A 72,089-nucleotide genomic window follows, 5' to 3' on the forward strand; every position below is an offset into this window, starting at 1 on the left:
CACGTTTAATGCATGGAGGAAAACCTCCCTTACCAAACCTCTATAATTACGAAACCTCCCAGCTACTAAGTCCGCATATGGGCTCCAGTAGGGTAGATGACCTCTCTACAGTGAAATAGAAATCTCACATGGAAACTATTTTACAACATGCTTTTATGAAATTAACTTCCAATCTATACATTGCACTTGAGTCTAAAGAGTAATTGTGACCAATAGTCTTTTTTTTCACACTTCTGATTGGGCGTTGCCGCAAGATGTGCAAGGAAGAAGATGAGAAGCAAGGATGCCTCCGTAGCCTAGAATGTTTTTATATTTCCCTTCTTACAGCATATCAAGAATATTGAATCTGGCATGAGGCTAACAGTGTGTTATTGGGAATTTGTTCAATCATTTTCCTGCAAAATTTTGTTGCATAGGGGTGGAGGTTGTTGCATAATCCTAAGATTTTAGGGAAGAATTTTGCTGCCCTGAGAGATCGCAATGGAAAGGACTGTCTGATTGTGTGTGCATTTGACATTAGAGGTTGTGGACGGGAGACATGCATATAAATAGTGGGACAAATGCATTTGGAATAGTCTAGAGAGGAAAGAGGGGAAATATTTGGTTATTCTTGGAAAAAAAAATTTATGTACTAGTTTTTTTTCACTCGGGTTGCATACACATGTAGGATGCTTGGGTGGGATTTTCTTAAGTCGCCCCAATAGGATTCCAATGCAGCTGCTTTATTTTTGATTTACATCTTTAATGTACATGATCTCTTTGATCATCCTGCAACAACGCAACCCACAAAGCACATCCATGTATTAAAATCCCCAAGTATTCACCATTTTACTGGTTCCATTGAATTCGTTGCATGGAAGTTTTGCTGTATGATATAGTAATGCCCCTTTTAACAATGTCCCAATGTTCCATCGATGTTTGTGTGTATCATTTAAATCAAGTATATACTCAATTAATGGATTTCTTCAAAGTTATATGTTTTTCAATGAAGATATCTTACCTCCCTTTACTGTAGAAAACTCAACTCTAAGTTTCTGTTTTGGTAATAATCGGGTATGGCTGTTCAAATTTTAGTTCTGAAAGGATAAGGTTCTATTTTCTGTGCTTAAAGTAGTTTTTTGGAAAATGGAATGGATTGCAAATTAAAAGTTTCTTAAATATAAACATGATCATTGAATTAATATGTAGAACTTGAAATCCCATATGAAATCTGTTTTTGTTTACTCAATCGTCCAAGTTGATTGAAAATGAAATTAAGGAGTGTTAATTTGATTTTACATTTTCCTATTGTACATTTTGTGGGAGTAGGCAGTTGGTATTTAAAAGTGAACAGTTATTTAGAGTTCTGGTTTCAAACAAGGTGTGCCATAAATTTTTTCCCTGTGTTTTGGCCTGTGGATTGGTATGCATGAGGTAATTATTGAGGGAATTGGGTCTGTTAAGGGAGGTTTCCATGTCTGGAGGCCTCACAAATGGTGACTGTTGTGCATATGATTGGGCAGGTGTTTAGCCGTGAATACAGCCACAAGGATTTCTGCCTTGCACATCTCTTCACTGATCTCAAGTTTGAAGGTGGCATTCTTGGCTTGGCATATGTGGGATCACCAAGGCGCAATTCTGTTGGAGGGATATGCACCCCAGGTTTGAGTGCCTCCATTATACGTAATTGTCGTGCACCAGTTGTTGCGGAGTGCGTTTTTGGTTTATTTTGTTTGTTTTGTAGTTATTTTTTCTGTAAAGCTTCTGTTTTGCATGAAAAAGAGAACCATGCCCTGGTTGTATTATGGAAATGATCTCCCAGAACTTTGGTTGCTAATCTGTGTGTGAATTAGTAATGCTGCGAGCATTATTATTCAAATTCTAGTTATGAAAATATTAATGGCAAACTTAGGTAATTCAGTTTCCTTTAAGGAAACAACTGGATGTAGTGAACTCGCGGGATAATTTTGCAGCTTGAGTTGTTCTGTGGATAAGTGAAATGTCTATTTATAAAGATGATGGTGTCATTCTGGTAGTGTAAAGAAATTTTCTAATTGGTGTAGTTTACTTTTTCAGTCCATGTTAATCTAAATTTTTCCTGTGCAAACTTTAAGATTTGTAGTGGTTTTGTAGAATACGTTAGTATTCTTTTGGATCATGGATTTGGATTGGTATATTTAATGTAATTGCAGTAATCTATGTTAATTATCAGACTCCATACATATTGTTACCTCACCACCTGGAAAATTATCTTTTCTTTAAGTATCCCATAATGGTTTTATAGGGTGAGTCGGTTCTTAAATTTCCTCGGTTCTCGATACCGGTCTGGTTCTCTCCAATCGGTTCTCGGTTGTCGATACTCAGTTCCAAGGATAAACTCTTATTAGCTGAATGGAAAATTTAAATGAACAGCCACAACAAATGAATGAAAATAATATCACTAAAGATGTGATAAGCAGGAAGAAAGCTCTGTAAAAAAACTTAAGATCGTCTCCATATTTTATTTACCAGGTAAAAAAGTTAAAATAACAAGTTGTTAAAGAATGCATGATCGACCAATGTGTCACATTACAGCCACTGGTTCTTTTTCCAAGTTTTGTTTGAAGGGCTGTGCGAAATATACTTGGAGCAAAGTTTACATACTTCATAGCATCAGGATCAATGGTGAAACTCCCCCAACTTCTGATGTCATCATCCGTTAATTTGTTTTAACTCGTGAGTCAGTATATTCTGTATTCTGCGATGTAGCTTAAATTCTTACTTTAATTGACAACTTATTCGCATGCTTCACTGTCACAGTTTTTATAACCTCGACAATAAACTCCTCAACACGCCAGTACAGTGACATTATGGATAAACTGAGCGGCAGTGAGTTAATGCAAAATTGTAATGCAGTGTTGCATTCTGCAGGATAACCACACATTTCGATGCCTTGCATAGGTTTGTCAACCTACAAAGAAGCTCTCGGAATGCATCTTGCTCGTATGTCGAATAATTACTGTGTATGTACATGATTCAGTCGTAAGACCACTTTCAGATGAAACGATTTTCTGCCGGACGCCAGTCACTGCACGGCACACGGCGTCCTCACCACCGTTCCGAGCCAGTTCCAAACTACCGACTTTATGCGATTGGTTCTCAGTACTCGTTACACAGGCCAAGAACCGGCAGTGCCGAGAATCGGGCACTGCAACTGACCCATCTCTAGTTTTACATAAGAAGGCCTTATGTGCATGAGTTCTGAAATTCTATCATATCTATGCTTTTGTACATCCTTTGCTTTTCCATTAGTACATATTTATTTTGCATGGTTCTATCTGTCTTAATTATGCTATGTGATATGTTAAAGTGTTACATTTTTTGCATGCATCAAGATAATTTTCATGGCATAATTGTATTTTAGAGTTTTTCTTCTATGAGCTTTTACTTTTGAGTTGGTCTTCTCCTGAGCTTAGTGGCCAGTTGCATGGACAGTTGTATTATCATGTAGTAGATTCTTGGGGTTGCTTTTGTGAGGTTAAACGCTCTGGATGCACTTTTGCAATTATTTTATACTTCATGTAGTATAATTTTCATTGTGATATTGTCCCCAATTCTCTTCAGTGATGATGATGGTCCAATTTTTCAAAAAAATTTTGTAAAACGTACTTCATTGATAACCATAGTAACAAATGTTAATGGTGCATTTAAATTATCTGTGTAATCAACTTTCCAGCAAATGATTTTTAAAACTAATGAAGCGCTGTTATAATTTTCTTATAATATTGGTTTCATTCATCTTTTTCATGCTAAATTACTACAACTTGAACTACCATGGCTTGCCCCCCTCCCCTAGTTTTGCTCCTGGTTACACCCTTGTTTTAACCTTTTATATATCGCACTCAGGTAGTTATAATTTCCTCGTGTTTGGTGTACTTTGGCAGAGTATTTCAAGAATGGCTACACCTTGTACCTGAATTCTGGGTTGAGCTCCAGCAGGAATCATTATGGGCAACGTGTGATCACGAGAGAGGCTGATCTTGTGACCGCTCATGAGTTTGGTCATAACTGGGGCTCTGAGCATGATCCTGATATTCCAGAGTGCAGTCCCACCGCATCTCAAGGAGGGTCTTTCCTCATGTACACTTACTCTGTTAGTGGGTACGATCTGAACAACAAGGTTAGTTTCTATTTCTAAGTATTATTCCCTATGTTGATCCTAGGTTAGAAATTACATTGATTTTTATGAACCTGATGTAGGATGCTAGATCTGAAGAGAAAAAGTGACTTTATGAAAACATAGTTTGGTAGTAACTGGTAATAGTCTTGAATTTAGACTAAAATTGATTTTTGGCAGCAGCTAATATACAGTAGATTCCGTTTAATGGGTCCACCGGTTACTTGGGGCAGCCGCTTAATTGGGGCAGATCTTGAAGAACAGAACCCAATTGAGGAATATCCCAGAGTATTCTCCGCTTATTTGGGACAGCATGCCGCTTTATTGGGCCATGAGTCGGCGACAAAGACTCCATACTCGCGACGAAATTAAACTTTTTGTTTCCAGAATACTATTTTTTTTTATTTTCCTCCTTTGAACTGCTCTTTTTTTCACTAATGTTCCTATTCTTGCCCTATTTTGAAAGCTCTTGTTGTTGTACCATTCGCAAGAGGATAGGACTTTTCTTTAACAGGACTTAGTAGTAGTAGTATTCAGCGTCACCCGAGGCTGTGAAAAATATTTTAACTAAATTGTTTTAATTCTTAAAAATGGTAATAAAGTAACTAAACTCGCTGATTTATTAAGCAAATTAATAGTTTAATAAACTTCTGTTGCATTATAAGACATTCTTTAGTCCTCTTTCAATCATTTCAACATTTATTTATGCCCATTTACAGGATAGTTCGCCTGGTTGGGGCAGCTGCTTAATTGGGGCAAAGTGCACAAGTCCCGATATGTCCCAATTAACCGGAATCTACTGTATTAACCATTTTTTCAAAAAGTTATATTACCGATAAACTAAAATACATATACCAGTTTGATTCCTAGTCCTTGGGATTGAATTCCTTTTGTTAGGAAAAATAATTTTGAAAATTGGTGAAGTCTATAGTTTGGGGCACTTTTCATCATTTCAAAGATATATTCATCAATTTATGTTGTTTTATCATATTTTTGTGTACCCAAGCTCTGTTATATGGTTTTAAGATAGAAATCAATATGAGTTTACCATTTTTCAGCGTTTTTCACCATGCAGTCTTCGCTCAATAAGGAAGGTTTTGCAGGCAAAATCTGGCCGGTGCTTTTCTGAACCAGAGGAATCATTCTGTGGTAATCTTAGGGTGGAAGGTGAAGAAGAATGTGATGCTGGTCTCCTTGGCACTGAAGACAATGACCCATGCTGTGATAAAAACTGTCGCTTACGTCGTGGCCAGGGTGCTGTATGTAGGTGGGTTCCTTTTTGATTTGGGGATATATTTCATTTCGTTTTCTTCAATATTTCATTCATTTTGCACAATTTTGTGTGTCTGAAAGCTCCGATAAGATTACATATTTCAAGTCACTACACTATGCCCTGGCTAGATCAGCAATAATGCTACAATTATATTTTTCTTAGTGGATCCTGCCATGCTTTTTTCAGAACTTTATTTTTTTTAAACAAAACTTCAGAGTTTTCTTAATTTATTGCATTAATAAATATGAGTAAGTCAAACTAGAAACAAATTGAAATGATGAATGTATTTTTTTTTAAGAACATAAAATTTAGCATTTCAACTCAAACTGAAACTTACCGGATTTTGGCCAACTTGACTCGAAATGACTCTAAAATTGACTCTAGTTGATAAATGGGTGTTTACTTAGCTAGCTACAATCTTAATATGGGATCTATATACATCTAAGAGCTCTGTGGGTGATGAGTATCGAATGTTTTGAATTTCAGTGATAAGAATTCTCCATGCTGCCAAGGTTGTCAATTGGTGGGCATTGGTACTAAGTGCCGTGAGGCTCAGCATGCCACGTGTGAGCAGGAGGCTCGCTGTAGTGGGACATCTCCAGAATGCCCGAGATCTCCTCCTTTGCCGGATGCCACGCCATGCCTGGAGCGAGGGCAATGCAGACATGGGCGTTGCATTCCATATTGTGAAACTCAAGGACTACAAAGCTGCATGTGTGATATAAGTACGTCATGAACTTTTTTTTAGTCTGCTGCATTCATCCTGTGGGGAATGGAAGCATATCTTTACTTGTTACATTTTATTTTGCTTTCTTTTGGCTTTATCAATATAACTAGATTTGCAACTGATTTGAAATTTTTCCCTTGATATCCTTTTATTTTTCCAGTCTCATTCAACACTGGTATAATAGAATTAACTTTTGCATGATATGCCAATACATAAGTGGCTAAGGACTTTGGTTGCTTTAAATAAAGATCCACGATAAAAAGTGCCCCTTTTGATGATCTCTATGTAAGTGAATATGGAGGCCTTTTATCTACGCTAACATGGTCTCTCATGGAAAATTGAGAAGAAGATGAGTACTGTTGCTGAAGTGATTTCTGATTTTTGCTTAAAGTTTAATTCAATTCCATAATGTTGTGCTTGAATTCTTCTACTCTCAAAAGTGTATTTTTCTGGCCAAGGGAGTGAGTTTTTTGAGTAATAGTAATTCCTATTTTTTTCCTTTCAGCCAGGGTGTCCTTTATTTTATGACTTTTAAAATTTTGACCTCTTACCCCTAATTTTGATACAATGCCTCTAAAATACGCTTATGCTAAATTTTAATGAGGTCCCTAGTATTTGCTGTGCTGAATCATGCTTGGGCCTGCTGGTGTGGAAAGTATTTTTGGTCATTCATGGATTTGAATGTCCTATTGTTTCACATGCTTAATTGGGTAGCTACTCCAGTATTTTAATTTTTCCTAAGCTGGCATGTAGCCAGAAATTTTCTTCGGGCTGGAGCTCGGGTATCATGTGGGTTTCCTATATTGTAAGTGGGAAAAAGTAGTGTTGAGAATTTCATTGCTGAGCTCTTTGACTGATGACTATATTTACGTTTTTTCTTATTGTTGTTGCAGTTGGTGATGCTTGTAAGCGATGCTGCCGGATGAATCTGAATGACACTTGCTTTCCTGTTGATCAACAGGACATTTTACCTGATGGTACACCATGCATTCAGGGATTTTGCAATAAGGTGATTATATAGATTATGTATATATATGTATATCCTAACTGTGCTCTTGCTGAATTTTTAATTGCACTGAAGCCCCATGCATAACAAAACTGGTGGGCCCAGAACTTTACATCTTTAACGCTAAACTTAATTCTGTCTATAAGTTGTCATTTCCATCTGCCCTTACCTCAAGTTGTCTTATCACAGGGTGTCCAGTGACTGGGGAAAATTTGGAATTATGCATTAGTTTTTAGTCCCTGGAACTATGCATAAATTATTCATGAATTTTTGCTCCAACGTGGAATTTCAAAATCTTTTATTTCAAATTCATTTCACATGATATTTTGCCAGTTCAACGCCCATTTTCGTTAAATTATGACAAATATCTTGAGGTGGCAGAAAAGACATTCATGAATTAAGTGTAATGTCTCTTTTACTTTGTGTAAGTCTTTAAATTTGGAATTTAAAATATAACTTAATAATAATATTATTGCATAAAAATATAGAAGTAATTTTGGGCATTTAAAAATTCTTATCTATCACAGTAATCACGTAAGAATAACCTGGAATTTTGTGAAATTTCCCTGGAAAACCTGGAATTATGCATGAATTTTTCTTCTTTTTTTGGCTGGACACCCTGATTTACCTTCATCATGGAATAAATATTTTTGGTATGGTCAGTTGTACTGGGTGCGGCAATTTAACTGCCTTTTTTTTCAAAAATTAATAAAACCCATTGTATGAGTTAGAAATTTTTTCTTTGTTTTTTTATAATGTAGGCATACGTCTGAAGTTCTGTTTTGCACAGTTTTGAAGATCAAATCAGGTAGTTGATGCCTCCCATTCTCCATACACTGAGTAAACTGATTTCTGGCATATGTCATGACTCTTGCCTGCATAGCAGGGGCTCTCAAACACGAGATCTCAAAAAAGTACCATAGAAAACAATTGCAAGTGGCCAAATCGGAAGAAAGGGCTGGCCACTCCAAGTCCCTCCTAATAGGGTAGCTTCCTTCATTGAAGAAAATGAAAGGCATTGATTGCGATTCGTAACCGACCATTAGTGTATTCATAATATACAAATTATTTGGTTGAAGAAATCCCAGTTTAGACGAATGGCAATGGTCAATTTTAGCCCATGTGATTTATGCCCATTGTCTTATAAATTTTTTCTTTTCTTTCATGTTTAAGTTTCTCACTGTAAGCTGCCTATATTATAAAAAACAAAGATAATAATTTCTGATTCGTACAATCGGTTTTACAGTAAAACCTCTCTTCAACGAAACTCAAGGGACCGAAATTTTGCCGTTTCGTTGATCGGGAGTTCGTTCCCCGGAGGTGATGCGCACGTTGCATCATTCTAGGGGCTCGGAAATTGAAGCAAGTCTGCATGCGTTATCTTCATTCTACCTTCGCATACTTCAAAACAGTGCTTATTTCTTCAGCTGCAATGCAAATCGCGGGCAATAGACCACATTTAGGAAGCCTCAGTTCGTATTATTCAATCACTTCGCGTGCTTTTTCATCGGTTTTCAAAAATGTATGCAACGTAGCGGTGAGTGCGAGGCCATCCCTTTATTCTCAATATTTGAAATAGAGTACATGTATTCGCGAAGTTTACACTGAAAAATTCAGAATTCGATAGATTTGACCATTACTAATATAAAGTTAAAGTAACAGCGCCAATTATATCTTCATCATGAAATTTAGATCGCTCTACCATAACGGCGCGAGTGCGACTTTCGTCGACCCATTAAAGCTCAGTGGGTGGCAGCATTTCTTTATAGTAGTCGAATCCAGAATACTCCATAGCAATATTTGCGGTCGCGGGCTTCGTAAATAATTCATTGTACTAGCATAATTTCCATCGCATTCCGGATAGACAACTGCCGATAAGAAAACATCTTGAAAGGCCCTATGCAGGAGTTCTCGAAGTAAAATACGTCACGATTTTGAAAAATGAGTTTTCGAGAAATTATATTCTGCAACCCTCAGTTCGCTGGCTTCGCGGATTACGAAATTTGATTCTATTCTAGTGAACTCATCAAACGACCCTTCAATATTCATGACTTTTGAGAGACCCTGCCAGGATTCACGGCTTTCGTCATCACTCTCCATCGCGTGGTCGCAGTTGACTGCAAACCGGATTGACAACTCCCGATAAGAAAACAGCTTGGAAGGCCTCATGCAGGAGTTCATGAAGTAAAATAAGTCACGATAATGATGCTGTTGACTGCAAACCCGGTTTTTGCAAAATAACTAAATATGGTGACAGGTGCGACACGCTTCCAAGCTTTGCAAAGCCCTTGCATTACCTGCAAAATGGTCCTCTTCAATTTCGCCGATCCCTTACATCCATTCGACAAACCAAAAACTCCACTAAAATCCGACGGTAATGCGGCTTTGCCGCAGAAATGACCCCTCGGTCGAGAGGTCGCAACTTAGCTATTGCAGTTGGGGGGAAGAAAATAACACGCACATTTTTTATTGTTAGTCCTATGTTTGGGCCCGTGCAGCGATCGAGGAAGAAATCTACTTTCCCCATGAGTGCATCAACTCCCGCCAACCACCGCTGAATTAATCCCGCTGTCATTCATGGATTTTTGCTGCTACCACAGGGGTGAGGCATCACCATTGGCCCAGTCTAAATATGGCATGTTTAGACTGTGTCGTCTTCTTCATGCAACAATTGACGGCCGTCGCAAACCTTTTTCTCAGGAGAAAATCAACATCGCTTCACATCACGTTAGGACATCGCTACAATCGCCGACAGACAGAGACTGACCTTTAGTATAAAGCACTCAATTCAAGTAACGTCTAGATCAATGGGAAATGTTGGATTTCGTGTCTTAAGTGCGAATATTTTTTATCCAAGATTGCGGAAAATGCAAAAGTTTCTCCTATTTTTTAGATGATGTTGAAATAAACAATGTGAATGAAACAAGAGTAACTACTGAGTCATATATTAAAGATAATTAAGAGATGCAAATTTTGGCTTTTATCTTCTAGCGCGCACATTGTATCTTCCGTAATTTAGTTAAATTTCAAAGAAGTTATCCAAGATGGCGGCGAGTGAAAAAAAATGCTTCTCGGAATTTACGCGTTGTAATTCTGTAAAGTATCTTAAACAACCGTCAAAAGAATGCGTTCGAAGTACATAGCTCTAGATATCATATCTTTGAGCGTGTAAATATTGGGACATTGAGTTATTTACGAAAGTCAGCATTAACATTTTTCGCAATTCGCCGCGAGCCGCGAGTTGGGGTCGGCGGAAACACACGACGGAAGGCTATGGTTACGGTTAATAATGACGATTCTGGTTGGCTTATTCAGTGGAAGTCTCTGATTTGCCCTCCAACGTTACGAATATTAAATTATTCATATGAAAATAAAAATTGAACCGGAAAAATTGGTTATTGGGAGGTGAATTTCACTCGATCGCGCCGAAATTTCATTTCGTTGATCGGGAGTTTTCGTAAAAGAGGAGTTCGTTCATCGGGGTTTTTCACTAATGTGTTTACATAGGCAATTGGCCGGACCAATAGCATTTGTTCGTTGAACGGAGTTCTTCGTTTAGCGGGAGTTCGTTAAGGTGAGGTTTTACTGTATTAAGTTTTGAAAAAAGGAAGTTTTGTTGCTGCATCCTGTATGTGTGTTGCATGCCCATCAGACGTAAATATTTGTGTGGTTATTTTCATTATTATTATTATTATTGCTTTAGGGTGTATGTGAGAAAACTGTCCAGGATGTGGTGGAACGTTTCTGGGACATAATAGAAGAGATAAGCATCAGCAGGGTGCTTGTTTTCCTTCGGGATAATGTGGTTGGGGCAGTCCTCCTGAGCACAGCTCTAGCGTGGTTACCTGCCTCATGCCTCATCTCTTGGGCCGATGCCCGGGCCCTCTCGCGGGCCAAGGAGCTGCACAGACGGAGGGACCCTCACTTCGATGGCCACGTTTTTGTGCACCCGTCCGAAATGGATGGAGGTCGCAGGACGGTGTTGCGGGCCAGGGTCCCAGCTGCTGCGTCGGCATCTTCCTCGGCACCATTGGTAGTGCCGCAGCGGGTCGGCATCCAGCCTTCCCACAATCTGTCTCACTACCTCCCCTCCCATCTGTCGCACCGTCAGAATGTGACGTACGGAAGGCCGCAGCGAGCTGTGGTGTCTTCCCTTCCGCAAGGGGCTCCTAACTTAGTCACGATGAGTGGGAGCATGTGAGCCTCATGTGATGTTTCTCAGCAATTGTTGTCAGTGTTTTTGCGAGAGTGATTAACTAAGTGCACCCAATTGAAGTGCCAAAGTTATTATGTCATCAAGTGGCAGCTGTGAACGTAATAGTACTTTAAAAAAGTATTACACTATGATGATTTTTACATTTACATTGTTATTTTTTGAAACAGCCAATTTCTTATCTCAAGACTAGTCATTTCCTCTCTCTTCAAAAACCCAGTGAGTGTATGTATGAATTGGAGCCATGATACAAATCCAAGATTGACACTTGTGTTTGGTGTGCTGGAATGGTTACCTTGCCATTCCTTGGATAATGTTCAGGTTAGTGAAATGTACAAAAAATGCATTTATAATATTACTTGTATATGTACTGTAATGAGAAGAAGAGGATCTTTGTTTACCATAATCAGCCAAGTATCAAAACTAATAAATGTACTTATTTCATTCTTCAGATTAATTACAATGTTTTTTTTATCAATGTGAATAAATGTGTGTTAAGATGCGTCCCATAGTTATGATTGAGAACATGCGTAACAATAATGAAGAAATAATTTTTTACATTAGGCTTTTCTTTATTTGGGAAATGTGCGATGTAGTTAACTATCCGACAGCACTGAGCTTCCCTGATGGTAATTTCATCTCTTGAAGACGATTCACTCTTTATGCCTGACGTTTATCACCTTAATTAGGCTTGAAATGCTTCAATATCACTAATAAAATAGAGAATAGTCATTTATTCCAAAAAAATATCTGCATTATAATTCAGTGGCAAGTGTAATAATTTTACAAATATATATTGTAAAATTATTACACTTGTATGTGTATTAAGTTTGCATTACAAAATAAATAGTTGCTAAAGAAAGGGAGAATGTAACCTTTTGTGGTTGGGTAGTAAAAGAAAATGCTTTTCTTTTCAATATTTATTATAAATGTATCTGTGCCCACAACAGAACTAAGTACAATATGTAATTGAGTGAAAAAGATATGAGAACTCCTGAGAAAACAATGACGATTAAATGAGCATAAAAAAATCAGAGGTAGAAGAAAAAATCAATTAAGAGGCATCATGCTTTCTAAGTAGGTTACTATTGAAAAATGCCACTAGCTGTTTACATTGCATACTGATTGAAAGGTAGCCCCAAAAACTGAGCTGTGAAGTATTGCGTCATCTGATGAGGGCCTCTTTAATTAAGATCAAGGTGAAGCTGGTCAAGAGTGATTGGTAGCCTTAGAGGACAAGCAGGAGAGGGATGGAGGGAATGTAGAAGAGGTTTTACATCAAATACTCTTCCGCTCTAGGCATCGTGAAATCAGAATGTGTGAATTAGGATATTGGTGGTAGATGCCATGCCATGGGTGCACGAAGGGGGTGGAAACTGTTTCTGGGTGTTTGCAGGAACGACTTATTACCCATACCGGCTGCAGAGTACTAGGCTGTGGTCTCAATACTTTGATAAGTCAGGACTGAAATCTGTCAGTGTCTTCCTTTCACCACTGGTTATTTAAACGAGAGTAACTTGGTTCTGTCATCATCACTTCTTCTGAAGTTTCTGCCAAGTTGTAGACCATTCTAACAGATTTAGTTGTGCCAAACTGTGGGCCTGGCTTTTGTAGTTGTTGGCATTGCTGGAATGGTTAGCTTGATACTATTAGTGTGTATGTTGATACAAATGTAGGTTAAGTCATGGGCTAATTCTGAAGTAGTCAGAGTCCACGCAGGATAAGCATGCCATTTGACATTGACATGCCATCGTACACATTTTACAAAGAAGAGAGGGATGTAGAAAAATGCCTCGACAGTTGCCATGAATTGCTTGCAGGACCCACTAATTTTTAGCTCATGATCCTGCTAGGTTTATTTGTCTACGAGTCTCACAATTATGTACACTGCGTAAAATTTCATTAGGCAGAGGTAAAAGCAGATATCCCTGGGGGATTTCATTGGCATAAAATTTCAAGTTTATGGGATGCATTGTCAATATTCACCAGTATAATTATGTTACTTCAAAGCATTTACATACTTCCCACAGAAAACATTTTTAATCTTAGCTTATAATTTGTTCAAATAGACTTGTGTGCATTTTGTACTATGTACAATGAATTATCCCTGCATGTGCTCATTTAAAATCACCTGAATTGCTTTCACTGTCAGTTTTTAACACCGAAACCACTTGTTTATTTTCAGCCTCGTCCAGTTATTCATGTTTTCATATACGATTCAAGAGCATTGCACTGCCATTGCATGTTAAAATTATCTTCTTTCCAATACATCAGCCAGTATTTTAGAATTCCATGTGATTGTAAGTGGGGGCTTTCTTCACACCAATTATGATCCTGGCAGAGCCACAATGAATAATGAAGTCTCCATCTTGATGAATCTTCTTCTTTGGCTGCTTGTTCCTTTAACTCAAATCTAGGATTTTCTGTAAAGATGAGCAAATTGAATTTCCTTAAAGTTATTTTGTATGAATGAATTAAATTTAAATTAAACTTAACTACTTTCTGGCAATGCTATTTATATTCAACCACATGCTTATTTTATTTACCAAGACAATTTATAACTAATAACTTCAGGATTTACTTTGTGAAACCTCTCCATATTGGAAGTAAGGAAATAAAACTTTGTAAGGTTCACTGTTATTTAATTATGGGCACAACCGATATTAAGTTACGAAACCCGGGTCATGCCCATAATTAAATAACAGTGAACCTTACAAAGTTTTATTTCCTTACTTCCAAGACAATTACCCAAGAAATTGTGGACGTACGTGAAAATGTGAAATGTTGGTAAAATTGATACATACATATGATAAAATGTTTTTAGTAATGAAATTATTCATAGAAATACAGTTTAGGAACTATATTCTGCAGTCACTCATGAACTTAAATGTGAGAATTATTTCCTTAATTGTGAATTTTATCCATCTTATTTACTTACATACCTATATCTTTTACCGTGATGAAATACTTTTCAATAGGCTTTCACGCCAAAATCCGGTTCCACAATGAATGGTTATTAGGTATGATTATTGTTGTCCCATTGTAGCATCTAATTTGTTTGGTGTCCAATTGATTTTTAGTGATGGCTTATTAGTTCTTTTGCTATAAATATCATAAGGGCTTAAAATTTTTTTAGTTATATTCCATGTAGATACGTATAATCCTTGGACCTGAAAGAAATATGCTAGAAAATATGTGCTATTATTACCATTTGATTTACTTTATAATACTGTGATCCAAATGTTATGTGATCCCAAGGTAATTGATGAAACTTGATACTTTTCTAGAGCCTACCAAAATCTTAGATCATAGATGATTGAAAAACGAACACACACTTAGTGACGGCTTTCAACTTTTTTTGTAGCATAGTTTTAATTCAGTAGTTTCACATTATAATGATGTGAGTTGAGATTTTAGGGGAATTGAGGTATCTTATATTATGGAAAATTGCTCTTTATCAGGCTATCATAACTCAAGTTTTTATCCAATATTGATTAATGAGCGTATGGTAATGCAATGTAGCTGGGTGGTACATAGTTATTTTGTTGATATAAATGAGAATTTCTTAATGATATTTTATCTAATTATCTCACATTTATTGTCTTGCTAGCAGTACTGCACAATCATAAAGTGTGAAGGAGTATCAATACAGAGGTAATTTCTCTTCAATTATCCAGCCACTTGATTATCTTTTTTTATGGAAGAAGCCTAGAAATATGCGACTTCAATATTCCTTTTGTTATACTTCATATATTGAAACTCGATAAAAACTTTTTAAGGGTCCTCTTGTTTTGCTATTAATGTGGCTTCTCAGAATACTAGCAAAGGGAACATGGACGTACCCAGCAGGGGGCAGGAGGGGGCAGCTACCCCCCCTAGAAGCAAAAAGTAAATTTAGTTCAAAACGAAGGTTTTGCTCAAATTTTATGTAAATCCAAGAAAAGTGATATTTAAAGTGTTGTTTAAAACATGTAATTAAAATAAAAATATTTTTCCTAGCAAATAATTGTAAACAATAATGAAGCGGTGTTATAATTATCTTAAAATTTTGGTTTCCACGACCTTTTCTGCGTTGCAACTTGAACGACCTCGGCTTGCCCGCCTCTAGTTGTGATCAGGGATGGCAAGTGAAAAGACACGAAAATGTATCGTTTCGACCTGGAGGGAAACAAAAATACGAGGGCCGTTTAGTTTCGTTCCCACACGAAATTAAAATCACCAAGGAGTTAAGTTTCGACTCAGGGCAGAACTTTACTCCGAGGAAGGAAACTAAATTAATCTAAACTCCGCTGCTTATACTTTTAAGACCCATCATGTTTGACATTGGTATGGATAGATTAAATCATTGAGCTGAAAAATCAAATGGCCAGTTTGCGTCCACCGTTCTCCTGTTAGTGGTAAAAATATGAGTGTCCCATGCATCTAATGGCATCAGGTCGAACATCTACTTCATTCAACCATACTTCGTACTCTGTGTGTGGGTCGAAACTGAAACGTTTGAAGGTGAAGTACGTGGTCCCTCTGGTGTGAAACATTATCTGCGTTTCGTTTCATCCCAGAATTTTACTTTAGCTTCGACGTGAAGTAATTTTGACTCTGATTGCATTTCGACCCTGAGTTTAGCTCCCCAGGTTAAAATCCATTCATTTGTTATCTATGAAAACATTTCACATTTCGGAACAAAACTATTGAATTTTACTAGCTTTGACTTTCATTTAGTTTTGATTGCCATCCCTGGTTTTGATCCTGAAATTGAGAGGGCAGGAAAATACCAATATTGTATCACTTACCTCTTGATTAAGTTGGATCTTCATCGTCCTCTTTATATCTTCCCTGTTCCGAATTGTGAATGTATTGAATTTTGGCAAATGACAAGGTAGCCTCTCAATTAGGAATCACATGAAAATTTGCATGCGTAACCAATGCCAAAAAATGCGTACGTACTGGCAAAGGAGAAACATACAGAGGTAATTTTCACTAGATATCCCAACACAATTAGCATGCTTGCATCAAACATATTTCCTCAGGCAAATCAAACATCTTAGCTTATTATGGACATGCTATTGAGTAGTGGTTCCCAAATGGTGGTCTGCAGATATCCTATGAGCCCGTTAGGGGTTTGGGAGTGGTTCTCAATACAAAAAAAAAAGTTGCCAATCCATGGGGATCTTGAAATCATTAGGTTTTGAATAAGATGTGGCAAATGTGAATGTAAGAGTTTCTAATATAAGTTAAAAGATGTTTTGTAATCATAATTGAGTTCGTATATGGAAAATGCTTTGCACTAGGACTAATAGGGGGATGAGGGTGATCCACACTCGTTCTAATTTCAGGGTAGGAATTCAATTGGTCAGGAAATACTGGTTTACAACAGTCAACGTTATTTATGCTGTAAGTTCCTTTCAGGAAATGCTGCGTTGGTAACATTTTCTGCACGATGTTTCACTCCTAGTGGGAGCATTTTCAAGAGAGAGAGAGGGAAATGTTCTCGTCCCGATCTTATACAGGACAGTAGCGGATACAGAAAAAACTCAAGGGAGGGGCACAAAATATATCTTTAGTTTTCTTTACTTTTATCTCAATAAAAAATGATCAAGTCAACAGGCAGAGTCTCTTGGGGCTCATTACAGCAGTCATGCTAAGGCGAGAACTCCATTGTCTCAAAAAGATTAGACATTATTTTATGCCCAAGGCAAGAGGCATAAGGTTCAGAGATGAGTCCCATTTATGAAGTGCATCACTCTTTCGTGCTCTTTAAGAGATACATAGATCCTTTGGGAGATATAAAATCTTCAAGTACAAAAAGTCTACATTATTGTTTGTCTTATTGTAGTTTAGTCCAATACTCACTAATTGCAAGCCAAAATGCTTCAAATGATACGAGAAAAATTCAAAGTATTTTTTTTCCTGCAACTTCACTTTGAAGTACAATTATGCTGCCTGTTCTATTAAAGTGGACTTGAAGCTCGGATAGTTGCTGATAAATGTAATTGTGGGGGTTGCTTCAACAGAGAATACTTACTATTCTTTCATGAAGGTATATTGCAAAGATTAAGCCTTCTATTATGACATTTTACTTTGTTTAATAGTAGATTGAATATTTTATTATTGGAATGTATGCGATAGGCTTAAAAAAAGGAAAGATTTTTTTGTATGAAGGTTTTAAGGGCAGGTGCACACTGGTGTGAACATGACCACAACCATGACCGATTCAAACTCTCTGACCAGAGCATGGCTGCTACAAACAAGCCACCTGTGAGTACTGACCAGGTAGGAGTATTGCAGTTTACAGAAAGTGACCTATTGTGGTATTGTTTTATTATTTCTGGCATAAAAATGTGTTGCTGATGAAACCAAAAATTTGATCGCCCAACTTGAGTTAAACCATTGAGTCAAAGTTTTTCTAGTGAACATTGTTCCATTTGTTGCTATATTTAACATTTGCTATATGTGACACGTTTTGGTCTTGGCTTTAGTCGTGGCCACATTAGTGCATACCTGCTCTTCAAGGATATTGTTTTGGAGTAAACACTCATTTTCCATGACATTGTGAGGTAATTTATTTATAAAAAATACATGCCATACATGCTGAATTATGAGTCAAGAGCATTTCTCCTACCTGAAGAAAAATATCCCAGTTAATTCTAGCATGTCTTAATTCACTCATTTAAGTTTTTATCCCTAAAATTCTTGATTCATATTACATAGATACTAAACATGTTATTATTTAAAGCTTTTCCTGCACAATTAGAGTACCTTTCTTGATTTGAATCAATTAGATATCTCGGTTCTATGTTGTAATATTGACATAAGTTGTTACAGCCATGAATTTCACCTACCATTTCGTCTAAAAATCATACTTCAGCATGTATGGCTAGTTACAACAAAAACGTGGTCAATTCTCATTATATCTCCATCTCAGTCTTAGTTTAATGAAGCATGCACATTCATATTCCATCTTGGTTAAGAAAAATTTGTTTCGCACACAAGAGGGATATAATATATGATGGAAGATGAGGTTATGTACATAAAATGGCATGTGTGAAGTTCTATTTTCAACACCACATGTGCTTGATAATAGATTACATTATATAACTGCCATATTTTGATACATGAATATGAAAACACACACACTCACTCATGCTCACACACTCACTCATGCACACACAATTATAACACAAGTCGTACTAATATAGGGACACACTTCAATATTTACACAATAAATTTCCCTAGAATCAAATGTCACTCATCCCGAATGCATTTGAAAAAACAAAATAATCATTTCACTGCCAGTTCAAAGATAGTTATCAACTGACTGGAAATCTTTCATTTGATTATTTTAGCCAACATGGAAGTAAAGGCTTCAAAGTGATTCGCACATCATGAAGATTCTCTATCTTTCTCATTATCCTCACTGTTAAGTGATAAATTGGGAATGAAGCATTAAAATTTGCTGGTGAGGCAACTTTTTAACTCATCTTATAGATCTTAAAAATAACTTTGTGAAACTCCCACAATGTTATTTCATGCTTTCATTGATAATGGATTTCCAGAAAGTTAAAGCCTGACGGTCGATTTTCAACACATGTTCCCCTGAAAGGGGAGACACCTCTATTTCCCACGCAAATGCCTCTTTCATGCCATTCACAGAAATAAATACGTATACATATTTACATATAAGCACATGAGTGCACACTGAAAATCCCTTGACATCCATGCAATATATGCCCACAGTATGTAGTTAGCACAAAAACTTGCACAGCCTATTAAGCAAGGAGAATAACATGGCCTTGCAAATCAGAATGACTAAAGGTGAACATCCTGGTTTTCATCGTGGATATATGCTGAATTATCTTGCTGATGGAAGGTGTAGGGATGCGTGGGGAAAGCTAGTGGATCTCCCACTGTTTTTGCAGGCTCTTCAACCACTGAAACCATGCCCTCGTCCGTATCTTTCTTGATTTTTGCTGAAAGGAAATTCCAGATGTTAATTTAAGAATGTTGGCATGGAAGAAAAGTAAACTTCATGCACAGATAACAGCATGATTTTGAGGTCTTAATTGTTTCATATCAATTTGTCCTATGACTGAGTAGAGAGTACTTAAGGTGGAACAATTGAAGTCTCACTAATTGATTTTAGCATTAAGAATATTTTCAGTTATTTTATTTCACTAGAAGTAATTATTCTTTTGGCAATATTTTAAGTGTTTTTTGCCCTGACAATTCCTCTTCTAACTTTAGTAATTAGCCAGAAATAAACAGAAAAATGAAGATACTAGTTCAAGAGTGTCGATGGTAGTACAAATGCAAAAATTTAGGCACAGTAGACCCTTGCTTTACCATATTAATCCTTTCCAAAGACACTGTAGGGTGAGTTACATCATATGTTGAATCCGCTTTATTTTTGGACAATGAATCAGATAAAAGAGTTTCAGTCCATATGAATGCTGCTATATAAATATGTATTTAGTCAACAAATTTGGTAATTGTGGAATTACATAATTGATGCATGCAGTGCAAGTGGAAACAAACTGTCAAAATTTGAAATTTTAAAAAGCTTGTGCAAAATCAGCTCTGCTCATATGCCAAATCTGTTGCAAGTTAAACCTATTGTAAACTGGGGTTTCACTGTATTGCAAAATAATATTAATGGTAGAGGACTATTTTTGAGAAAATCTCTCAAACACCCTATCGAAATTAATGCATTGATTAGAAATGCATTGATATCCAGGAAACGTTCTGTGACAGTTTTTCTTATGTTTAAATGAATCATGGATGGGCTTAGCTCAAGTAAAAACACTTCAAGTTAGTAGTTATAGCTTGTTTCAGGAATAATTAAATTGTGCATATCCAAAAGTTAGTTGTAAGTGCCAAAAGTGAAATTTTCCGTAAGAAGAAAAAACATATTTTGCAAAGAAAAAATTATATTATTAAGAAGGTGAATAACACATAAAATTATTTTTGAAGTCGTGATTGTATCTGTTATTTTAAAATAAAAATTCTATTCACATTTACAACGTGTTTTAGTATGAACAGTAATATTGACCAATTTTGGCATTTACAATGTTTTGGAAATGTACGATTCTATTACTTATCAATGACAAGTTCTGAATATGGGTCTGTAGCCTTTTAAGACTGTTAGTTGAGAAGTACTTACTTGATTGGAGCAAAACCCTCTGCAAACTGAGGACTGGTGCCTCAAAGAGTATAGACATAAAAAATCCAAGCAAGAAGGACAATATTGTGTCTGCCATTACACTAAGGGTCTGGAAAATTAAAAGATGTATCATCAGAGGTCTCATCTACATAATGTTACGCTTGTTATGATAAATATTGGAGTCAAAATTAAAGTCCATAGAAATAAGAGTGTAGTTTACCATGTTGTAGATGCTGAGGTAGAGAGGAGCCCGGAGGCTAGCTACATCTATGAGTTGAAGACCGCAGTGCACAAGAAAAGCTGAATATGTGAGTCTTCCTAGAGGGAAAATTCTCTTCCATCCGAAGAACCTTCCAAAGAGCCCTGAATGAAAAAGGTAACATTTTAAACACTGAAATGAATTATAAATCATTTGAACATCACAAGCCTTTCTTCTGGTAAGGAAACTACATAAGAAATTCAGTGAGTCAGTTTTGGTATGACTACATGTCTTTTAAAGAGATTCAGGATTTGTTTTCAGTTCTGCGGTTGGTATTTTTAAAAGTGAGATGAACTGAAATGATGATGGCAAATATAGGTCATGGGTCAATATCACTGCCCTAGAATCTAGAACTTACATCCATATTCTGTTGTGAGGGCATAGATTCCCCATCCAATGCCACCAGACCAACTGATGCGATGGAGGGAGGCATAAAATGCTGCCCATAATGGATTGTATGTCCAGAGTGGTGTGTAGAAAAGCCATGATATAAGTATGGGAGCCATCATGGCAGATGTACACAGGACGTATCCAATCACTGCAGTTACCTGTAACAATAAGTACCAAGTTAGAGTCGCAAATATATGTACGAGTTTAAAATTTCAAAATTTGGTATCTTCATCCTGATCACGAGATATTTTTCCAATATATGTATAATGTACTAGGTTCTCTTTAATGAAGTTTGGTAAAGCTATATTTCTACAAATATCTTAGGCTACCAGAAAGAAATATAGTTTTCATTTTCGTGCCGATTTTTACCAATTAAGCAAAATTAATTCTGGAATGAGCATTAACCCAGATGCATAATAAGTGAAGATTTCAAATATCCACAGAAAAGCAAGGAAAACAAAATTTCATGGGTGTAAACTGAAATGGAAAGTGTACAAAAAGTTTATAACTGTACATCACAAGACAGCATGCTGAGAGAGGGAAGGTAGGAGGAGCAAAATCCTCTCGGACTAGTCCTAGGATGATTAGAACTCAACCTAGGGCCTGGCTCCACTCTTAGAGACAATTATGCCAAGACATGAAAAATATATGTACTTAGTAATTTTATATCATTAAAAAAAAGAAAATGAATCAATATGATCGCACAAAAGACTTTCAAACCATAGTTTATACAATGAAAATAACAAATTTGAGCTCATGATTCATAATACTCACTGGAGAGATGGTAACTTTGCGTTGGCGGTGATCATAGATGAGGTATCCCATCAACATTCCAATAAAGTATGGTGAACCTCTCATATATGTAGGAACATATGTAGTAAGATATGCCTCATTTGCCAACAGGTCCTTCACAGTCCTGAAAATTAAATTCACTCGAGTTATTTTTGTTTACAAATCATCACTGGTTTTAGCTGCAGTTACTTTCAAGGAACTACATAATAAAGTCATGACTTTCAATCTGTCTACTCACTCCATGTAAACTGGGAAGATTGGTTCCAGGCTCAATACGTAAGTCAGCACGAAAGGTATTATGGATGAGATGATAAGGAATGCAGCCAGAACTATTTTGCCAAGGTTTGGACGCTTAGCCAGAAGAAGGGCAAGTGGTGCTCCTAGCACAAATAGCTGCATATCACTTGATAAGTACCATGATTGCAGCATACACTGAAAATTGAAGGAGAATATGATTGAGGTGAAATTTTGTATTAAAATAATGGTAAATATACATATTTCTCTTCCCAAGGAATATAAATTGAAGGGTTTTGTAGAAGAAGTGAGTGTCTGAAAAAGTATTATTTTTGAGATGATCATTTAGGATTTAATTACATTTTCTGTCCCAAAAGCAGAAGAATATCAACTGCAAAGCCATCATCTTTGGAGGGCATTGAGGAAATTATGCATATGAAATGATAATGTTAAATATGTATCTCAATATGCTTGAATTTTAATGCTGTAACAACCCCTTAATCCATTCAGTTCCTCAATCATTTGGCTTATTCTTACCATATCTTCAGGTTTCACAAAAGAATTGATGTATAACAGATTTGTCCACCAGTTGTTGCTGCAGCGGTCACTTTCCACCTTAATCCTTTGTGGCCACATTGGGCCTGAAGATATCCTTGGCAACAAGGTTGCATACAGTCCAACCACGGCCATGTAAAGTGGAGTTAGACTAAATTAAAAGAAAATAGTTTTCCATCAATACAATCGACCAATGCATCACTTATCAGCTTATATTCACCTAATTTCAATTTAATATGTAATTAACTTTTTGGATGATTAAAGCTCAAAAGTAAGGAGAAAGTAAAATGAAAACACTCTCATCGAATAATTAGGAAATACCTATTCTGCAAGCACTAAGTTATGAGATTATAGATACTCTCCTCATAAAGCAAAAATTGAGTGATACCTCAGAGTATTATTAAGTTCCTAATAAAAGGAGATATAGGTACTATACATTTAAATAATGCTTACCGTATAAATCTATTGATGTAAAGTATGGGGATGGAGAGCTGAGACTTGTATTTTTTGTATTCTGTGAGTATGATGAAGGAGAGAAGACATCCACTGATGGTAAAGAAGGTGTCTACCACTATAGTACCACCCAGGAGAATAACAACTTCAAAACTGTTGTAAAACTGGAAAGGGAAAGAAATAAAAAGAGGTTATGAGTTATACTATTTCTGCACAGTCAGTTGCAAAAATGTGTTGCTGATGGATAATCCAATAAAAGGTCCATTGAATAATAGATAAATGATGGTCCATTGCATGCATGCACTCTGTATCAAATGAATTGTTCTCATGTGTAATAATTATTTTCTTTCATTTATTCCATTCATGAGTTTAAATTCAACATAACATTGAGAAATGTAAAGATTTTTTAGAAAAGATACTTGAGAAGGTACATACTATAATTGCATTAAAATGTGAAGAACTGTAGAGTAGTTGCCTTGTCAAGATAGACATGTAACAGCTTGCTGATGGTTTAAAATCCAACCACAATTACATACCTGCTCAACATACTGGCTGTTCATGATAGGCCCTCCAAGAGAAAAAAATATTCGGTGGCCCATGATGATCAAACAGATGGAATAAAACTTGGCTCCATTGAGGAACTGGAGAGGGTTATCACTAACTTCATCTTCAAACAGTTTTAATCCATTAGCATATGCGGAGAAACATAGCAGGTACTTCTCCATTGCTCCTGTAGGAAAATTGATTAGGACGACTATTCAGCATTTTTCACATTCATTGATCAAGCCTAGTAAAATGGCAAAACCTATTTTTTATAAGTTTACAAAAGATCATTCACATCACACCACTTATAATGAAATTTATTTTTCCTGATGCATAAATAGTCTAATTTTAGCTGACAAACAAAACCACTCACCCTTATTCTTGAACTGATCTTCTTTAGTCCCAAAAGTTCTTTGATAGACATCATAGCCAGTTCCACCAATGACCAAGAGTAGGGCCAATGCAAACCAACACCTATTTTTCAGTTCAGTTGCCATGTAAAGAAAGAAAATTTATTTAAAACCATGGTACAATGTGTCTAGAAAACCAGTAAGTGCTGATTCTTTTATTTTTTTTAAATTAAGAACATTATTTCATAATTTTGACTGATAATTTCCCATTCTAAGTACAGAGCATGTAATTTAATGAATAAAAATAATTCCCTTCATATAATATTTTTTTTCCAAATATAGTTTCTAGGATGATTGATACATTTTGCAAATCATGCATGCATTTTGTAAAATTCATCTTATTGCTGCTCATTTTTTAAAATTTGAATATACGTGACACTTAAAGCTGTGGAATCACTGACACACCAAATCATGAATCCCAAAATGTGCCATTACATATCTCCATCAAGTTACTGGGTATCCTCACCAATCTTCCTCTAATTTGAAAGATATATGGTATTTAAGCAATCGATTTAAATATTTTTAAAGCTACAGTAATTGAGCCCAGACTCATTTTTGTAGCCGTACCTATCTCCTGATATAATATCCTCATTTTTTTTACTCACCCAACAATAATCTCTCCTGTTGTCAGAGGCTTTGATCGAGATTGCGGACCGTCAGTGTCACCCCTCTGACAATGAGATTCTTCCACAGTGACTGATATTGTGGGGCCATCCAGTTCATCAATGTCTGACCCAACAACTGCTTCTCCTCCAAGGGCTGCAGCAAAAGGCTCCAAAGAATGTTGCAAGTGTATCTGGAGATCAAGTGCTGAACACGATGATGGTATGCATAGTCCCCAGTAAAGAAGGTCACGACGTTTGTGGTAAGGAATAAGGGTGGAGTTCTGAAATAAAGAGTGTTATTCTAGCACAAAATTTTACCAAATTAAGGTTTGACATAAAAATATTATATTAATAAAGTTAAAATAACCATCCTAAAATTTGATTATAATTTTCACGCATCAAAAATTTTGTTAGATACAGTAATGGCAACAAGGATTCAACTTCATGGATCGAAGTTGGCCACCTGAATTGATTTTAAATATGCAGTAGATCATTTTTCAAAAATTATTACTGAAATTCAATTACCTATCTTCAGTTGAATGTGTAAAATATCATGGCATTACAACATCCTTTGAAGTTATATTTAGGATTACATAGCTAAAACTCATACAATATGTATTTTTCAGTCTTTCCCTATGCTAACTTAAGTATATTATAGCAGTTCCCTTTTCATACAACCAAGGGTGTCCTCAAAATTTTTTTTCGGCATATCATTTAGAGGTTTCTGCACATAGGCAGATTTAGGGGGGTGACGGGGGCACGCGCCACCCCAGATGCTTAAAATATGCATAGGCGAAACTTTTAATAAAATATCAATAAATTTTATATTTTCATATAAAAGTTACAAATATTTGCATATTAATAACTTTTATTTTAAAATCAAGAGTATATTTCATATAGTAATTGTTGCATGTAGTTTTTAATCCCAAATATGAGAATACTGGGGTAAACTTTTCTCGGGATTCCCACCGGGTTAATGTTTTTACAGCGGCCAACGTTTCAAGTTCAGTCTCGGCACTCATCTTCAGGGCTGAAACTTATGAGAATACTTTTTCATGAGAATACTGTTTGCCGATCAGACCTTGGTGCCCCCCCCCCCAGAAAAAAATCCTGGATCTGCCCTTGTTGCTGCATTATATTGTGCTGAAGTTTGATTCGGAGGGGGGTACACGTAAGGCAATGCCTCTAAAAAATTGGGGTGGTTTGGATTCCTTGACCTCATCCTATGGCAATGGTTTTGGATGCAATTGGCCACCTGAATTGATTTTAAATTTGCAGTAGATCGTTTTTCAAATTTATTACTGAAATTCAATTACGCATATTCAGTTGAATGCATAAAATATCATGGCATTACGACATTCTTTGAAGATATATTTAGGATTATATTGCTAAAACTCATACAGGATTACTAAGTCTTTCCCTATGATGACTTAAGTTAACCTTTTGCTTAAGGAAAATGAGGCATGGTGTGATAAATACAACAATTTAACATAATGCACCATCTTTTCAGCAGCTGTGGCCAATTTTGAAATCCTGCTGAATCATTATTTTCAAGGGTTTTAAGCAGATAATGAAGTGCATTAATACCTTAATCTTGTGCCAGATGAGTTGGTGCTTATGATTTTCAAGCTCCAATGAGGCAGGTAGACGCAACCTCACAGATGATAAACAATATTTGGCACTCATTGGGTGCGTGCCTGATGTGGTTTCAATGGCCAAGCATTCATCAAAGTTTCCAGCCTCCAGGGTAGACCCATGGAGGAGACCGGTGGGAAACTTGGCTGATGCATCAAACACTGAAATTAATGAAAGATATATATAATTAGGAAAATGAAATCATAATTATAGTAAAAAAATGTACCCAAGTGTACTAACTAGAACACCTGGGAATGATTATATACATAAGGTCAGAAATCATAGGTGGATTTTGGAGGGCACGGGGCACGTGCCCCACCTAGATGCTTAAAAATGAGACGATTATTTTAAATACAAATATTTAAAAAAAAATGTACCTATATTTTAATATAAAAGTTATAAATATTTACGTATTAATAACTTTTATATTAAAATTAAGAGTACATTTTGTAGACTAATTGTTGCATGAAGTTTTTAATCCAAAATTTGAGAGGACCGTTTGCCTGTCAGACCCTTGTGCCCCCCTGAAAAAATTCTGGATCCGCCCTTGTAGGTAACCATTAAAACAGGAGGAGAGGGACTATAAATATTTATCAGCAGTAGATCATTAATAAATTTCTAGGTGGCAATCAGCGTGTATAGTTGTCTTTCACCTCATTTAAACTTGAGCTACAACTTCAAAAGTAATTTGGCTCATTGTCGATGTGTCTTTAATAATAATATTAATACATATTCTCAACCGTAGTTCGATGCTAATATATTTACCAATTTGTTTATCTGATTTCATTTACTTGAAAAGAAAATGAAGATATGGCAAAAAATTGATATCAAACATTAAATATTTAGAATTAGTGAGTCAGAACTATTTATTTGTTTGATCTGTAGATACATACTATGTTACTACAATAAAAATTTTTTCTTCTACTTCTAGGATGCTGGCTAAAAAGTGTGAATTTAAGGAAATACTAAAATAGGGGACTATTGCTCATATGAGATACTAACTGGGAACTGTTAAATGGAAGTGAAATTTGAGAAACCATGAAATAGGGAAGTGCAAAATACAATTTTGAATACATGAACAGTAGCATGAAAAAAATTCACATAGACTGCTAATTGAACTATTAATCTTCAGTTTTCAAAAACCAAGACAAGTGTGCAGCCATTGCCACTACTAAACATCGCAATGTGCACAACCAGAATACGCTATTCAGGATTGAGTTAGATAACTCAGCACATTGGCCCTGAAAGCTGAATATCTGTGGCTCAAGTGCTGATCCTTGTGGATGTTTTTCCCTTCACATATTCTTCTCCACTTTTTTTTTTGCCCTGATGGTACTCACTTTCAGCAGCCCACAGGGTCAGGGACTCGAGTTCCTTCAGGTACAACTCGCTGTCGGCTCGGCAGCGTTCGCTGGGAACCCTAGGTGACACAGGAGCGAACGGAGGGAGAGTCCACGAGAAGGGCATCCCTCCTGACGAAGACTTGCTCGCTGCGACACTGCCTCCAGCTGGTGCCGGGCTCTCTGGCCCCAGGGATGGTGGGGCAAGGGAGAGAAGGGATGGCTCAGTGTCCTGCTGTGCCCTTGCAATCGGAACTGGTGATGCCAGCAGTAAGATCACAGAGACGTAACAGAATAGCGATGGGGTCCTCGCCATCTTTGATATAGGATCCCACATCTCAGGAGTTTATGTTCCTGTTGTTCCTGTGATATAACATAAAAATTTTAGTTATTAACAAGTTTGTAACTTCTGCAGCAAAAATTTCGTCATTATGTATAGTGATCAGCAATCTGTGACCCACGCAACAAAAAGCATTAAATTATTTTTATACCTATTTTTAACATAATTAGATTGGCTTCTTCAAATTAATGTCATTAACAAATAATTTATTTTTGTGAGCATCAAGTATAACCTTCCTGCATGGTTATATCAATTTGAACAGGAAAGCAAAAACTATTCTTAAAGTTGGGGGAGGGCGGGGACAGAGACTACATTGTTCTGGGCCAGGATATGTCTCCGAGAGCCCCTGTTCAAACATCTTGAAAGTTTGAACATTTGTGATTAACCAAAAATTATTTCAACAAATTTGCTTTTCACGGGTTAAAGATATTATGAATTCATACTAGGAACCTATTTCATTTAGAAATCTGGGGTGCCCACCCTCCTTTACTCGATGGAATCCCCCCCTACCCAATACTGGTGACAAATCCCCCCTCCAAAATCAGATGGCTCAATATCTGTTGCGAAAATCTTTTTGTGCATATCATCCTCCGCTACTCTTTGGTTCCCATTTGACGTCCATTTATACACTGGCATTTTTATCACTTTATTGTTTCATTCTTTTTAGTTTTGTTACCTCCCTAATTGCACCCGTGCCCGCCTCGTAAACCCTCTATTTCCTTCAGCTGCAGAAACCTTAAGTCGCTGGAATCATTCGACGCGTATATTCAGTGCCATTTACCTCCTATCAGCCAAGTTGAAGGTCAACACTCAACCTTGGACCGCTTGACTTTCGATTGCCCCCTGAAATGCGGAGCGTAGCACTTCCCAGAAGCTCATTTTCGGACATCCGTTGGAACCACGTAACCTGTATCACGCCGCCCGAGGCACTGCGATTTCATGGCTTGGTCTGAATAAAGAGTTTTTTTCAATGGAAAATTTCGTTTGCAACGTAGGCAGATCTCCGCACCCTGGCTCAAGTACGCCAGAGAGTTCCTCTATCAAAGGTGGGTGCGGTGGTGGTGACCTCTTCAACTAGCTTGGGCTATCAGCGAAATCAGCAGATTTTCTGAGAGTGAGGTAAGTAAAACTTAGATATTTCAATACGCATATTTATAATAGATAATCTTGCGCATTCATGAATTGCAGTTGCAGTTTTGATCAACCTCTCTACGTTTATGTTCACTTGTCATCAAACATACGTTGATGTTCACGGTTGCACATTAAAACACGCTTTAAAAAGCAAATTTTCAAAATTCGTAAAAATGGTTCGGAAGTAATTAATGATATTTTCATTGAAATTTGATAGCTTGATTCAGAAGAATGACTTTATTTTTCATGTGTAAAATGCGGAGTCTGGTTACGCGCAGTCAAGAGTGACATCTCCGAGGATAGGTACATTTCCACTTTACTGTGGTAAAAAGTGGCAGTATTGCGTTATTCAACCACAACATTTTTTAATCCCACAAGAAAAATAAAAAAGTTAATGTCAGTTTTCCTTAAATTAATTGCAAGGAGTGAAAACGCACCGTTTGTGAACGTTTCATGCCCTATTCGACATGTTGTCAAATGAATTTGAGAACCCCATTCGTGGCAGAAGTGCGAATAAGGGTCACACTGAAACTTAAATTCATGCGGAAAATGAACGAATTATGACGGTATGTTTTCAGGAGGATATTAAAAACATCCAATTCACAATAAATACCACCAAATGTCATGGGAAAAAACAGCGAACAGAAAAATCAAATTATCAAATTAATAATTATTAAAACTTTTCATGCGTCGATTCATTTAAATGTCATACACCGATGCCGGGTCCATATTTTTTCATTTTCCCTTTTGGAACTGCGATTACTAAATATAAACGAAATTATTTGAAGGCAGAGCAAACTTCAAAGTATTGAGTGTGCATCCTATAACAACAACAACAAGATTCTCAATTAGATTCACGATCTTGCTTTGACCTCTGACTCGGCGCCGGAGCGTTGTCTAGTTTTTGGTATCATCTGCGCGGCGGCGCCAACCTCTTACCTACGTGTCCTAATTTTGCTACGTAACCTCGAGAAATGCCGTCTATGATGTCGAAACTTTTTTGAAATATCCTACGCGAAAAGTATTTGTTTTTGATCTCGCGGTCGCGAACCTACCTCCGGCGAAAATCTATGCCGGCGCGAAAACATCGGATATATAGAGATTTTGAGGTCTGGAATTTTTCCTCCCAACAGTCTGAGCAATAAGACGTCCGACGGGCACTACTTGTTTGACCGCCTTCCAAAGTCGAAGGCAAAAAAATGTCGGAAGCGCATTGTTGAAGCGGAGGAGGAATGAGACAGAACCTCTGTCGCTTGCGCAGAGTTTATAGTCTGCAACTCACTAGATCAGCGACCTTGAACAAGGTCGTTCGATCCCTTTCTCGCCTCTCTATCAACAGAAGCCTCTTCAGTGGTTGCTTTCTGCGACTGAAGTACCATTTGAGGATGATAGTGCATGAAAGTGGGGGATGGTTCTTGATTTCTGCCTGACCGGTTGTATTTTGTCTTGATTTCCTTGCATACATTAATGTATAAATATTAATTGTTTAAAACGAACGCTATCATCTTGACTTTTTCGGGGTAGATATATGTAAAAGACCCTTCTCCTCCTCACGACTGGTCGTATTCAGCATTTTTTCCGTAGTGTATTACTCGATCAAAAGTTTCGTAATTATCTTTAAAATTTCAGGCTATGTAGAGAAGACTTCTGTCTAAATTTTCCTGTACCTCACATATAAACATTTACATCCGATAAAATACCGAGAAAATATGACAGGATCATTTTGGCAATGTTTTGCTTTATTTACCTTTGAAAATTTCAAGATAATGGTGTAAGATTTAATCGTGTTATACTTCACGAGAAAAAAACGGACGAGCGGAAGTGATGCGTCCTCTTAAGTCAATAGAATAAGAATTAGGCAGATAAATGAGGCATAGTTTCATACTATTTTTATTGTATTAAACGACAAGGTAAAATCCTGTTCACTAACTAATGAAAGGAATTCCTTGTACTTAGTGCTTTTAGTAGTTGTGTGTTGAGCCGATTCCAAGAAAAAACTCATACTTTTGGATACCTCAAAATTCATCTGTTAATCACACAACGATATTGATTTTGCGATTTTATTTCTGTCAAATTCGTCGGCAAGGTAATGAAATTACCAATTTATTATTTGAAGAATAATCGTCATTAATGAAACAAGGGCAAAAACTAAAAATCTATTAGGCTACATAGTAATAACGCGTAAGTGTTTCGTTATTATTTCTCCCTCCAAATAGCTCAAACATTTTTATCTGCTTATCGCACGCAAACGCTGATTTGGGCATTTTATTTCGTCAAGATTCATCGAAAGGGGCATTAAAATGACCAATTTATAATTTAGCGATCAATCATCATTAACAAAACACGATCGGAAACGTAAAATCTATCGGCCTTCAAAGGAATGACGCGCTAGAGTTCCGGTATCACATCTTCCTGCAATGAACTCTTGCATTTCTCAAAATCAGCGCGTACTGAAAGGATTTTGAGGGTCACAGAACTGGTTGACCAGTCTCATGCGGGCAATTATCAAACCGCATTCTTTCTACCGCAAGGATGAACGCGAGAGTGAACTTCATGACAGAGCGAGCGCAAGGGGGATAATAACCGGAGATATTGCACGGGAATGATTGGCTGGAGGCACCTGATCGGGGCGTCGATTCGCGACTTGCTACACATACAAGCATGGAAGACTGCTTCCTATGCAACGTGTGCGATTGAGCTACCAGGTAATAGAAGTGCCTTCCGTGACTGAAAGAGCCGAGGTCGACGACTATTCGCAGAGAGCCTGCCGTTCCCCATGTTCCTCCCTTCGAATTACATATTAGCATCGTCCGTTGTCCGATATCTTAGCTACCATCGCGCTTCCTTGCTCTCGCTGTCCGCGGTAAGTAGCTTCGATCATATAGATGAGTTGCAAACAAGAGCGTTAAATGTATCTGCACAGGAACCAAAAGTTTATGCCAGCTTCGAAAATCCAACTTCGGTGTTATTAAAGGAAGTGGAAAAATTCAGCAAAGAAAAAACTTATTAATATATTTTAATAATCTATTTATAAGTATTTCATTTAAAAATCCAGTAAAAATGACTTTCTATCTCCCTGAGTATCAACATTAATTGAGGCACTATTTAAAAACGAAATAAAACAACATTTAAACAAATTCTGTCGTAGTAGTCGGCCAAATAGACCTAACAAACTCATAACGTCGTTTCAATCTTGATTGCATGCACAGAAGCCGAATATTGCTCTTATTAATAATTACTTCGAGGGTCTTTTGTACACTTGCGCTTCTTTCTTTATGTTATTCGCGAGCAGCAGGAGCTCGCACGCACACAAATTGGATTTTCTTGGGGATGCATCATTTGGAGAAGGCGGAAGGAATATAGCAGCATTGGTAACTTCCGATAGTCTACCGGAAAAAAAGAGTACACGGAGCCTCAGCCTAGGATAAGCTTAATCTCGGAGAGAATGTGACATTAACGAAGGCCATAGCTAACGGGAGGAGATGAGGAGTAGGGCCAGGGAGTTCGAGACCCCAAAACGTTTGATAAACATGGTCTCAAATGTACCAATTTAGAATTAACTCCTAGAAATGCCCCCACGCCACTAACTGCTCTAGTGTACCAATTTATGTTCTCTCGGGTCTCAAGTATGCCAATTTAGAATTAACTCCTCGAAATACCCCCACTCCACGAATTTCCCCAGAATTTTTTTTCTGGCTCCGCCCGTGACAACAATAAGTATGAGGAATTTTGAATTGTCTGCAAAGATTTTTGGAAATTTAGTGGTCCAGATGGACATCATAAATGTGTTATGTATTTCACTCCACAGTGAATGAGAAAATAGGTTCAGTGCTGATGGATGTAGTTTGCCTACGCTTCCAACACACCAACTTTGGCACTAAAATTAATCGAGGCACGTTGAGATGGGTTGGGGAGATTGCGGACCTTCTGTACAGGCACTTATTAATTCATGTTACAGGAATGAGGTTTTGCGTCATGACTCCCATAAACAATTTTTTTCAGAATGTCTTTCACCCAGGAACCAGATTAACAGCATGCGAGACCGAAAAAAAGCCGTCAATGACAACTTGTCTATTATTTTCCTGACGATAGATCCTATTTCGCCATAGGTTTCGGAGAACGGCTGTAGGCGGAGGCAAAACGTGCGGAGAACGGGTTTCCTAGATAGTGCGTCAATTTAGAAGCGATCGCACGGGGCTGGACCGAGTTTGCCTTGAGAGTCCGCGGAGGACCTAGCACGAGCCTGGACCCTACAATAGGTGAGCCAGGAAGCACCTGATCTAACTGGTGACTATTGCTTCACAGTATCCCAACACTCGTCCGACGGTCAACGATCACGTTTTTGGCACGAATCTCCGTCGACTTTTGAATAAAAAAAAACGATTCAACGATCTCATAACCGGTATATATGCAAACCGAAGGAAGTAACGGGTGGGAAAACAGGTTCCGTTTGCGGTGAAAGTGATCTGTGATTCAAGAAATGTTATGACTGTATTTTAAACTTGAACCTCTTTCCTGGAATCCGCGGGTGGTGTGTTACTGAAGTCTTGGCTGCATCTCATCCTCACCTAATAGGTGATGAAACATCCAGTTCTGCAACAGGTCGTCCTCTCAAAACCTGATCTGTGTAACATGGCCCAAAAGTTAACACCACGTGCTGTCCATTAGACCCTTTGCATTATGGTGTTAGCTTATCGTGAGGCAACAGATCAGGTGCAACTCGTGATCATACCATTGCTTTTTTTCTTTACGTTCTACCACCTTTTTCCAGCATTGTTACGAGGTAGTCGTCGTAATTCATTATAAAATAAAAATAGAGAATAGAAAAATGACATTATTTTCCTCCTCCGCCAATGCGGATAAGAGCTTGGTGGCATGTGCTCAATATTGTTATGGCGTTTATCTAAAATCACTAGTCCTGCCGTTTTGAATATAAGTAAGATCTCATTTTACCCGATTCAAAATGTTTACGAGGTAATTGATGCATACTTATCCTTGGGAATTGCCTAAAAATCTTTTTTTTAATGTTGAAAAATTAATTGAAATGTATAAATAAAAACAATAATGCTTATTTTCATTAACGAAGTAGAAGGGAATAGTGTGACTCGCGAAATACTAATTTCATAGTCTTCGAGTGAGTCTATATGCGTGAGTCCTACGATGGTTTTCTTAGCTAAAATGTACATCATGAATGAGTATAGTCCGGTTGAAATTTCACATTGTCTATTAAGGAACCAAATATTTGCAAGGGTACAGTTTTTTTTCTGAGAATATTAAATTGTAAAGGGGGAGGGGGGCTAAAAATAGTTTTTTTTCTAATGCCTTGATTTATACAACTTATTTTATTATTACTTATTTAATCATAATTATTCCCGTTAAAAGCGCGACATCGCGAATTTGTTTCTCTGAATTCATTTAACGAGCGAGAATACAATATGAGTATGTCGTACAACAGAGCGGAATGCATCGCGCTTTAAACAAAGTCAGAGGAAAAATTGAAATGTCTCTTTAAAAAAATATTAAGAATGTACACAAAATCGTTTAAAAAAACTATACTTATATGATTTTCACCTTCTACATGAAATTCTACCCGTCGAAGAGCCATTATTTCTTTCAAGATGTCACCACTATCATTCCCTTGGATATATACGATAAATTTCCGGGGAGGAAAGTTCTAGTTTAATCAACTATCCTATCTACTGTAACCGTTAAAAAGGCAAATTCAGGAGGATTTGCTGAGATATATTTTCACGAGTAAGGATGCTTGAGGCGTTACGCAAACTAATTGCGTTTAGGTGCCTAGTGACAATAAGTCGATTCCTTACTTTACTCCTTGTAGAGGAGTCTAAAAATAAGGAATACTTGATAGCAAACGACCAATACATGGAGAGTGATAGTGGCAACCTCATACAGTATAAAGCACGATCTCATTTTCAGTCATCACTCTCACATTGTAATAGTGGAGTAAACTTAAACTAAAAAAACGCGTGGAAAAAATTGCACCGTGTGCAAGATATGTCAGAGATATTTCAAGTGATATGAAGAGGTGAAGGTCATTGTCAGAGTAAGAGCTGTAGACGACAGTGCAGACTTACGAGGTTAAAATAAAAATGCAATAAAAGCAGTCAATGGAGGAGGGTAAAGTGATAGGGATGAATAAGCTAGAAGAGTCGAAATATCGATTGGTCTTCTAAATTAGGGAGAGTTATTATAATAAATATACGAGGGAGATCAATAAATATGTAGAGCATAAAGAGCAAACGTACCCGTAATCATACTTGTATTTTGATTACCCCCGGTGTTTCAAAAACAGTGACGATTTCCGAAATATGGAGCTAATTACTGGAAAAATTTCTTGCTTATATTTGGAGGAGATCTTCATTTTATTCACGCAATTTCATGGTAGGAAACTTTTAATTTAATAAGGCTATGGAAATAATCGCAGGAAAGGTCAATTAGATTCCACTGTCTCAGCAATAATTGTGCACTAGCAGATTTTTTTCTCGAGAGGGTAACGATGAATTATAATCACGGAAATGCACACCAGAGATAATGATTACGACAAGATTTTTAGGTTGAAATATTCGAAGTGAATGCAGAACGTGATTGTCAATCCAGCGCGAAGAATATTCGCGCGGAAATTATCGTTTACGGTCTGTTGCACCGGAGAGAATTCTTTGCGCAATAGCATAAATGAAATAACATTCACAGTCGTGAATCGCTTGCGAGTCTATTAGTAGTGTTCCTGGACAGTTTAAAAGATCGTCACAGAGACCGATGTGAACAGGCTACTCCAGATGAAAGTTCTTGGCATCATATCAACTATTCAGTCATCCTAACCAGGAAATGTTATGGGCCCAATAATCTCAGAATAACTACGCACGCTCTCGTTGGTGACGAAATTAATTCATTTTATTAAGGTCGTGTCGTTTCGTAACGTTTAAAGTTATCCACAAATATATTTATGAGTACGTAAAGGTGAGCAAGGGCAGGGGCGCAGCTAGGAATTAAGGCTGGGGGGGATTTAGGAGCAACTAATACCGGGGTGTGTGGGGGTATGGAATACCCACCAGGATAAGCGGTAGGTGCGAGATTAATAAATTACGGAATTTTAAGATAAACGGTTCAAAATGGTGAGTTTTACGGCTTTCTGAAGGATATTATTGATCCTTACACTATTCTATTAGTATTATCAATCCAATTAAGTAAAATGGATTAAACCTAAAAAATTCTCTGAGCTCTGGGGGGGGGGGGTTTAACCCCCAAAACCCTCCCCTCGCTGCGCCACTGAGCAAGGGCACCCTGCGGGAACTTGAATAAGAGGGTCTTAATAATAAGACTCCCTGTCATATTAATAAAAGAACAGCTGACCACAAATTTCTATGCCAGATCTAGGAATTTGTGTTTAATTCAACCCCTTGATCGAGTAATCTTCACAAAAATTTAAATGATCATAAATATTTTGTTTTTATAGGAGATATCGGCATTCATTAAATTTCACGTGAAAACTATCAAAGAGGCCAATTCGTTTTTTCGGTATTTCAACACGTAAATTATGCTTCTTATATCTTTCTTATTTTAAATAACATATCTTTGTTAAAATCTGTCTCAAACGTGTTTGATATCTTAACTTCTCTAACCTCATGAATCCGTATTAGTTCTCGGTTTTTCTCTTTCGCTTTTCGGCTTTGATCGGTAATGTACTTTTTTCATTTTTCATACTCCTTTACACCCATTCTAACGGTTTGTTTTTGAACGCATATTGACGAATTTGCGGCATCTTCACTACGTTCAAGTTGAATTTTCCATGGAAAAAAATTAACGAAGACCATGAAACTTCTGAATTGAGGGTCACGATACCTTTACAAAGTGAAAGTGAACGCCATCTGCAGTCTCTCGTCCTTACCTCTCTTATGGATGTTGACGCTTAAAATAAACACACGTCTGAAACGACCATGATCATGAATAAAATCTTTGGAAGCGCAGACTTATATTTAAAAATCAACTATATTGCACCCTCAAGACTACCATGATTCAGAAATAAAACTTTACGGCATGAAAAGAAATCGAGAGGCATTTAATAAAATAACTAAGTTAATGGATTACAGAATCTATTACACCAGAAGCTGAGAATTTCTAATTTTTAGAATGACACTTTCTTAATAAGTCTCGGGAAGAGAAGATGAACCGTTGCACTTTTTACGCAAAGCAAACCTCAAGCAGTGGTAACTTTGTAATCAAATGACAATTAGCAAGAGATTTCATGGCGGAAATATAATTGGAACATAACTCCTCGTCTTAATTATTCCTCGTAAAGCGTTCTGCCATGATTGCGAACACTTTAGTTCTAACAAATCGTACAGCTCTCCACCCGTTCGATTCCATTGGTGATGCTAACTCCAGCGAAAACCCAAAACCATAGGTATGAGCCGCCGCGGCTCCGATGCAGAAAACTAGATCAGGCCACGACACCGACCCCGAAAACCACGCACCATTCCACGCCGCCCTGCCGTAGGGTCTGCTGTGAAAAAGATCGTGAATTTCCCACAATTGCCAGAACTAGGATCATACTCGCCACTCAATTATGAATTTTCACCTCTTGCCTTTGGAACGAAATTTTTTATCGTTATGCAGTGACCAATTCACGCCGTAGAGACCAGAAAGGGGCTATGAGTATCTAATTTACACCTGATAAAATGGTAATTTTGTTCGGACCCCCACAACTACTGGGAGGTTACCTCCAATGCATGGGTGTACTCCGTAAGGAGCTCAGGGGGCAACTGCCCCCCCCTAGAAGCGAAAATAAATTTAGTTTAAAACAAAAGTTACGAACAAATTTTCCTTTTGAAGAAAAATGATATTAGTATAAGACATGGAACTAAAATAAAAATCATTATTTTTCAAGCAAATAATTATAAAAACTAATAAATTGCTGTCATGATTTCCTTAAAATTTTGGTTTAATGAACCTTTTCTGTGCAAACAAGTTACAACTTGAACGACCACAGCTAGGTTTGCTCCCCCGCCCCCCAGTTTTGATTCTGGGTACGCCCATGCTCCCAGGCCTCCTACCTAGCCCCTCCCTTGTGCCTATCCTGGATCCGACGATGTTTGAGACCAGGGGCGGTCTGGGGTGATTGGGGGCCCTAGGCCGGAGCTCATGACGCGGCCCCCCTTACCAAGGGGGTTTTTGGGCTCCCCCTATCCCCCGGGAAATTTTTACGAAATTGCCTGCCCGGAATGAATGTTGACCCTATTTTGGCACTTAAAAGCCAGATAATAGTTAATAAAAAGTAGCTATTTCTTAAGAAAAAAATTTGAAAAAGAGAACTTCACAGTTTATTAAATTTAATAATGCATTATGGTTCTATTATTTATTATTTAGTGCATTTTTTACTTGAAACCGGGTTGAAACCTAAAAAAACTCTAAAATAACCTTTTCGAATAACCCTTTCAGAAAAGCATCAAGCTCTGTTTTATCTTCTGAAACCTTTATCTTATTTTTAAAAAAATCTTATTACACAGAGTGTGTTGTAAATAAAGCAACCAATGAAAACGTAGAATTTTACTGCAGCAAAAAAAGCTTTGGTTCAAGTAATCTGAATCTTTTCTGTAACACCTTTCATATACGTTTCACGATAGTCCGTTGTGGGGGGCCCTCTAAGCTCGGGGCCCTCGATGATCGCCGACCAGCCGACCTTGCCTGACCGCCTCTGTTTGAGACCATCGGCGACCACTCCGGCGAGCGCCGCCCGTCACAAAAAATTACTCCCGAGTGTCGAATGCAATCGAATGTTTACTTTCACCTCACGCGTCCCCCAAGATCCAAGTCGGATCCTTGGACCATTGCGTGCCGACAGGAAGTTCCGAAAAAGATTCGCAGCCATCGACATGTTAGCCGTGACACCAAATTTTCCCCTCCGGTAAAAAGAAAAAACAAAAAAAGGGTATTCGATCTTACTGCCACCTGATACCAGGACCACCATCAGCGTAGCAAGAGTAATAACTCTCGATCCTGTGGAGATTCCGACATGGTTTTCCCCCAAGGACGTCCACCCCAGGGTCCGCAATCTGCAAGAGCACCCCTACGCCCTCGCAAACAACCGTGGCGCGCCGACATTTTCAAAAACGGGATGTGCGATGGGCGCAGTTTCAAGGAAAGCCAGCTAAGCCCCCACGCGTTCGACGGTTCCAAATGTGCTTGAAGGTTTCATAAACCGACTTCCTCTTCCTCGAAATATCATTTGTGGGTGTGATTCAATTCGAGGCTGGTGTACATTATGAGCATTTTCGCGCTGTTGGCTTCTAAGCCTTTTCAAATTTGATCCTGGCGTGAAGGCAAGGGTCATCGAGATTCACGCCCACGGGATACACCAGACTCCAAAGCGCCATGATCTCGATCCGATTTTATTTTCGCAATCTTTCGAGGCTATGACGCATGAGTGCCAATTCCAGAAAAAAAACCTTTGGTGTAATTAAATTTTCTTTGCATAAGCGTTCAAGCGATGGAATCATAGTAAATTGAAAAATAGGCCTATAACATAGGTTTCAAAAAACCATCACGAAGAACAGAGTAGAAATTTCCCCGGAAAATATTATTTGACCTGATCGAAATCAGAACTCACCACAGTCCATTCGAGGGGTTAAAAAGTGCTTCTATATGGGTGCTTCCTGATATAACGCGATTAATGTACGCCACATCATGACTACTGAACCTGCGTTACATCAAGTGTCATTAAAATGCAGAATATTTGTAAAAATAATGATAATAGAATAGTATGGATAATAAATTTCAGATTAAAACAATGATTTATTTTAGAATGGCGAATGAAATTTTTTTCACTTGTACGTTAAATACGCACATGATTTACCACTGATCGGGTATAACTTGATTCACCTCTACTTATCATGAATCTTGAATTCCAAAAGGCAGAGCGGCACCTGCAAGGTAATACTCGTCGAAGGGAATAATTGAATACTCGTCATGACTGAGTCAAATGACTCAATTTTAAGAAATGAAAAAAATCTCAAAGAATGTAAATTGAAATGGGATACTATATTCAACGCGAGCGATTCGCAGTTCCCAGAAAGTGAGAAGCTCGAGCGGCCACGAGGAGAGAGCAGTCGTTTGGGATAAGCTGACTGAGGTGGCTAACAAAAAAATTGGTGCACAGGGAGTAACTAACAACGAGCCGAAAAGATCGGGCGAGTAATTGAGAATCTTGGAACAGGAAGGGCTGCCAAGGCTGAAGGACAAGGACAATAATCCAGGCAGACTATTGCTTTATGCGGAAGGGGACCAAGAGATTCTGCACTGTGAGGGTATACGGAGCTCTAGCAAGGATCAAAGGAAAACACCGAGCAAACAAAGGTGAGATCAAAATTCTTAACTTTATACCATGCCAAAAAGTACCTATAAAAAGTAAAACAAAAACTAGTAATTGCAAGGTGGCCAAGTGGAAGGAAGGCGTACTCTGCATGTGAGAAATTCATAAGCAAGTGGCTTACTCCGGGATGACCTCTGCCCAAACCTACCATCACGGTCAAGCTATAATTGAGAGGTATTGGGTAGAAATTTGCATTCCATCTCAGTAAATTAACCAATTTGACCGAACCTATGGCTTGCGTGCCGAAAGCATATCAAAAACTAGTTTCATAAACAATAATTTGACTAAATTATGACCTGAAAATTGTGTTTGTAATTTTCACTAGAATAAAATGTAATAAAAAATGTGATTTGCACTAGAAAGTTCAATTTTCTTTCCGCAACCGATCGAATTTTTCTTAATTGAAAACAAAACCTTTAAAATATCTTCCTTTCCACGGAGAATAATGAACTTAAATAAACTATTGATATAATGATGGAGTCATATAATAGAAATATTTTACCGTTCACTTATATTTAACTTGGTCAACTATCTGTGGGAGAAATGTCGTAATTGCAACAAAACATGACCTCAATTTTATCTTCCTTCCGTTTTGGGTTCCTTGCAGCCTTCAAATATCATTTGTCACTAGCTTTCTTTGCCTCAATAATTATTCCCTTTGAAAAATTGTCTCCAGTCTTCCATTTCCTTTTAATTAGACTCGTCGAGAACAGAAATAAATGATTTGATCGAGTCCTCGAGATGCCGTAACTGTTTTTTTTTCGTTTCATTACTTCAAATACCAAGCCATAGTGAGTGAGCTAGATTCAGCCCTTATGATTTAGTGGTTCCGTTAAAACATTTTCAAATAGAGAAAATCGTGTAGAACACATGCAACGCTTCGTTCCAATGAAGACACCACGAATATACAAAAGAGGATGCTTAACAATGCCTCTATATGTGTTGTTAACCAACGCTCATTGAATGGGTTTTCAGAATTCGCCACTTACGTCGCTAATAGACAAATTGATCCGAGTTTCACGGGGAAATAACATATAATTAGCGGTTTAAACCTACATTTATACTCATGGTGATGTGATCTATGAAATTCATAAAAGCTCAACGCTATTCCTCGGATATTGCAAAAAATATACAGTAAAATATTGGAGAAAAAGTGAATCGCATTGCAGGGGCGGATCCAGGATTTTTTTCTGGGGGTGTTGGGCTCAAGGGTCTAACAGGTCTTCTCATATTTGAGGTTGAAAACAAAATACAACAATTACAGGAAAGTATTCTCTTTAATTTGGATGTGAGAGCTATTAATTTTAAATTAAATTGTTGAGGCTCCGTAATACACAAAATAAAACGAACGTAATGATAACCGTATTAAAAAGCTTGTCTAATTTTCCAGCGTTTTGGGGGGCACGTGCCCCCCCCTAAATCCACCCATGTCGCATTGCACTCATCGCCGCGTCGCAGACGTTTTTGAAAACTGATTAAAATGAGACCAAAGTGGCAACAGAAATCACCCTTCTATGGGATGGAATTGGGCAATTACCATGGAAAGTTTGGAAGAGCTCGAAGTGATCTCATGGAAGAGAACCGAGATAACGAGGAAGAAGGAGGAGGAAGGAAATCTTGGGCATGACATGCGGAAATCCAGTTTGGCCGGTATTTTTTGATACGTTTCTGAATCCACCCAGCCGTGTTAAGTTCAGTCAGGGGTCGCTCGGACAATTTCGGCGAAGGCTGCGTGTGCGACATATGTTTTTTATCTCAAGTTGACTCCGGTCTCCGAGGTTGGCTCAGGATTCCAAGGTCGGCCACATATTCATTTGTTTTTATTTACTTGTTTAAATTGATCAAGTTCAGGCTTTCTGCCAATTAAAAGTGGAACAGTAGTATGATAATAATTTCTATCAGTAAGAGGATTAAAATGTAAACAACAAAGCGTAAAAGAAATGGTGACTAGAATTTAAAAAAATATTAATAATAACATATAAATATTTATTTGTACATATATATCGCTATTACGATGCTCATCCGTGAATGAGTACTAATATTTTCTTGTCTCGATAGCACAATAGCTACGCTAGAAAAAAGAATCCGTGTGGACCAAATAGTAGTTAATTTTTTAGTACAGAGAGTAGAAGCTGCCACAAGACTTTTTAGATTTTAGTGAGAGACAGCCAAATTACAGTTAATGTGGAATAACCACATTTCGCAAACGAAATCGATATCCAGAAAAAATACTTGTGCACAAGCTAAATGAAGTTAAAGTAATGACACAACATCTAACTACTCCGCAAGTAATGTGAATAATAAGTGATTTCATGTAAAATATGTTAATTCAATCAATAAAGGGTCATACCAGACTTCAAGGATAGCATACTGAGATGGCCAGTGAATCTATTTAAAGAGATAGATTCATAGCGTCATAAGCTGAGTTAACCTAAAAGTTTTCGCAACCTGTATCCACTCACGAAAATGAACATGAAGATTATATAAGCGACAATGCCACAGTATTACGCTAATGCAACGTTCCAATAGTAAAGGCAAGGAACTAAAGTGATATGGATGAGAAGTTAACAGGTACCTATAGACAAAATGAGTCTAATTTTAACAATGAATACGAAGGAATCACGAGCTTAACACCTTTTTTGTTGTTAATGGAAATAATTTATACACAAATTGTTCTTGAATTCAATGACAGATATTTCAGGATATTCATATTCATTACCTTTTATTTTTCTGCAGCTCATTTTCTACCAGAATATTCATTCATATATATTTCCTCGGTGTCGAAACCGGAACAAAATATCCAATACTGAATCCAAAAAGCCAGCTCGGACTATTGCCATAAGGACACTTAAACCTTCAAAATACGCACTTATTAATATGTTCATAATAAAATGCGGACAAGCCAGGATTTACTTGTTATGAGAGCGTAGAGTATACCTGTGTTTTATGAGAATTACTATTATGTATTGAAAAACAATATGTCGATATATCAAATTAATTGAGGAAAAAGTGTTATTTTTAACACTTAAATCTCCGATCACGTAAAAGCATAAACATTCCAACAGGATATTGATTCGATTTCTAGAATCTGAAATACATTGCACGCAAGCAATTAATCCCAATTCTGCCGCAACGATAAATACTGGGAGTTCATGCAGAGCACGAGCAGTACTAAGTGACTGTAGAGGAAAATAATTAGGAAAGGTATTTCTGGCGTGACATTACATTATATTCATGTCTCACATATTTGGGGCCAATTGGGCACAGAATTTTGCGAATTATTGGCTCGAGTCGTGATCTGAACATGTTAATATCGCGATTTTTTGCAGCTAAAATCTTTGTTCTCCACAATCATCACTAAATTTAACTTTTCTGGTTCTGTAACTAACGCCGTTGCGCTCTTGGAAGGGAAAGGAAATATAAATCTGTTTCATCAATAAAAATAAAAATCCGGCAGATAAAATAGCTGAGGATTTGAAATTGAAAAGCTATTTGAATTACATTCGAAAATTTATGCATTCCTTCAAGAAAATCGATTAATCACTAATAGCCATTCAATTTATTGCTAAAAACAACGGAAACCGTCAGTTTGCACTAAACTATCTCTAGAAATGGTCATACGATACCAATACAGTCTAAAATATCTAATTGAAGCGATCGCGTGCTTACCTGAGGCAACGCTACTCGTAAATTATGTGAAAAAAACGTTGAAAAATAATCCTTATATATCTTTACCATTGCCAATTATCTATCGCTTACTGAAATGAAATTCAATTCACCAGCATTTCTCCTTCCTTAATATCGTCCAAGGAAAATGAAGGGCCATTTGCAGAGGTGTTTCCCACTTCTACTATCATTACCATTATTACCTTTCCTTAATTGTTGTGGACGATGATCTATATATCGCGCTAAAAAAACCAATAATACTGCTTGTGAGTAAGCTTCCCATGATGCAATCGACAATTACTTTCGTAAGTTATTAACAAATGAATATTAATACGAAATACCTCGCATATTTGACATATTTTTTATGTGGTCTGAGAATAAGATTCCTCGAAAGCATTATGATTAAAGAATTTCCTCATAATATATTTCCTAATTTAATTTAAAAATTAAGGCAGTTGAAAAGAGCTTACAGCATTTTTTCAATCTTAAATGGACATGAACACGATCAAAATCCTTTCGCATAGGGAACCTTTGAATCATAAAGAAATGTTCGACGCTTACTCAGAGGGGTGGCAATCTTATTATAATTTTTATCTTAGATAATCACATATTTAATTAGTTTTTTTGAACAAGAAACATGGACAATTCATTAATATCGAAAATTATAATGTTGCCTGTTTAACAAAAACAATAAAAATAGAAGAAAAAGTGGAATCTCCAATGAATCTACATAGAAATTGAATGTGTTATCTTTAATTGAAAGATGGAAAAGCCGAAGATTGAGAGAACCAATAACAAAACGCATAAAAATTTACGATTTTACGCAACAAATGCAACAGAAATGCGAAATGTCTCACCCTATGAATTTGATTAATTTATTGCGCTCGCACTAGTTATGAAATAAAAGCTACTTCTCGATCATGATCCATCAGAAGGGCTTCCGCAGTACTCAAGTTCCTAAGCGCAAACCAATCGAATTATGCCCACAACTATTTACATTCCACGTAAAACACCAAATGAGCGGATGTTAATTAGAATTTGAGCAATGCATGAACGAGTTTTAGCTCCGACATGAGAATTAAATCATGACTTAATCCAAGGACTCTTCTTTTTCCTCACTAAAGTGAACGCCTTCCCCACTCAACTGACCCTTGCAACAGTCTTTCCTGTCTCCTGCGGCAAGTTGCGCAGTTGTATCACTTGCTTGGAGCTTTAGTGGTGTGTAACCAATAGTATTTCTATTTCGTATTTCTAGGGTGTATTTTGAGGACATAAATTCTCAGTCGAAGGGCAGCAATAATTAGATTATTCAACAGAAATTCATTGGAAAGGAACAAATTCATTGAAAACACGCTCAACGCCAAATGACCTTAATGCGAATTGTATTTAATTTACATTCTCTTATGAACGGTGAGATAAGAAGTTAGAGGGTATCGATCTAGCGAATTTTAAGCGAGGAGGGGATGTTATAAACTGTGTTAAAGGAAAAAATGACTATTACGACGGTTAGGAAGAGGAAGAAAATAGGATTCATGGGCAGAATGAAATAATCAAGGGAGTAATTCTTATTTCAATAATCTTAGTAAATTCATAAGTTTTTTTCTCGATCTATGCCACAGATTGAAAAGGGAAAAAGGTAATGAAATTAAGTTTCCGGGTGAATGGTTATGTAATTTTAGTCTTCCCTCAAATGGCTATTTAGTCTTGCCTCTTTGGAACTTGCATACCTCCAACAAATCTAGTATTTCAGTTTTTAATGTGAAAAATCTTATTGTATCGGGTCTATAATCACTTAGTATTACCACATAGAAAAGTAAGTAATTAGCTACAATCAAATATAATCACACTTCCCAGTCAAGGAATAGCTATTGGGTGAATGTGTTAGAGTATTATTGTCCTCTGCCTCCATGTACCTACTGTTATATACACGATATAAAACGCCACTATTTGAGATTTTAATAGATTTCTTGCGACAGAGATTTCAATGGAACAAGTTCTAAGATAGCTGAATTCCAGATGGCTTAAGGCTAAAATTTGCTGATATTGATTTATCACATAGCGACAAAGTGCGAATTACGTAAACTATCCATTATGGCTAACAGTTCCAAAAAGTATTCAATATCTTTTCTATGTTCCTAAATTTTACTACTTTTTACATGTGGTTTTGAAAAAAGCGAATAAAACTCAGACGTAAAACAAAGACCAAAAACTCAAAGAGACGTGATAACACATACAACGTTACACTGAGAGCCTGAATAGGAGTTGCAAGTAACCATCCCGTCGTTTATAGTCACTTTAGAAACAAGACGTTATGGAAATTTTTTTTCTAAAACTGGATTTTCAATCGATAAAGTGATATATAATCGTTTCCAGTTCTCAATTTATTGTATTCAGGGATATAGCGAGCATGCTAGGCTGCTCCTTAATTCCAATGTTTCACATGTTTTCTATTAGCCGCTTCCCCAGCGCAACACTCGTCTGTTCCTATCAAACATGATGAGAAATCCTGAGGAATTCTATATGAAAGCAGCTCTTCCGGAATCCAAATTTTGATGTTTGAACCATATGGTAAAAGTGAAGCGAGACCTTTTAGTATTTGTTATGGAGCCGTAAATTCGTTCAGATAGCGGTTTAATAATTTTTCCTTAGCCATAGATACAAAATATGCTTATTTAATTCCGTTTTTGAACCATAAATTCAGATTTGGGCAATAGGATAGCACAGAAGGATAGCCCATTGTCATTTTTCTTAACTCAATAATTTTTTAAAAATTTAAGACTTTTCCATGAAAAACAAGCGTCCTTGGTGCCCTGAAATTTAAAATTTCGAGAAAGTCTTAAGAGGCATATTTGCATAACTATAGCTATTACAATAAATATCTTGATTGTTGCGTAAAATCTGACCATTAAAACGGAAGAGAAGAGCATACCAAATCTTTGAGCACACAATCTCTATAAAATATCCTTGTCTTGATCGCATAACAATTGTCTTGAGCTCAACGTTTTATTAAACCAAATATTAACATAACATTATTGGGAATTACGTGCCGCAAAATGAAAAAAATTTACTCCGACTCAAATGTTCATCTTGGCATCGGCCTGAATTATTGCGCAGTGAGAAATAAAAGTTGCGATCACCAAGACCAATCGAAGACAAATTACATCTCCCGAGAAAAACGATGTCGCATACTAATGACCTGGAATGGTAACTGACAAGCCTTCTACGATTCCTGGCTCTAAATGTCACTTTTTCTCAAGTCACCATCATCCCAATTGATCATAGTATTACTCTTAGGATATTTGCCTGACCAAGCAAATAAATCATCTTCTGACCGAGGGTTGGGTGTTGAGATTACATCAGAGCGCGTTTTCCCTTTAAAACATCCTATCACTTGGCGTCGCGTCGTTTCACTTAACTAAATTGACTTCAAATCGTACCTGGCACGTGGATCGTGACATAAATTCGTGATATCCATATGGCATGCACGAGAAATATATTGCCATACTTTAAGCAGATAATAAGCAGACGAAAATCAACTCGATTTTATGATTAATCCTCAAAAAGGTAACTATAAATGAAATTTGAATTAACTCAATTAGACCTTTAAAATTGTATCGGACCTCGGTGTTAACGCTGAGATTAAGTCAGGGAGATGATCCTTGAACAGGAAATTTTGAATAAGCAGGCAATATCTCAAGGGTTTTTGAAGCAAAAATTGCCCATTCAAACAGAATAATGAATGTTTATCGCCGAGCACAGCGTACTTAACATCAAGTCTAGACGAAAAAAACAATCGAATTTCTGTATGAGCTAATAAATGAGACGAGAAACTTGGGCAAGACACTGAAATTAAATCGACATAAGATTTAAAACAAACGTTTTAATCATTTCATATGATACGGACATTTTTCTTCCTATTACAGGAATATTATAGACATGGTGATTCCCAAATCCACAGTCAGTTAAATTATGTAATTAAAATAAATTGAGAGAGTCAATGGGATGGTTGGGACATGCTAGAAACGATAAGGTTAGGTAATAAAGGCGTGGATGCATAGAAAAGCACTATTTTATTATTTTGAAAGAAAGAAAGAACTAACTGACGGAATTAAATAGCAATTTTCGGTGACGAATTGTAGTTGAAAAATGTATTTATAAGTATATCAAGTAATTTTCATCTAAATAAATCGCTTCACCTCATATTTTCATGTTAAAAAACGTCAATTGGAAACGTCAACGCTTATTATGCACTTTTCCCTGATAATGGCCCACGATTACATGTAAGCGTTTCCGTGAATTAAGAATCGGGAAACTAAATTATAGTTTGAATGACCTTTTTTATGTTACACGCTTAATATACTGAAATTCACCACCAGTGTCATACTGCAAAATGACCAAGATAAAGAATTAAAGGAAATATGGAATAGTTTGTTCTTATAATCATGTCTTCATCCAAGAAATTCAACTGTGTAGAATAGATTGATTACAATCGTCAAGTTAACTTAATTGTCGTTTTGGTAATTTAAATTTCCGTGAAGAAAATATATTACATCCTTAATGACATCGTGATAATCTACGTGTGGGGGTTTGATACAATTCGTAACAACTGGTTTGCATAAAGTTTTGACACAACAATATTACAAGAAAATAATTTATATGTTTTATATTAGTCTAAATATGAAGTTAATTAATAACTTTTTCGATGTAAAAACCATGTAGTAACCAGCCTTCTACATGGCAGCGGAATAATAATACCAAACCTCTCATTTTTAAGGGAGTTTCAGGTAGAAAAATTTGCCTCCTGCTAGTGTATAACATGCTAGCGAACAGGTGCACCCTTACTTAATTGTATGAGTGGATTTAGGCATTACTAAAAGCCTCGTGTGTCTCCTCTAGTGCCTCAAGTCTAATTGCGATGGGTAAGGAGATCTTTATGCAATGGCGATTTCATTCAGGTTGAGGAAATCGACCTCCCTTGTAAGCGGGGCTCTTTCAATGTCAAAGTCACTGGCTCTTCGTGCCCTTGGCGATCGGCAATATCGCAAAACACTTAACCTCAATGTATTTCAAAGAAAGCCATTGTCCTGTATCGACCTATGAAAGTTAGCTCGAGAATCATTTACTCCATGTCTTACGGCCGCATTTCTTCGCAGCAAAAAGGTACACGATTTCCGCCCGTTAACGTATTAGGTCAGCGGCAATGCTTTCTATCGATGAAACCTTTTCTCATCGACATCATTTTTCACAGAATGTCGTTAATATCATCTCAAGTAAAAACTACCCCATCGACGTGCAACCGTGAAACAAGGATTAGGATCGCACTCATCCCGCATCCCTCGACACACTTTAATCTATTGTTTCAACAAATGTTTGACCAAAAAAAACTACCTTTTCCTTATCTTGTACAACTTATTGCTTCGAGATCGGTTCAATAAGAGATCAGTTAGCTCTCTTTTTAATCCAATAAATATTAAACTCTATCTGAAAATTACATATTTCCTTAATTCTGAGTTTCTAAAATATTATCCCTTAAATAGTTGAGTATTGAGTGCTATGTATTGAGTGAACACCGACCAAATGTACAATTTGACTTCGTAAAAACTGTGCATACCGAATAGCTCCTGGTGAATCGAACCGCAAAAAAAGCACGTTCAAAATTTTCTCAAGGCATGGAAACTATTTTTATTTACAAAAAAAGCTTAAAGTGCTAACATATTTTCATAAAATTAAGATCAAAAATTGATCGAGACACTAAGAGGATAATCATTTGTTCCACTGCCCTTTTGATCTCTCCTTTCAATACTCTCGATTCGAGAACTTTCTAAGAAATTTTACATCCATTGTTCTTCAAAGGAGACGTGGAGTACGCATTCTAGTTTCCGCTGCGGCCTCATCACAAATGCTCTCCTTTCGCATGAAATCACTTTTTGCTCATTTAAACCAGCATCTGAGGCATCCCGCTGAATATTTTAAATACCTCACAGTTAAGGATTTCGGCTTCACTTTTAGAATTTCACCAATAGCAGAGTTAAGGCGAGTTATATATGCATTTCTTGCATGCTAAAATAAATTGAATGGTATCAAAAATTTTTATCAATTCAATTATTGGCATGCAATAAAGAAAATGAGCCCATTTAAGACTTCGAATATCATTTCAGCAATAATTACAGCGATTTTATAATGCGTATGTTCAATAATATTGATTGCTTTTATGATAAATATTTTAAAATGATTAATTACAAAATGGAAATCACAAAAGAGAAAGAAAATAAATGCTTACAATTAATTTAAAAAAATTACACGTTTTCAACTTAGCCGGCCGTATGTAAATCAATCACAGTCACCAAAGGCTTAGGATGCACATACTGACGGAAAAACTGCCAATGCTAATTTGCATCAGTAACTTTCACAGTCCGGTATTCTAACTTCTCCATCTCGGTAAAATACTGATTGGTGGGGTACACACTGGAGAACCGAAGTAAGTGATGATAATCGAGCATCATAAACGGTGAACAATCCACTTTCACATTTGAACAACTCAGTAAAGTGTAACTATTCCTCGTTTTTAATTCGTCAAAATGGCGTTTAATTCACTGCGCACCTAAAAATCGTCCGTTATTAACACATTTTCGCCGCTCAACACCACTTCCGCAGATAAATTGCGACTCCTACAAGAATACACTCGATAACTATGTTAACTGTCGGCTAATATCACCCAGGAGGTACTTACTCTTATATTTCAATCCAATCGGGAGGCATGCGTTTAATGAACTTTTCAAGCACTCACCTCTGAACTTCGTTCCACCGACGCGGTGCAACGACGTGCTGCTAAGTCTCTACGGCCGGAACGGCTAAAAATTCTGGGGCTAGACACTCCTAACTGCCGAAGTTGCTGCTTTGGACTGCGATTGGTCCGGCGGACGTTTGAGCTGGGAGTGGACAATGCAGGTTCTGCTGGCGAAGGTTATTCCGGCCGCGACTTCGCTCCGAAGAGACCCGCAGCCGCTACTGGAAGCTTGTGGCGCTACTCCGTTCGGATCCCTGGAGGATATAGACCAAGGGATGCAGCGAAGGGGGAGTCGGATGGACCTCTCTCCTAGTCCCCCCCACTTTTAACACCCCCTCCACGACTAGGGACCCCCTATCCCAACCCAGCTGTACGGCCCCCCGCCAACCACCTCGAATCCTGGTTGCCTTCCACCCCACCCCCGCGTCTACTATTGCCGGAACGAGTTCCTAACGCAATGCCTCTGGAGAAGAGAGGGGCGGAATGTCCCTCCCTCTTCCCCGCCGTTCCCCTTACCACTTCCCGCCACTTGGGAGCCTCCCCTCCCGGTGTGGTGACCCTGAGGACCGAAGCCGCCTCACGGGTCGGCCGTGCCCACGTGTTGATCTGCACCACCGCGTCGTCCTCTGATGCCGTGATCCAACCTCCTCGCCATATTCCTCCCCGTTCCTCCGTGGTCGTTGGCCATCGCCCGTTGGGTAAGTCTGCCGGGTGAGGTTCACGACCCGTGGGGCAAATTGGATTCTCGAGTGAAGGGTCATCGGGTAGTCAGTTTACTACGCGAGTCCAGTGACGGAGGATGGAGTACGTGCGAGGGTGGTTCACAGCCGATCAGTTCCGTAGTGCTCGAGTCTGAAAGCCAGAACAGGACGGACATTTTCTGTTGAAGATTCGACGGCTTCATTTGGTATCGTAGTTGTGCAAATACCTCCAAAGTGGAAGAAAACGTAAGAAAGTTCCTCCTCGGTGATAGAGGCTCACATCTATAATAGATATCGAGCGTATGGTTGTAGAAGTTGCAACATTTGCCCGGAACAGTACGGATATTTATTGTTGAAGAGTCGGCTGCTTCGTTCGGTTTCGTAGTAATAAAAATACGATAAGAAAGGGAATTGTTGCATATACGACTTACACCAGCATTATTTAATTCACTCAGTGTCCCAACTAAATAAACGCGCCGACGAAGCGGAGTCTGTTAAAAAAAAGATCGTAAATCTTCCGGAATATACTCAGTAATAGGATGAAGATTCAATATTTAATCTTAATTTTTCACACCTTAATTCCACAAACCCTGAGTGATTCCTTCGGCAATTCTCAGATGAAATCCTCTAAGCATGAGGTGTCCCAAGGTAAAGAACTGACCTCCGTTACCCCGAATGCGTGAAATTTACTCGCTGGAGGCTGCATTCGGGGTGACCATTACCCTCACCTATCCAAAGTAACCTTTGTATCGAATCAATTGAGGGAGCGAATGCTTAGAATCTAACTATTGAGTTGAGTTCCATAAAGTCACTTCCCTCGTAATACACGCCGCTGAGACCATCGGCTTCGCTACCTGCACGCGCCGCACGCCGAGAGAAATACGCCCGAACTCCATCACCATTGAATTTCCACTATCGGCGCATTCGTCTAATCTCCACGGTTTGGCTGTTATAAGCTGAGGTATAAAATGGGATTGCTGGTTCCGCAATTATCACCAACAATATAAGTCAGTGTTCCAACTAGAAGATTGAGAGTGATGGGAGAGTTCACCCTAAACTGAGGAATTTCTCTGGACCTTACGCACGAGATCATGGGCAGACTAAGGGCGGAGGGGGGGAGGGGACACGAAGCCAGTGTTTCAAATTCGAAGATTGGCAGAGATGGAAGAGTTCACCCCATAGACTGAGTGATTTCTCTGGACCACTCCCACTGCAACAGGGGCGGACTAAGTAGGAGGAGGGGAGGGCGGCCGCCCCCCTAATTCCCTCAAAATATTTCAGCCATTCATTTATAGCATTTATTCATTCATTCATTCATGCATTGCAATCCTGAGATTGGATCCCGGAGTTCTTTATCTCTCCCAGTTTAGCTCCTTTAACTCCTTGAGGTTCTTCTTCCTCGCATCTTTCTTAATCTTTCCCAGATACTTATCCCTCGGTCTTCCTCCGGGCTCTATTCCGTCAATTTTTCCTTCCAACATATCTCCAACGTTGCCGCTTTGTGCCATTACATTGCCTCTCCACCGTGCTCATCTTTGGCGTACAGTGACCCATTGTGTTCATTCTTCTCTTATCCTTCTGTAAACGTTTTTTTTTTTAATTCTTAAGACTGGTAATAAAAAAGGTGGCTCTCCAAGGAAAGTTTCTATTTCACCAGAGTAAGAAACAGTGTTTGATACTTGGAGTATATCTCAAAGCCATTTGTATAAGCACATGCATTACCGCTAAGAGGTATTGCATACTTATAGGGCGCCATGGAAATCTATTAACCACCGCGCCTCCCTCAACCCGAAACAACAATCTTAGTCCACCCTGCACTGCAAACGGATTGAAGGGGAATCCAAAACATTTGAAGCCGAAAGCTTTTAGTTAATAGCCACATGCCTTACCCACTGGACAAGCACCTTCCCCATCAAGTTTTATTGACTAAAAATAGTGACCCGATGCCGATGGAGAGCGTCTAAATATGATCGATTTTCGGCAACAAAATTTGTACAGATGAGATGCTAAACATGAAAGCTAGTGAATTATCGGACAAATGTTATGCGCACAGCGAAATAAAACCTGAGGAAGGTGCGAATCGTCAGGATTTTCAATCTTGGCGTTTGAGTTCAACCAAATTAAAAGTGATACTTTACTCAGTTTTTGATACGTTTAGCTTTTCTAGGCTTTGCAGGCTATGTTTGAAATCCATATAAAGAAAATGTTTCTGAGAATAAATTGTAATGACACTAAATAACACCTTATTGTGGCGTATATCCAGAAAATCGGATTTTCCTAATCCTGAGTTTCACGGGTAACATTTCTACTAATTATTACAATCATTCCTACAAACTTAGGTCACTTAAAGTGATGCTGTATGCAGCTGCGAATAGGCTGGCATAAGTATAAAAAGTTGTTATTATGGGGGTTTGACAAATGAAGGTATGTATTATTGTTGTTAAGGAAACAAAACGTTCTCAACGTCATGCAAAACTTCAGCTTTGAAAACAATTATTCTTCCTATACTGTGAGATAAAGTACCCCAATGTAAACCTCAAAACAAAATAATTGCCAGGGTGATTGATGTTAAACCGTTCCATCAAGCACGAGAATTATGGCTTTAAGCTTAGCGTAGCGAAAATTCATGGTATTGTAGTTTAAAGAATGAAATTATTATGTCGTCATTTAACTAAGAATAAATGATTATTCATTGAAGTCAAAGAAATATTAATGATTATGACAATGTTTCCTATCGGCAATTAGTATTCATTTCTTCAGAGTAATTTTTTAACTAGGCTTGGAAAGTGGTCATTACTTTATAGATATTTTTACACAAAATACATAAAAATAGATATTTATAATATTCTGAGTATCGCAGAGTTTTTATAGAACAATGTTAGACGGTAAACAGTATCTCACTTTCGTGCTACAATTTCCGAAATGGTTATGTCGGGCGTTGATGTCTCCATTCACGCACATTCTTTTACAATACCCCTGTAATAATGTTTCATCGCTCGTAAAATGGCATAAATGAATCCAAAACCAGTTTTAGATCTTTGATGTGACGAGAAAAAAGTAATCAGATTCAAATGCTTTAATTAATCGTGGAAACAGATTGAATGGGCTATCGAAAGAAAATCCGATGGTCCATTCTTCAAAAGAATGCAGTGCCTCCATTTCCTTCGAATCAGCTTATTTTGGATTCGCCAAACGGTAAACTGGGCTTTCTTTAAAGTAAGAAAATATAAATAATTAATTTATAGAAATTTACCGATTGAAATTTTTCAATTACTTGTGAATTACATTCTGAACTCTTCCCGGGGAAACATCTGAGTACGATTAATTTCTTTCGTTTACAGTTCGAGAACTATCAAAGAATGCTTTTGATCAAGGTTAGAGCTGCACAACGAAGACAGGTGGATGGATTTAAAGCGGAGCAAATGATAAAGAGAGCAGCGTAAATACGACTCCATCTCCGCTGAGTGAATAAATGCTATAGAGAAAAAAGAGAATTTCATAGAAGAAATGGAGGACTATGGGTGTCGTGCAGTTTCGTTTAATATACACGTCGTTGTTCACAACAAACAATAAAACTATGAATTAACGAATTTATAAATAAATTTTGTAGTTTCCGGCGTTACTCTGTGGAATTTGCTGAACATTTTGGATGTAATGAAATTTAAACTTTTTTCCACAGAATTTTTTATTAAAACATGACCATAGTTTGAATTTAACCGTTGATATCATGGTCGCGTTTTAATAAAAATTCAGTGGAAAAGCAAACTTTAAATTTCATTCATCCAAAATCGTTAAATATTTTAATTGGATTGGAAATTAAAATTATGAACCATATCGTCTAAATTGCAATTCGACGCCATCACTACGGCATTTCATAAAAATGTTTCGCAGTCGAAACGCGACCTGGAGACCTCGTGGCGGCATACGGTGAGTATCAGCCGGTGAATCCGGTTCAGAGCAGCAGCGAGAGGAGTATCGCCTCTTCTTTCCTCCACCCTATCCACCCTCTATTGCAGGGTGAGTTTGAAAAAAATAAAGGGGCGACCGATCTTCCAAGAAAGTGTCCTTGAGAGCGTGGAGGGGGGGGGGGGGGGGGGGGGGTGAAAAGATTTCCTTGACGCATGCCTCCATCTTGATCGGTCTTTTTGAATGACAGACTATTCGCGTAAAACATATGCTCATCATCATCACTAGTCAATAATCTTTACACTGATATTACGCAGCTCTCCTATGGGCTAATCTTTTCAAACCTATTTATTTATTCTCTTTCAAATCCTTCTTTAGCTGCTCCATACATTTCATTCGCGGCCTTCCTTTTCCGTTCTTGCCAGGGCCAAATAAAACGAATTGAGCATTTTTCTGAAACAATAATTTCAGTCCACAATATCCTTGCATCAAACTGGATGCTGTGGAGTTAGTATGATATTACTTTCTCTTATGCAGTGTAGATACAAGTGACCTCGGCTAAATTTGATTTACTAAAATATTTTAGAGCTTCAAAAAGTGATTGACACATTAATGACTGAATATGTTCATGAAACAACATTGATTGCCGGTTCCGAGAATTCAGAGCATTAAGGCTCATCACTAAATGCGAAGATTCGGCCAGTTCAACGGTATTTACACGCAGTATAAAGAGAAGAGGTGTGTTACAGGCGTATTATAATTGCGCTACCGACAAAGGAAGAAATTCCATCCTGCAAGCGTCATCCTCCATGGTAAATAGCTCCAAATAATAGTAAAAAATAACATAAAATTAAAATGAATTTAAATAGAAAAACAATGTATTCATAAATATATTCTGAATGAATTGCTGTTTTGAAAATAAAATTCCTGGAAAATGAGCTTCCATCCCTATACATAGCAGTAAATCAATTGAAAACAAACTTAGTTTATTGATGTAACAATAGCCCTTCTGTATCAATGGATGACAGGGGATAGTGCGTCTTGCACTATCCGTCCTGCTGACAATGTGGTACCTCATGCTTTAAATTGAGGGTAAAAGATACGTAGTAGTTGCCAGCGGAAGTCCATCGAAGGAAAAAGAGAATGAGCATGTATACAGATGAACATAATAAATGTATATAGATTTATTTCTCAATGCCACTTGCTTAAGCGTGACCAATACGAACGACGTCGGCGAATCACCGTAACACACACTTGATCTTCCTTGGATTTCCTATTCCGCTAGGATACGACGAAAGGTGAATTCAGTAGCATTGCTCGGATTCCATGTCTTAAAACGTGCTCGAGGAGTCTGATTCAGCAACCGTTCCTTTAGTTCCGATTAATCACATTAAGTTAAGGGGAAAGATAGGATTCGACGTTGGAGGTTATTGAGGGTCAGTCAATAGCTCTGTTGGGAGGTAATCGAGTAAAGTAATGGGATTACTTGTAACGATGAGCTTTGCAGTAATTTGTACTTGTAACGATAATTTTTTGTGACGAAATGTAATTTTTATTTGTAAATTACCCCTTACAGTGAAAGGGGAATCATTACTTGCTGGTAATCGACGATTACATTACTGATTTCACTGATTTACCTAGGCCTACAGATACTTCGTGTCCTTGAGTACCATAATTTGCTTTTTAAGGTTCAGCCACTCATATGATATGTACAGAGCAGTTATAATTTTATTTACTGCAAGTAAAATTGCAACTTTAGCAAATGACTAAATTATTCCACATTTTTGCTCCAATATAATCGAAGCGAAGTCTCTAAAGCGGAGTTACCGGACATTTATCCTAATCCCAATTCCCTATTGACCATTTTCCCTAAAAGACTATTATCCATGTGTTTAAAAATCATTATGTATTTATTTTCAATTAATCAAATAATCTTCTATATTATTTCTACTGTATAGATACCTTTTTCTCAACTTATACGCAACCAAACTCTACAAATGAGGTACCAAAATGCACAGAATTTATCAGAGAACATGCGACGGCATATCTTACTTCCTAAATATTGCTTTGTTTCCTAAAATTGGTTTTTAAATAATAAAAAAAACCGGTAAATATTCCTGACGTTAACGGCGCACAAACTGATACATTTGTTCATTTGCAACAATATCTCGCATTCTTTAAATAACTTTTATCAAAATGGGGCTGATTCCACATTCAAGTCTCCTGTTGATACGTAAGTATGAGTCATCATGTGCGTTAAACAGAGGATAGTGTAATTACCTCCAATGTTGTGTTTAAAGAGGTCCTCTGACCTCAATTTATACATGAAAATTCCAATTAAATTTGTACATAAGACCCTACCTTTTTTTTCTACATTTTAAAATTAGAAACACGCCTATCCCTGCATTGAAAAGAGCGGGGGAAACCCGCGGGGAGCGGGCGCATCACGCTCGTTCATTCAAAAATCGAAGAAATTACAAGGTAATGTTATGGACCTTCGCCTCAAGATACTCGAGCGGCGGATTATTTTCATATTTTTCAACGATATTTGAGATTCGCTGTTTCATTTGTAGCCAGTTATTTTTGGGTGCTGCTTTGACAACTTTTCCCGAAATAAGCTCTAAAATTTGGATTTATGCGTCAGATTGTTCCTTCTGGAATTCCTTTAGAGCTAAATATAATTCGTGGTGGTTTTCACCAAGTACTAGGTGAAACCGGTTGTGCCAACTCTGGTTATGTTGTTGGTTCTGTGCTGCCCGTTCAAAGTCGCTTCGTACTGATTCCGCAATGGAACAAGGGATCTTGGAAGAACGGCTCGCATTTCTTCTCGTCCTCTGCGACCGAAGGCAAAAAATTCGGAGAAAATATTCCATCAATGGTTCCATTTCATCCGGGATATCAGCTTGCAAAAATTTGAAGGTTTCCTGTTCTATATCCATATGCACGTAGGTATGAGCAGCCAACATGTGAACAGAGGTTTTGATAGAACTGTCGTTTGGATCGTTACATTTTCTAGCAAGCCTGAATTCCAGATGTGTCGGTATATGGATTGGCTAAAGTGAAAAAAGCAGCAAGAGCCAATCTATTCAAAAATGTTGTGTATGCAGTTAAAAGACGGATTTTTAAAATCAATGTTGGATCTAAAGGCTACTTTACACGGTGAAATTTCATTGGAATGATCATTCGAATGAACTTGCGAATGACCATCATTCACCGTGTAAGGTCGTTGTTCCGTAGCACCTTGGTGGTGGAATGCCTCGCAACGGTAATACATCTGAGGTCTGATATGCGTAGACAAGTGGATTTTAGGTATTTATAAATTATTTTAAAATTTTTTTGTTCAAGCTGCTGAAATATAATCATATATTAGTGATACTCCTTAAAAATTAGGTACCATATTTTTAAAATTCACAGAAAATAAAGTCCACTTTCAACCTGTCACTGGCTTTCTTAGTGTTGAGTTTACGCATCGGCGTTGAAGATAATGTATGTTACACTGTTACAGATATGTTAGTACTTGGTCGAAAAATCAGTGATTACACTTTTAAAGAGGTTTCAGCCAACCGTCGTTTCATTTAACCAAATTCTTTTTGTCACTATTAATTTGCTAATGGCTCAATAAGTAGTACAATTGCGTGTCAGCATTTTATTTATATCACAGCTAATTTGTTATGGCGCACCTCATATTATTTTTCGTCTATTGACACTTATACATTCTAATAGTAATATGCATATTTTCTACATGCATTAAATGCTGCCGCACAAACTAATGGAACATATTGAATCTTTCTGTAATCTTCACAAAATCTGACGTGGTTAGCCCAATATTTTGTAATCAATTCAATTCAGTAACGAACTATTGGAAGACCAAATTTAAAAAATTTTAAAATGCGACATTCATTTCGCTTCGTTGTGGAACTCAGGTAATGAGAGTAAACTTTTCCGAAAGAAAAGAGAAATTTCACAAGCCGTATGACGAATTTCCACGCCGGCCTCAGTGGCGGCGGGGTAAAAGTCCTCGCCTGCTAAACCGAAGGTCGCGGGTTCGAGTCCCGCCTGGGTAAGTTACCCCTATCCAGGGCATGGATGTTTGTGATTGTTAAATGTTATTAACCCCGATGTAAAGGCCGAACAGTACTGTTTTCGGTGGTGTGTGAAATAAATATAAATAAATAAATTTATTTAATTAAAAATTCGGTGAAACTCTCCGTCCCGCACGAGAAGTGTAACTTTGTGTATTTTGTATTAGAAGTGTATTTTGGGATTGAGGCTGCTGCATATGGTAGTTACGCATAACATGTGGCTACTGAGATCAATAATTCATCTAAAGAATTCAATGTGTTCAACAAGTTTTCGTTGTGACAACACAATTCAAAATAAATACGTTATTATAACTTTTCCCTAATGCTTACGCGTGAAAGTAATGATAAAAAGTAAAAAGATATTTTAGTAGGTATTAATTTGATAAGGACTCTTTTGTGAAGAATAAAATGACTGGGGATCTATTAGTATTGAGATCCATTTTTTTGCTGAAGTAGTATTTTTGTAAGTTAAAAATTTAAAAAAATATATTTCCGCCCATATTAAATCCAATTATTTATATATTATCTCAGGAAATAACACGCTTTATTTTTCGGGTTGAATTTTTAGATTTTGGGGCGTAATAATGCAAAAGAAAATATTTATAGAGTATTCTCTATATTTTAATAAATGTTAGTTTAATTTAGAGTAAATTTCCACAATTTTTTCCGGATTTATACATATCTCTACACTTTTTGAGTTCAGCAGAGTTTTGTATAAAGAACTGTGTGACTCACAAGTTCGTTTAATTCTCCCTCTAAATTAATTTTGTTCTTTTTTAAAAAAGTTTTACCGTTTTGCTAATCTGTTTAAATTATTTAAAATCGAAACATAACCTCTCCCTGCTTGCGTTACCTCGGTGGCTAATGTGCTCTAAACCTAAGGTTGCAGGCTGTCAACCTATCAAATATGTATGTGTTTCTTAAGCTACAAGTAATATTAATACATTCTTCCTCGTATTTTTTACGTCATCTAAACAGATTCTACAAGCTAATTGTTTCATGTAATGAGTCCATTTACTATTGAAAATTTGATTTATGTTGACAAGAAATTTAGTGAATTTCCGTATGGAATTAATATCCATGTGAGGTTTCGCCTTTATTGTGCCTTACTTTACTTATAATATTTCATCTAACATGCCAGTTCAAGAATATTATGGTTCTGTGAAATGCATCATATAATTTAGTGTTGTGACTTTCATATATCTTTTACCTACTTGGAATAATGGTTTCAAGTATTCATTTTTGATGAAACATCTTTTTTATGAGTGGGAAAATTTTGTTGCGAGTTTGAATAGCACGAAATGGTACGAATAGCAACGATAGCAGGAAGGTGAAACTAGCTGTCGAAGAATCTTTTCCGGAACGTAAATTCGCCAAGTTCAAAACGCATTCTCAGTCTTGATATTGTGAAGGTCAAATAAAAGCAGCGGGCGTGAATTTTTCCGTGTTTATTTTGTTATGTGTGCGTGAATTATATTTAGGATTGACTTGGGCAATTAGGAATTAAAAACGAAAAAGCTTTTAAAGGAAAGAGCAACAACCGGATCACCTTATGGGCAGGTTAAAAATGTATTTCGGCTGAATCACCGAGCAAGGGCAACTTTTATTCTCTTTACAACTCCACTGAATTTTTATTAAGTGATTTGGAACTTTTTATCGTCGCCGTTCGCTGCTAATAAAGTAGTAAGACCATTCTTCAGTTCGAAGGTCGGTAAGTTGGGTGCAGTGGAAAACACGCCCATGGCACTTGACGAAGCCAGGGGAGAAATTTTCGCTGCAGGAGTGTGACGATAATTTCAATATTCATCTAGAGACTAATGATATTACGCCAACGTGAAAGAACTGCAATTTCAGGAAATTAATTATTTAACCACTTAGCATTGACTTTACTATAACCTTGGCCGAAAAATTTTGCTATTGACTATATAGGAAAGGTTCAGCGTCTTTGGTGCGAAGGTTTTCCCAATCCGTTTCTCCTATATGTTTTTCTTCTAGATGCATTCCGCTGAGGTTACGAAGAAAAGGCAATTGATTCTTGAATCTCTTTTGTAGCCATTTATTTAATATTAATTTAAGTTCACCCAACATGAAAAAACAATAATAGGGTAAATTATTTTCACAATTATTCATAATACAAATAGAACTGAACACAAAGTGTCTAAAACAGTCAAGGCCAGCTGAATGCCACATATAAAATTCTGTACAAATTTATAATGTCGCTAACATCGACGATGTCTGTCCACGAAACATGTCTTTAGGTAAGTTAAAATTAATTCTCTTGAAAGTTCATTGAATGAGATACATATTTTTAATCAATAGGTTTTTAGACTATCGTAAGGATTTTGTTAAGTTTTGGAAATAAAAATTAATAGTAAGTGCAGCTTCTGTAATGCAATAATTATTTTAGAACATTATATCAAAAACTGAGGGAAATTGAAGAAATCTCTAGGGTGCGCCACCGAGTGAGAAAATTCGTCCGGAATAGTACTCAGATTCTCAATTTCATGGATATCATTATTGGGATCGAGGCTCGAGCAAAATTGATATCAGGGACACTTTTCCTCACATTGCCGGGTAGACGCAGACAAATTGGCCAAGATTTAAAAAAATATATTATAATTTTTTCCATCTTTTTTACCCGAGGTATCTGTAAACAAGGACACTGAAATAGCAACGACTTCAATCTAACGAACACAAAGAGGGATGCACTTCAATAGCTCCGAGATGAGATCTTCAATAGATGTTTTCACAAAAATATGCATATTCACTTTCAAAAGTTTTAGGACAAAGTTTGTGGCGCCACTTCTGCTTCCCGAGAAAATTCATTTTCTCTCACTACTAATTTTGCACTCCTTGGTTACGCACCGCAAATATTTCGCTTGTCCATGAAATCCTAAATATTTTGAAAATGACTGTACCTATATTCACCATTTCAAATAGTAAAAAGTAGTTCGAAACACTGTTTCAGTGAGAAAGCAAGTGTCACTAGGAAATGCGGCCTCGCCATGCATGGGTAAGGAAACTTTTCGAATCAGTCATTTACTTATTTATTTATAATGTTTATAACATTTAATGTTCGCACAACGTCTACATAATTATAGGGCGAAAAATACAAGAATAAAACTACAAAAAATGGAAAATAAATTGGTCACAGCCACAAAATAGTAACAATCATGATGACAAATGCTGAAAAATATTAACTAAATACTATCACAGTCGCGAAACATATTCTTAACATCTTTTACAAAGCAGTATTTCTTTTGATACAAGTCTAGATCGTTGAAATTTTTGTTATATAGTACAAAAATCCTTCGTATTGGCGTATTGGAACAATAATTTTTGTTTTTACCTTTGATATGTAAAATGATATTTTAAACCGGCTATTAACATTTGGAACTATTATTTTTATTTCCTTCAGTAACTCATAAAATAGGCCCTTATTGATGGCATCTTGCAGAAAAAGCAGATCGTTTATGGCTCTTCTATCAGTCATAATACTTTTACCATATTGAGTAGAAAGCTCATTAGCATTCGATCAGATAGCGATTCTCTTAAATAGCAATTCGACCAAATTACCACGCTTCGGCATTGATTTGACGAGGGCGAGCGATGAGAAAGAGGGAAATTTTGAAAGCAGGAAGCAAAAAGACGAAATCCGTTGTTAAAAAAGGAGACGAAAGAGTTACAGGGAACTTCCGAGGCTGTAGGAGCAAGGTATTCATGGCTCCTTCTCGCAGATGGGAGTGACCATATTCCAAGGTTAACACGCAATGACAGAGACGGATGGAGGGATCTTTTTTTTTGACTGACACGCATCTTTGGAATTCCATTTGGAAGAGAGAAACGCTGATTAACTCTCGGCGAAGGGTTGGCAAGTGAAACGATACGAAAGTCAAAAACCAGTAAAATTTCAATAGTTTCGTTCCAGGAAGAGGAATGGAGAAACGAAAAGAAACGGATTTAAACCCGGGGAGATAAACTCAGGGCTTTCACCTTCGAACAGTTTAGTTTCGATCCGCACACCGAGTACGAAGTATGGTTGAATGAAGTAGAGGTTCGGCCTACCGCCATTAGATACATGGGGCACTCATATTTTTACCACTAACAGGAGAACGGTGAACGCAAACTGGCCATTCCATTTTTAAGCTCAATGTGTTAACCTCTCTACACGAGTGTCAAACGTAATGGGTCGGAACTATTCCCTCTTATCCCCCTCCACTCAACTTCTGGGATCGAAAATTTACTATGACCAACAGAGTTTCGTTTAATTTAGTTTCGTTTTCGGGAGCAAAGTTTCGTCCCGGGTCGAAACAAAACTCGTAGGTGATTTTAATTTCGTGCAGGAACGTAACTACTTTTGTTTACCTCCGGGTCGCAACGAAACGTTTCGTTCCGTTTCACTTGTTTCGTTTCTCGGCGTCGATTATCCTATTGAGTGCCATTAACCAAAATGTTGGAATAGCCTCGGTTATAAAAGCTGAAATGCCCTTTTAACAATTGCTAGTATTGTTACGCTGGTAAATTGAGGTTTCCAATAACCCGACTTACCTCGTTTGGGCGATAGATGCTCTCTATTGTCAAAGGTATGAGTCATCATCTTTTGAAAGACATTGTTTCTAGTATACATTTATCGATTTTAATGATTTAATAAAACTATTGCTCATCACGGGGCTAGATACTTAAATGGATGGCAGAAATTATTTGATAATTCAATTAAGTTTAATTTATAAGAAATTTCGGAAAGAATATGTAAGGAAAAATAATTTAATTGATACAATTTTCTATTCATATTTTCTATTTTATTTGTTTGACTATTTTACCTGAATCTCTCAAACGATATGCGACCAAACATTTATTCGGCATGGAAGAATTTATATGGCTTATTTCATTTGTTTATGACGCCATGGGAGAATAATTATGGAGTGGAATTTACATGAAAAAAATAAGTAAGAAAATAAGTAAGAAAAAGTAAGAAGTAAGAAAATTCGTCCGGAATACTATTCACCGCGAAATTATTTAATCATACTACCACAATTGAAAATTATTTTAGGTAAGTAAGATTATCAAGGTTTTTTTTAATGAAGGTATAATCAAGTTCTCTTTGTTAATGATTCAATCATATAATCAGGTATAATAAAGATTTTCTTTTTAAACCGGCTTCATCCGGGATAAAGATTGTTATTGTAGTTATTACTTATTATAACTCTATTTCAGTCAAGGAAAAACAATAATGCTGATTCCTATCGGTTCTCGACGATGTAGGGATAGAAAGAATTAATAATTTTTTATCTTAAAAATAATTTTCCCAACCCCATATTTTAACACCCGTTTTAGCTCTCCGGGATGCTGTAAAACATAATGCGTAAGGAATATATTGCAGCGGCCTATCTTCAGCAGAAGGTTGAAGTCATAAGAATTATTGAAGGTGAAGATAAGGAAGAATGTCATTCCGATTACATACTCAATCATCGTAGCTTATATTTTCATCCTATTTATCAATGAATTGGATAATTTACTTAAATATCCAAACGTTTCTGTTTTAAAAAATCTCTTTTACTGAAAATAGTCTACATGCCTTGGTACAAAAATTTTCCTTATTTTCAACCCCGGCGAGAGACATGAGGAATTTCCAGTAGAGGCTTAAAGGAAAACTGAAAACTTTTATTCTAAGGTAATCTTGCATAATTTTCACCAACTCTATTTTTTCATGTATTTGCCAATGGAATTACTCTTGCATTGTCTAATGAATGATTTATCTAATGATGGAAGGAAGTCTTGTTAAACGGTCCAAAAAAATAATTATATCGGCACTGCATGTCAGCTCAAATTACATTCCAGCAAAGTTTTTAATGAACAATGCAACATATATGGATGCAGAGATTTAATGAAAAGCAAAGTTTATGCATAAACGCTGAATTTTTCTCAGGCAGAGAACCAATAAGTAAATAAATGCTGCAATCATTTGTCGTAGATTTGGAATTAGGTTCAAAGTTTCACGCATCACTGCACAGATAGACGTTTAGGATTACTAAAATAACTTAAAATCATGATCAACGAGGGTCTTAAGCCTTATTTTTCCTCTTACACTCCGTTTTATGATAATTCATGCGATGATGAACAATTGTTAGACATCTCAGAACCGCTAGAGATTCCGAGGCTGCGCACTAGGCTTCCGCGTTGCTTGAGAAATAGAGAATAGGTAACTTTAAGAGTGACACGGAGAATATCATATTAATACCCCACTATGTTTCCAGGGCCAATAGAAACGATTAATTTAGAAAGGTATTTTGCCGAACGGATAGGTATGGGAATTGGCTTTTCCCCCAAACAATAAAGGAATTTAGTAAATGCTATTAGTAATTTCGTATGAGCATTCCTTTTTAAACGGTTTGTGTCCTAACACTTCCCTCCACACGCCTACTTAGGCGGCTACCGGGATAGCACGTAGATATTATCTGGAAACAACTGGAGCCAGTGGTGTAGCCAGGAATTTCGTTCCGGGGGTTCAAAACTAAGGGGGGGAAATTTTTGAAAAACAGGGTACTGAGTAGTGGGTTTTAAACTAATTTTTATGCTTTTTATAATCGAAGAAACTTCATTTGTCAAGGAAATATTTTTTAAATTCATGATTTTTCAATAGTTTACTTTATTTAATGAAGAAAAATAATTATTTTTTCATATTTCGGGGTAGGGGGGTGTCCAGACCCCTCGTAGACATATAGTTAATAGCTATGCCTCTGACTGCAGCGAAGTAAAAGCTTTCCTGAATATTGGCCACTGAGTAACGGTAATAATGCACTAACGCTGGATTGATCACGAACACCCGGTATACCACTCTTATCCCCGCAACGGGAAACGCACCAAGCATGCTTAGATGTCTCCTAAATGCCGAAAAAGGGCATAAGGTCAGCCCTCTGCCGGCCATTTGGTTCGCAATGACTCATCAAAGTTGCACAAACATAAGTGTTTTCGATCGATTTCTTTCGATCAAATACCGCAACGGTCACTTTTGCTCCCGTAAATGAATAACGTTACACAATCTCTGTGCTTGGTAAGGAAGCAGAATACGACGGTTTTCGTAAATTTCTTGGAATATTCCCTCCATCTAATGAGCAACTTATTCAGCTGCAAAATTCCCGTTACTCAGTTCAGGGCATTAACTAAATGAAGAGCATTTATTAATCTGTAGAAAATGAACTCTTCAATGGGCCAATGATCAAGGAAATTTATCAAGATTTGTGGCTGTAGAAAAATATATTCGCATGATTATTTATAGGATTAGGCTCTTCAAATGGTCATAAAAATTTCACAGAGATCTGGCGTATAGAAGATTGGTATCATCTAATGGCTTCTAAAATAAATTCGTGATGAGGTAAATCGACATCACCGACAATAATCGTTCTAAATTATCTGGGAAGTAGAAAAGTTTTTTCAGGCGTTGTATGCCAAAATTAAACATTCACGTTATCATAGTAGTAGAAGGAGACTGATTAAAGGGAAAAAAAAACTAATATGGCACAAAAGGAGAACCCTGCTATCAGATACGTCGAACATTATAACTTTAGGGATTTTTTTAAGCATTTAAGGCGTCTATAGCACTAAATTGATGTATTGAAATGTATTCTATTCCAATAATAAATGGAGAAAATGTCCAATTTGGACTTGGGAAAAATTCTCACCTATTTATCACGGAACTGACGTCCAGTCATAGAATCCTGCATTAGAGTCTATTTCATGCTTCAATAATTTTGATTTTTTTTAGACACAATAAATGATGCGGCAAAAAGCTTTAGGTTTCCGTTATTCGTAAGTTTGAACGTTTTAAACCCATAGATAAGAACGGATATGACCCGTGAATCCATTACACTATCTTAGAAATCGCAAAATTAAAATAAACGAGTGTAAGGAATGTGGTAGTCTGATTAGCTTTCATAACTTGTGATAGCTACAAATAAAAATGACTTCGGCTATTCTTCACATTTTGAATTTTCATTTTCCATTTTAACAGAGTCATTGAAAAGAAGCAATGTGTAAAAAAGGCCGTTTCATATTTTACATATTATTTTAAAAAATTATTTACTTTATAAAATAAACATTTACTTCTTGTGAACTCATGCAGTCTCAGCGAAGCATTAATAAAGTAAAGTAAACGCTCGGAATTTCAATAACTAATAAATAATAGGCTCGACACTCGTGATAAATAACTACCATGCCAAAAAAATTGGGGAGAGATTAGGAGGAATCCAGCCTCCCAAAAATCTCTATTGACTATTAGAAATTAATAAAGACTTAAAAGTGGTTTATCCGAAAAACGAAAGAAATATTTATACACATAATTTCAAAATGTACTTTAATAATTTAAAAATTAAATTCATACTCTCTACCGGACTAATAGTTGTAAATTAGCTATTCAATGTTGAATATGAAGGCAAACAAATTAATTTGCATCAATATGGCCCTGCGATCGGCTTAAATAGTTGGAAAAAGTATGAATAAACTTCTCTCGGGTGTACGCGCGGGTAAAGAAAATTTAATCCAGACTACGTTTCGGGGGTAACGAGACGGAGCTCGAAACGTCGGATGCCAAAAATTTCTTCCCCGAAGTTTTTTCATTCTATTTACTTTGAAAAAGTACTCAATTAAAAATGCAAGCATTGAATCGTCCACATTATATCTACGAGCCCTTATTTAACTTATGGATGATGGACTATGATGCCAAAGTGTTTTTTTTCACACATGCAAAGCGTATTTTTTTTCAATCTCACAGCTGTGAGCCCAGCACCTTAAACTAACTCTATTATTACGGAACGATGCCGTTTTTAAGAGGCGGAGGACACTGATAAGGACAATGACCGAGCCTTCGGTCATTGAAAATAGGTCAATTGCTCTCCTCTTCAAAGACTTCTTAAGAGACGAGATATAACGGTCAAAGTTTTACCATAAAGAACCAAAAAAAAGAAGGTGAGATAACAAATGCAATCTTTCCATGCGTTTCCGTACACATGCAGCGCGGGTGGCCTTTTTCTGAAACACGGAGACGCTGAGACTCGCCGGCGGTAAGGAATGAGGAGAGATTGTGAAACTCGACACACACACAGTCTGCCGCGACAAGGTGTCTCCAAGTTTCATCACTATTACCGCACGATTACGAGTCACTTCGATTGTAGAGTCCGACAGATCCCTAAGCTCCCGCGCAAGTGTCAAGCTGCAACGAGCAGCTGCCTCTTGACATGGAAGTTCCGTGTTCTTCCTACCGCAGCCAACCTCCAACATCCGAGTTCAAAAGAGGAAACTAAACTTTTGATGCAAATTAATACATTTTACCTGTACCAAGAAAATGGAGCAAATGCGTCTTTGAGACATGATCGGCATGTACACCTGAACTGTGTTAATAGGACTCAAGCGATGGTACAAAATAAGAGAGTTAACGAACATCAACACCTGTGGCCACGTTACCACGTTAAATTTTACCATCCGAATGACTCCTTATTATTTGATTCCTCCTCTAGACAGGACTCCTACAAAAATCCAGTTCAGTTTTTGTTTAAAAAAATATTTTTTTGTATCTACTCAACCAAGAAGGGTTTTAATTTTATACTAATCTCTTTTGTTTTTAAGTAAGTACCGTATTGTAAAAAAACAGTAAAATTTTCGATTCAATTTTATATGCAAGCCAACACCTTGTTGTCAACTACCTTTCCACACAATTTTCGTTAATATAAAGGCATTAATCGTATCGAACAACAAGCTTTTGTATACCGTCGTCATAGAAAATTGCAGCTTCTGTTTACGTCTTCTGCAAAACTGTTGTTTTTACGCTTTCATCGTCATCATGGCGCTGACCCCTACTTGCTGTACCCCTAGGTGTTTCTTCAGATGAAAAATAAAACGTGGTAGTGACTTGGGGCTAGGTTAGGACAGTATGGACAATGATCAAATTGACCCCTACCGAATGATGCAATGAGATCTGGAGTTCGATCGGCTGCATGTGGACGGGCATTTTCATGCAGCAAAACGATCCCTTTACTCAGTATTCCTCGATTTTGTGCTCAATTGCACGGTGCAATTTGTTTAAGGTCTCAGATTATCTTACAGCATTTAGTGAGTCACTAAGAGGAAAAAAATCGACAAGTATAACCCCTATCACGTCCCAATACAGGGGTATGTACCGAAAATCGTAGGAATTTCCTTCCTCATAGGGAACTTTTACTTTTCTGTTGGAACAGGAAGTAATAGTTTTGCTAATAGTAGGACCCTTTTAGTTAGTCCCGCCTTTGTGACGGTGCGGGATAACGCGCTGGTAACCTTTGGCTTAACGAATTTGCTTACTTCATTGTCGCCAGGGTTTCAAAATTGTAACATAATGCCCTTAACCCTTTATAACCCAGAGCTGTTTTTGAGAGAAATCAAATTTCAAGATTTTTCATTTTGAAAAATTGATAATATTACACTCAATGACAATTATCCTGGCAGCTAAATATTTCGTCATTAAAATTTACACTACAAAATAATATTTAGTTTAGATATCTCCTAAATAAAGCTGAAAGTTTAAACATTTTTGATCTTGCTTAGAAGCAACAATGGGTTATGAAGGGTTGAATTTGTGTACAAATAATTTTACCGTCATCAATCATAACGCCACAATCGTACCTCCAAAAAGTGGGGTAGCCCCTATTCACCACCGCTTTGACATAAATGAAACATATTTCACACTTTTCATCCCAAAGATCCTTGATTTGGCAGGCGCCTTGAGAACAAGAAAGTTTCCTCGTTCGTAAAATAATTCTGAATCTAGTCGCCTCCATCTTGCCTTGACCGTCAACACCGTATGTGGCCGCTATCTAGTGATTCGTGTGGGTAGAAGATCCTTCCAAGGACGCTGTGACCCTCCGCACACCACCGAAATTAGAAAGTGATTGGACCGGGCTTATATGCGATTGCCCAGGGGTCAATCCGGATGTGATTGGCGCATGCGTCTAATGATAGAGTTCCATGATTGGCTGGGGTGGAGCCCTTAGTCTCTGTAAAAATGTTTACCTTGTCACTCGAATTTCAATTGCTTCTGTTCTATCCCTGATTCAGACTGCCCTGAAAACGATATGGGCAACGCGCTCTTCGTAACGTTGGCGACGATGGAGTTTTTCAACCTGGTGGAATCCCGAGATAAAGTCATTAATCACCTACGCCGGGCAATAACTTCTTCCTGTAACCTTTGGCTTTTATCCGCATTTCGCCAAAATTTCAAGAATACGCACAATTATATACAACGCGCACGGCACTGGCAGAACTGTGATTACTGAAATTAATTCTGAAGTAACAATTAAATATAGGTTTTAGCAATGCTATAATTTCACTGATTTAATATCTGAATGATTTAAGATATTAATGATTTAGTCCCTAACTAGTTGTTCTAATGCAAAAATCGCAGTCGCACTGGTACTAACAAATATTTTTTTCCTATCTCATCGACAATTTTGAGTTTCGAGCGAAACAGTACGCAGTTAAGTAGTTTCAGTGGTAGGGATGAGGAAATTGAAAATTACATTTGAGAATTTGTTGTACCTAAGATCCCATCGTAAATACTTAATGTTGAATGGACAAGCTTTTTTAGTGCAGTGGAATGACTGAGAATATGTAGATACGAGGGCATATGATGAAATCATCATCGTATAAATTGTCTAGACAAGGTTTCCGAGGGCTTCGAGGAAGACGTCTTACGGACACACGCGATGAAAAAGAGGCTGATATTTCTTAGAACCAACGTATGCAACCAAAACCGTCGCAAGCCACTTCCCGGTGTAATTGATATATGTACACATTATTTTAATCGATCGTTTTTCTCTTTGATAATCGATTGCTGGCGAGAATCATTCTTGACAAGACACACGTGGTGTGCCTACTGGCCACACGCCAAATGTATCAAAGGCGGACAGTAGGTTACGTTGACTCCTATGTTACCCTATGAGACGAGTCACTTATTGCAAGACTTGGCCATTGTCAGCCAATGCTCAGTATAGATTTTTACGCGGTATTTTCATAAACTCGCCATAGGAATAAATTATTTCATTGTGACAATGACCACCACATGGCCTCGTATATTTCTCATGTACTACGAATTCTATTTACTCGCAGTCAAAGAGACATCTTACAGATATCAATGATGTTGAAGGAACAATCTCTCCATAGAAGATGCAACCGCGGCATCACTTTTGTATTCATTTCTCTCATTTATTTCTCGTCAAAACGGCTCGCACGGAATTTAATTGCATTAACAACCAAGATCAACTGAACAAGAAGCAGATTAGTTAATCAGCGGAAAATATAAAAGACATAATTGGCTTCAAATCAAAATAATGCGTAACA

General features: G+C 37.2%; 2 protein-coding genes across 4 annotated transcripts in view; one reads left to right on the forward strand and one right to left on the reverse strand.

The window, feature by feature from the left end:
- The window catches only part of LOC124154096 (ADAM 17-like protease), a 25,709-nt gene extending 13,898 nt beyond the window's left edge, over positions 1-11,811 (forward strand). Inside the window, exons 8-13 of one of the 3 annotated variants that reach the window (XM_046527609.1) lie at positions 1,503-1,641; positions 3,903-4,138; positions 5,194-5,402; positions 5,895-6,133; positions 7,029-7,144; positions 10,845-11,811. In XM_046527609.1, the coding sequence (XP_046383565.1) occupies positions 1,503-1,641; positions 3,903-4,138; positions 5,194-5,402; positions 5,895-6,133; positions 7,029-7,144; positions 10,845-11,342 (1,437 nt within the window). In that variant the 3' untranslated portion in view covers positions 11,343-11,811. Of the gene's footprint in view, positions 1-1,502; positions 1,642-3,902; positions 4,139-5,193; positions 5,403-5,894; positions 6,134-7,028; positions 7,145-10,844 lie in introns of those variants that run through there. The other 2 variants (XM_046527607.1, XM_046527610.1) reach the window with 2 other exon arrangements.
- A 6,078-nt stretch (positions 11,812-17,889) lies between these two features.
- Positions 17,890-51,340, reverse strand: LOC124154097 (nose resistant to fluoxetine protein 6-like). Its single transcript, XM_046527611.1, has 14 exons — positions 51,038-51,340; positions 27,728-28,090; positions 26,340-26,548; positions 24,753-25,033; positions 24,111-24,211; positions 23,731-23,924; positions 23,195-23,358; positions 22,724-22,892; positions 22,191-22,384; positions 21,935-22,076; positions 21,129-21,318; positions 20,732-20,874; positions 20,512-20,620; positions 17,890-19,321 (listed from the first exon to the last, which is right to left on the reverse strand). Exons 2-14 carry the CDS (start codon positions 28,062-28,064, stop codon positions 19,161-19,163), a joined length of 2,394 nt encoding a protein of 797 aa, XP_046383567.1. The 5' UTR covers positions 28,065-28,090; positions 51,038-51,340; the 3' UTR covers positions 17,890-19,160.
- Positions 51,341-72,089: the final 20,749 nt, after the last annotated feature.

The sequence above is a fragment of the Ischnura elegans genome, chromosome 2, assembly GCF_921293095.1.
Source record: "Ischnura elegans chromosome 2, ioIscEleg1.1, whole genome shotgun sequence".
Lineage (NCBI taxonomy): Eukaryota > Metazoa > Arthropoda > Insecta > Odonata > Coenagrionidae > Ischnura > Ischnura elegans.

Coding starts and splice junctions, on each gene's coding strand:
- LOC124154097 (XM_046527611.1), bottom strand. CDS start 28,064: ATGTGGGATCCTATATCAAAGATGGCGAGGACCCCATCGCTATTCTGT. Junction 23,925..24,110: donor AGATCAGTTCAAGAATAAGG/GTGAGTGGTTTT, acceptor ATTTTCCTACAG/GAGCAATGGAGAAGTACCTG. Junction 20,621..20,731: donor ACCTCAGCATCTACAACATG/GTAAACTACACT, acceptor TTAATTTTCCAG/ACCCTTAGTGTAATGGCAGA.